The sequence below is a fragment of the Anser cygnoides genome, chromosome 1 (assembly GCF_040182565.1).
Source record: "Anser cygnoides isolate HZ-2024a breed goose chromosome 1, Taihu_goose_T2T_genome, whole genome shotgun sequence".
Classification (NCBI taxonomy): domain Eukaryota; kingdom Metazoa; phylum Chordata; class Aves; order Anseriformes; family Anatidae; genus Anser; species Anser cygnoides.
Window position 1 is genome coordinate 124,133,282 of NC_089873.1, and position 72,089 is coordinate 124,205,370.

At 39.9% G+C, this 72,089-nt stretch overlaps 1 protein-coding gene across 1 annotated transcript; it reads left to right on the forward strand.

Annotated features, from left to right (window-relative positions):
- Positions 1-299: 299 nt before the first annotated feature.
- On the forward strand, positions 300-9,861 carry TASL (TLR adaptor interacting with endolysosomal SLC15A4). The gene is made up of 2 exons (XM_013192696.3): positions 300-1,056; positions 7,258-9,861. The coding sequence occupies exon 2, from the start codon at positions 7,259-7,261 to the stop codon at positions 8,132-8,134; it is 876 nt and encodes a 291-aa protein (XP_013048150.2). The 5' UTR covers positions 300-1,056; position 7,258; the 3' UTR covers positions 8,135-9,861.
- The last annotated feature ends 62,228 nt before the right edge of the window (positions 9,862-72,089 follow it).

The following is a 72,089-nucleotide window of genomic DNA, read 5'->3' on the forward strand; positions in this document are numbered from 1 at the left end:
CACCAGGCAGATTTGTTTTGAAAACAGACTCCTGAACTCAAATAAAAAGATGAGATAGATGCACATAGTGCATCTTCTTGGGAGTGCTCTTGGGAGTAGAAGGATTGTGGTAAGAAGGAAAGAAGGAACAGTGCAGCTTACCTGAAGCACTTTTCTCTTTAGAGGATGTGGATACAGTACTCTTGATGCATTGGACTTGCTGTTACATCCTTGAAACTGTGCACGTCCTTTGTCCCTTAAGGTATGTCCCATACCAATCTCAAAGCCATAGTCATTGTCCATGCACCTCAAGCTTGGAGGGTGAACTCCCCATTGCCCAGAGTATTTTAACGTACTGCCCCTGCGAAGACAAGCTGAGTGCACCTTGTGTCGAACCTTCCTCACAAGTTTTGCAGCGAAAACAAAACCTGATAAACCAGCTAACCTGTGCTGTTTGGGAGGAAGCTGAGATTTAAGAAGCTCTGCAGACAACAAAGTAGTCCTGAAGTGAAGTGCATTTCTGCTTTGGCATCTCACTCTTCATGTATATTTGGCAACACCACAATCTTGACAGGTCTAGATGCCTTGCTGTGTCAATTAAAAAGAAAATGGTAGGTAATGGTTGAAATATAATAAACCATAAATCACAAAAAGACGAGCACTTTATCTAAGATTGTTTTAGATGTTCAATTCATTAAGGTGAACAATTTTTGGTTTTGTTTGTTTTAAACGGTTAATAAAGAGAAGTCTGGCTGCATGGACTGAGTGTGTTGTAACCAGTTATTTTAACAATACACTGTTTCACAATGAAGTTTCATTTAGACATAAAAGAGGAAGCAAGGCTAGCATGTTGTGGTTCAGTCAGTTATAAAACCCCCTCAACTCCTAAGGGACTTTCTTTCTATACTTCTGCACTGTAGAGGATTGGAAATAAAGCATATGTCATCTTAGAAGTGTATTTGAAAAGGAAATAAAAACAGAACGCTGCATTTTGGGGTAGGACAGGCGCACAGGAAGCTTTAAACAGATTGTAAGACAACCAGTTTGTGTACCTGGTCAGCTGCTGTATCTTTGGAGGTAAGAAATAAAATATACTATGCGCTATATAAAAGTGTGAAAATGTTGCTCTTGCTTACCAAAGCAGCTTGGTTCTGTTTGTATGGGATTGCAGCTGGTAGCTGGTGAAATGAAGATGTGCTTTTTCTGACTGTTCTGAATGCCTGCACACGTTTGCAGAGTCCCAGCCACCGTCCACATGCAATTTCTGCCTTAAGAAGCGATAAGAGCATTTCAAAAGTGCTGTCTTCAGAACCACAATTGACTGTGATTGTGAATGTAAAAAATTTTTGATTGATCCTCTGATCCTTTTGGAGACTGTCATAAAATCATACTAAACTAATGTTACTCAGAATACTTTCACAGGGAGTCTTACCACGTGTATTGTTTTTATAATCATTATGGTATTTTTTATTGATTTTTGCATGGTAGTATACTGTTCAAATCATCTTAGAAGTGTTGTACTCTATTTTTGGATTAGAAATAAAAATAGGCACTGTAATAGACACAAATGGGCATAATGTTAAAAATATTAATAGAAAACATGTTGAGACTTTTTTATTTTGAAAAATGGAAAGATGATGTTAAAAAATATAAACAAAGAAATTTTGTCATTGCGTTTTCCTGATTCACAGCCAATTTCCTGGTTCGGTGCAAATTCACAGTATGACATGGGTGTACACCCTCCCCTCCTTTTTTATACCCTTTAGCAGATGTGACCAATGTTTGAAGGTTTGTTAGTGCAACGTTTCCCTCACTCCTCCTGGGAAACCCCTTCAGCTTTTTCTGTCTTTCTTGCTTTACCATTTATTCTTTTCACTTCTAGAAAGTGTATTCTATACCACGTGCACATGAATTTATTTCCCTTTTATTTCAGCTGCTTAGATACAAAATATTTCCGTGCAAATAGTTCAGTCATAACAACAACTGACAACTAATTAAAATAAACACAGAAATGCAGAAACAGGAAATTATTTCCACCCCGGGGAAAAGCACAGTCTAGAAATATTATGTAGTCAAGTCATCCTAATGAATGCGGAGCTTGATCCCTTCCTGCCTTACTTTTCATATTGCTGCTTACAGCTTTGCATGTTAGATGTAAAATGCTATTGAATCAGATTGATGGTGTCCTAAAACAAGTTTGTATGGGTACAGATGATTAAGGAAAATGTGGAAAGCAATAAATCAGGCTGGCTTTGTAAAAAGCTTCAAGGAACTAATAAAACAGATTGGATGGGAAATGATTTAAGAGCTCGAGAAGCTCTATTTACCCACATACACTTTTTGTTTTATTTTTATGGAATTCTGTCCCCCCAAAACTCCACTTAAAGATACAACAGCACTCAAACATACATTAAGAATGTATTTTTCAAAGTGAAGGAAGCCAGGTGCTCTTGGAGTTCATTGCCATCCATTTAGCATGACTGTGTAGACATTTGTCAAACAAGAACATTTCACATTACAATAAACATATAAAGCATAATGCATTTTCTGAGGAGATCTCTCTGTTGCTTCCTTGGACAATGTGATTCCTTCATGCTCTTGAAATACGGGCTTTTCATCCTCTTCAACCTTCTCTATCTGTTCCCCACAAAGCAGCCCATACATCCTTGTGGGACTCCTAGCTTTCCTGCAACTCCTGAACTGTGGACATGTGAATAAAGATGAGCTGGGCTTCGATTTTCTTCTGAAGGAAGACAAAAAGATCTGAGCTAAGAGAGTTGGGGGGGCGGGGGGGGTAAAAGGTGCTTGGCTCAGGACTGCTGCTGCTGCTGCTGCTGGAAGAGCCTCATGGCACAGTCCCATGGGTCTCAGGTCTTCCAGAGCAACAGTAGGGGAAGCGACAAACACAGCGGATCACATTTGGACGCTTGTGCAGAAGCACCGCTTAGCTGGTCCTCTTCTCTTCTGCCTTGGGCAAAGTGGGCCAATTCCCACCTCAAGCAGCAGCCTCCATTACCTTTACCTAAGCCAGCTCTGGGCACTGGAGATAGCCCTTAACAAATGGGGTTCAGACACCAAAACCCATGGGTTTCATGCATTAAGGAAGGGCTATATACTCATCCATACGCACAGCTCATTTCACTTCCTTCTTCACTGTCCTGATTTCCCCATGCTGGCTGCACTGAGGCTTCTCAGGAGCTGTTTCATCCCAGCCCTGGTGGAAGGTGAGATGTGGATCCCACAGCATATGCGGGCTTGCTGCTCCAGCCTACCCTGCCTGCCGGGGGAACTCTCACATGCATGCCCTGCAGTTTGAGGGAGATCTCAAACCTCAGCGAAGGGTCCGTTTCTCCACAGACTATAAAAGTGACTGTTAATACTAGGAAAAAACATACCAAAGATGAATCCACAAGGTCTGGGTTCCCTTGAAATGGGGAGACTTTAATTGCAGTCCTGACCTACTGTCAGCTAGAACATAGGCTGTATCTATAGCTTAATTAAGCTATACCTATAGCTATACCCAGTGCTATAACTTGAACTGAAACCACCAAGAGCACAACTTCAGTGCCATTCAGAGCCTCACTCAGAGAACTGAAAGCCAGATATATTCCATTTCAAAACAGGCCTTTCTATTCTCTGAGCTTTCTGCCCCCTCCTTTTGCAATGCAAAATAATATCCCTTTCCCCACAGAGCAGTGATCCCAGCTGGCACCACGTTCTTTCCATTCTCCCTAGCAACTTTTGATCTTGCTCAGGTTTTTTACGGGACACAATTTATCATACCACTTTGTGCACACTTCTCATGTGTTCCTTAAGCTTTTTGCTTACCCTAAGCCAAGAACCCCCATTCTATTTGCTTGCTCCCAGACTATAATATGAGGTCTTTATGCAAACATTGGTGCCATCTCCAAGCATTATATTCCAGCAAATTTGCCACCACTCAGAAAATAGTAGCAATACCACTGGATTCTCCACATGGCTTTAAACATTCATCCTGCCTTTAGGCTTTTCTTCTTCTGAAAAACTGAATAAAAACCCCAGGGAAGGCCTACGAGTTTTTAAGATCTTCTGAGAGTAATAAAGACTACGTAAGATAGAAAAGACTGTAAAGCAGACAGCCTGCTCCCTCTGTCTCCACTGTGATCTGTGCTTAGATAGGATGTAGCCAGCTCCCCTTGCCAAGACAGTAGCTGTGCAAGGAAGTATTGGCTTGTTCACTTTGTGTGCAAAATGCACCAGATCAATATTGTAGACCAGACTGTTCTTCCTTCTACAACAAAAATAGAGCAATTATATTCAGGAAGAGGAAAGTGAAAGGTGAACTTAAGGAGCGTGAAACCCCAGATATTGAAAGGCATATATAGATATAGGCATATATATAAAGGCATATATAGGCATATATAAAGGCATATAAAGATATAATCCCCATGCATTTGCAATCTTGGTGTATAGGTGTGTGTGTGGCACAGGAGGGGGACTAAGAGAAGGGACAAAAGAAAGCAGAATTAATGAAAACTGTCATCCTTGTCTGATGTAAAATACAAGAATTAAGCATGACCCAACTGTGTGGCCAGCCATCAGTCGTGATGGAATAACAATGTGATATGGGTATATGATAAGTATTAGGACCAGAGATATATGTAGCTCACTTCTGCATTCTGGCTCTCGACAACACCCATCAGAGTTTCAATTAGATTTCCTTGCAGAGCTGTGAATATCATCAGATTAGTGCCACAGCTCTTGCAACCTTCAGAGGGTAAACTTGTAACTCGTTCAACAAAACATGTAATTCGTGAGCATGACGGGAGCCCGATCTTTTTGAATTTGCCTGTTCTTTTGTTTCCACTTCAGTCTCAGACCCTGTGCTCTAAAACTCTGAAAATGGGTACTGCAGAATGCAGCACGAAGAAATGAAACCAGCAGTTTCATTTCCCTAATGTATCACCTTATGACAGAAACAAGATGCATCTGGGTAGTAGGAAAGACAGAAGTGTCACATGCTACCTGAACACACATGGCTTTGCGCATGTTGGTTAAGAAGCGAATAGGCCAGATGTTATATTTTCACTTGTTTCTCAGAATCAACATTAAAAGTAAATGTAGGAATAAGTGTCTAACAGTTCCTGCTACCCTAAGCTGGTGGCAACTTGACACAAAAGCCCTCTGGGTAAGGGCAAGAGGGGAAGGGAACAGCCTTTGCACTGCACAAGGAGGGGAAAGAAGGAAAAGGGGAGGAGAAGGGGAGGTTTACAACAAGAGCACCTCAGGCATTTGGGTGAGATTTCTGTGGTGGTACCTTAATTACAGCTAAAACCTAACACAAGACAACAGCAACTTACTGCAAAGATTGGCAAGCTCCAAATATATATATATATATATATATATTTGCCTCTCATGTAAATGGACTAAAATGGACTATATTTCATTAAATGTTACCTGCCTGTGGGAAATCTTACACAACTTGAAGCAGCAGAAGGGATTCAGAGTCACCAAAGCAAGTGTTTGGATATATTTAATTTTCATGAATATTTCCTTCTGAAGGAAGATTATTTTTTTCCTTCAGCAGCCATCTTCATAGTGTGGAAGTGATTTATTTTCCCCCTGAGGAAAGTCTTTTCTCACACTATCTTCTTGCCAACATATGCCTCAAGTCCATATCCACAGTTAGACAGGATTTAGCCAACATTTAATACTACTGCAGCATTTTGCACTAGCAACTGCAACACAAGAGATACCTGACTCAGAAATGAAAGTCTTTTCACTCTTGTAAAATATTAGTTGAACAGTCATCAGCAGCAATGATGTAGTACTGCATGTGCTGCAGAGATCCCACCTCTCCACTATTCACACTTTGTGGAAATATGTTCCAGTGCTCCTTTACAGCAGGTGCTTTGACAACTAATTGGGATATATGCTTAAATCTACACAGACAATATCTGTAAGGATTAAAATGATATAATCAGATTAAATAGTAAGTGAAAGAAGTACCCACTGTTTAAACAAAGAATTTATTTGCTCCTCTATCACACAAGATATTTTGTCCTAAACAAAGAAAAATATATCTATTTAAGATTTACCTTCTCACTCCTGGACCACACAATTTCATTAGGACATCTTTCCCACGAATCACCTCCTCGACATCTGTTTAAATGAAAGGCACAAAGGTTGAGTTATGAACAATTACATGGCAGTGGAACTGCTAAACTGTGGGCAGAACATTTGCTGAGGAGCAGACACATTTCTGTCCTTGCTAGTGAGCCCTGTCTTTTACTGCTAACACGGCTACACAGCTTTTGAGAATGAGCCACCAGCTCAGTGACTGTATAGGGTTAGTGACTTCTGGAACCTGGTTGTGCCTTTGTAGTAACGCAATGAAAACTGTTTTCAGAGCTGGTGATACTCATGGCTAATGCAACAGTGAAGGAGCTGGAGTACTTCTGTAATGCACATCTGCTTATGCATTGCACTGAAATGTGTCTTTTCAAAAGCACACTGCATCTAGGGCAGTCAGTTTAAGAAGATCCTTTTATAGTAGCTGGAGAGTGGTAAGCACATGTAGGGCACAATTCATCTAATTTCAATTCGGGTGTCTAAAACAAGTCTCATGAGTCATGTCTCCAAAAAGCCTTGCTTGTGTCACTGACATTTTAATGTCTAAAAACTAGAGACAATTCCATCCAGCTTAGCATATGGAAGTGTGAAGTGCTAATTTAATGATCTGAGACTTCTTAGTGAAAAAGGATCCCCACCTACAGACATTGATCAGTCTGGATAATAAAGGGTTATGCTCTTGATACGAGTCTCAAGTCAACATAGTTTAGCGGCAGATGACAAACCACATACAATAAAAGTTGCTTCAGAGAGGGAAAGGGGGGGGGGGGGGGAACCTTGGCTTTTTAGCTGAAATAAAGGGCAAAAATATAAATATTTAAATGCAAGCTATTATAACACTTATTACCACAGCAAACCACTTCTTGTTCCTCTCTTCCCAATTCACTTGTCTTTGGATGTATCGTACATACCATATGCTGTGTTACACAGAATATACTTTGATGCAATTGAGTTAACAGCACAACAGGGAGACAATCTGATCACTTCACTTATTGACTCAAGTCCCCCAGAAAGACAGAGACATGCGTTAATGTCCAAATCAGAAATATATCTCAGCAGTTTGTAACAGAGGTGTGAGTATAATCATCACTCACTGACTTGGTAACGAACTAATGGTTTCTTCTTGTCATTTTTCTGTCTGCTGGTGGTTCCTTTCCTTTCTCGAAGGATGTTGTCGGAAGGTTACCTTCACAGAATTGCCTACCTTTGTGAAGACCTGAGCTCTGAGCTCTGCACCAACGTGGCAGCTGAGGAAGTGGTGTATGAAATGAGGTCCATTAATTATTCTTCCAGGGATGAAGCACAAGGAAAAAGCTTCCTTCAGAGATGCAGATCTGCTGGCAAATGTTTTTCCTCAGTCCACTCTAAAGGCAGCAAACACAGCAGAAGGCAGAAGGATAATCTCCTGCAGCCCACGCAGCACCCAGCACCCGAAGAACAGACATCTCCAGCTATGGACATCTGCGAGGGGCTGGCAAGAAAAGACACCTACCTGGTTCCATCCTCCTGCAAAAGCATCTGCAAGAACTACAATGACTTGCATATAGCTGGGGACTACGTGGTGCCTATTAGCTCAGTGGCGTCAGATTTTACCTGCGACAGTGGCATTGGCCCCTTCCTGGAGTCCTCAGAGATTCCGCCGCCGATGGAGTCCATGAGGGTCCCCCCCAGCGAGACCATCCGCAGGCCAGTCCAAGGCTTCTCGTCGTGCTGGCGGCTGGCGAGCTTAATGCCACACCAGCAGCCTCTCTCTGACTCGGCCCTCAATGACTACCTCGAGCAGAAGCTGGTGGAGCTGTACAAGCAGTACATCATGGATAGCACAGCAAACAGGGCATCCCCCACTCAGATCCTGGCCTCGGAGCTCATCATGACTAACGTAGACCAAATCAGCATGCAGATATCACGAGAGAGGAATATGGAGACCACCAAGGCCAAAGACATTGTCATCAGCCGCTTCCTACAAATAGCCAGTGAACAAATATCCTCTGAAATTAGCACACCCAGTCTGCATATTTCCCAGTACAGCAACACTAATGTGTAGTATTTGAATTTCTACAGTTAGACAGCTTTTAGGTTCTGCAAACTCTTTTATTTTTTATTTTTTATTTTTTATTTTTTATTTTTTATTTTTTATTTTTTATTTTTTATTTTTTATTTTTTATTTTTTATTTTTTTATCTCTTCAGACATCTTTCTGCTTCGTTAAAATTTACTTACTGTTTACCAGTTACATTTTCCAGCACATATTAAGTAAAAATATCTGTACTGCACAGATGTCCCCCTATTGTGCGCCAGATGAATTACATTTTTTTAAAAATGTTTTTTCCCAAAGGCTTATTTCAGTGAGTGAGTCATGGACATTAAAAAAAAAAAATTGGTAGAAAAATGACTAAGAGCATATGACACTCTTCCAGATGCTCTCTTTCTTCCCCCTTGACATGTCATTTCAACTTTCCTCCCCTGGAATATGCCATCCTACCTGAGGGTCTTTGTTAAGCTAAGGCTCACATCCCTGAAAGCACAGGGATTGCAGAGCCACATAAACAGAGAATTCAGGATGCCATCTGGTTCATCTCCCTGACCCAAACTGCTTTACTTACAACACCTCTGTCAGATGTTTTTTTTTTTTTATTCTGTTCTTAAAGATACCAAGTAGTAGACACTTTACAGGTTCTTCTATATTAGCTCTAATTAATCCATTGGTGTTTTCCTATTCAAAAGTTACCATCCCTTTTTGCAAAGATAAACTCTGTTTCCAGACAGACTTCGTCAGCGGGAGTGTGCGTGTATAGCTGTATATTTTGTGCCGAGCTGAACTTCTACGATGGATGCCAGTGACTTGTGATGACAGACAGACACAGTGTTTGTCAGCGACTTACAGACCTGTGGCTGTGGAGTGGTCATGTAGGGATAGTGGTGATAATAAGGTGAATGCTTCTTTCTCTTCCCCTTATTTTTAAGAGAATTTCAAATTGAAAAATAAGGGCTAAGCCAAAGCCCGGGTAATTAACGTGACCAATTCTTTTGGCCACTAAAGGAAAGAAGAAACAGACCACTCAGCAGCATGACCAACCCCTCCTTTTGTTATGAGTGTTGCTCTGTGTAATAGGCCAACGTCATTTGAACTTGACATATATCTAATAGAAAGGTCTTCCGTAAAATCTCACAAGTCTTAAAAAAGAAGAAGAAAAAAATAATTATCTGCTTCAAGGGCAAGGATGGTTACCTGCTTTGAGTCTGTATGATATATAACACATTGACAATGACAATCCATCATTGGCTGAGTTTCTAAGTTTAAATATAATGTAAATACTAATTTATAATAAATATTCATCAAATGTTTTCATGCCAGTGATTCATGCCAGTGATTCAACACTGTTGTTTTGGCCTTTGTGTTCCTCTTTTGTTTTGTTTTACAAATGTAAGGCATGCATTTATGTGTATTTCAAAAACAAATGTAAAGTAGTAAACGTGTCAGTTTATTTTATTGCTGCTCTCTTCCCAGAGACTACTGGATAAGTCAGTATATTTTCCTGCTTGTGCATTGAAGGGGTATCCAAAAAACAGTTGCTATACGAATCTTTCCTGTGTGAATTCAGAGGCTGTACTTCTGTTGCCATAGCAGCCTACCCCAATACTATTATTCAACAACTCAAGATTGCTAATTTCTGGCTTCTAATGTTTCAAGACTTTTATCAAATTCAATTTACAAATAAAAAAAATACTATTCTAAAGAGACAGTAACATTCAAGTAAATGTACAGTCGTGTTCTGCATGCAAAATCCATTATCAATAGATCTCTCAAATTTTTTAATTTATCCCAGAATAAAAAGATAAACAAGAATCTATGAAAATGGCTTGCAGAAGACAGCAAAAGCAAGCAGTCATTTTTTATGTCCTACAAATGAATGATCAATTTCCTCAAAATGGTTTTTTTTTTTGTTTATTCCTATTGACATTCACTTGACTGTAGTCGTGTAGTAGCACAAAACAAAAAGAGAGCAACTTCCAGAGTCAAATACGTACATAAATTCCCTTGCTGAAAGATCTGGCACCTTCATCAGAGAACATACTCCATTTTCGCACTCAACTCTACCCACTACATAAAGCGTGCACTGTGTGAACAAAAGAGCTTTTTATCATCTGTGACTTGGAAGTCCAGATCTTGGTTCTCCTCCTAACTGGCAGATCTGTGACTGAGAGCTACAGGAAACATCCTCTGGCCACAGCCTCCATTCTGAGAAGAGATTTAGGAAATAGTAACAGCACCTGGGGAACAGGGGCTAAGCAGCTTGCCTACAGACTGATGTAGAAATGTGGTTTCGCTTACAGTGTTGACGCCTTAGCTACTGTGTCAGAGTGCTGCAATGAGGATTTGGGGCTGGGCTTTCAGAGGAAAGAGCTATTACAGAAACTCACTATGCAGCTGTGCAGAAAAGACAGCTCTTTAGTGTAAGACAGCACGGCTGCTGCAATCAGAGGGCATGCTGGATGCTTACATTGGATTATTCAATCAATGACAAATCACTCCATTTGTACAGAGCTTTCTCCCAGGCAAATCACTTAGTATAATCACACCTACTCTCACATAAAGGTATTACTTTGTATTATTGGACTGACATTTATGAATTTTATTCATATAAGGGTCATAATCTTTGTAGAAGCTGATTTATGCTGGAAAAAGAGCATTCAACCACTTCCTCCCAAAATATGGCTATTTTATTTCCCCTGCCTAAGTATAATTCCTTGTTGCACTTTGAACCCTACTGTGTATCTGTTTCTCATATGAATTACATACCATCCCAGTCCCTGAAGCAATACTGAGTAACTCTTGGATGTGACTTTTGCATAAACAAACAAATATTTCTTACTTTCCACTACGCTCAGCTGAAAGTTCATTTATATCTCTGTCCTTCCTCCATTTAAAACTAATCTTCTTCTGCACGAGTGCCTCTCTAGGTGTGCCTATTTCCTGCTAAAACCACTTGGATAGCAATTAGGCTGCTATTAGCATGAGTCAGGTTGTTATCTAAAGCGATTACCATCTTCTCTCTCCTTCTCCCTCCCTCTCTCCCTCCCTCCCCTCCTCATCTGTCTCAGGGTCAAACGTTTAAAGAGAGAGATCCCATTTGTTTAGTATCTTTGTTAAATAATCATTTTTAAGGCAGAGGCTCATCGCTACTGGACACTGATGGAGTTCTGGTGGCTGGTGAGTGTAGTTTGAAAGGAAAGCCTGAAGTCTGGCCTCATGACTATTTCCCAGCAATAGGACGATCTGAGTAGGACAAAGATCACTCGAGAAGAAAATAATAATAATTAAAAAAGGAGCAAAGATTTCAAAAATAGGTTGGTTCCTATTTTGTCCAACTGTCAAGAAACTGATTATAGAAGGACCACCATCAGCATATTCCAGTAGCTTCCTAAGACGTTTCCTCACAGAACATTTTGCTATTAACATGATTATTAGCATCTAGGAGTTTTATTGTTTATACGTAGTGCAACTGTGCCCCTAAGAGTCCAAGGCTGTCACCGCAGGGCCACTGAACGCTCCTGGGAGCTGCCAGGAGGGCTGGATGTGCAGTGTGAGAAGCAAAATCCTCGGGGAGGAGAAAAGAGGGAAAGGAGGTTGCTGCAATAAGGGCAACCTCTGGCTCCTGTCTTTGGGTTTAAACCCTGTGCCGGCTCTGGTTTCTGGTTTTTGTGCCAAGACGTGGCTGTGGAGGGAAGGAAAAGGGCTATAAAGCATGGGCTGAGCTCTGTGCTGAATGTGAAAGTGAGCATTTCACGCTCCGGTTGCTGTGTTCAGATGAAGACAGAAAGCTAACAACCTAAAACTGAAATAAATGAAGTTCTGCAGCAGCCAGGCGTAGTGCTGGGGCTTCAGTGCCAAGGCAGCTGCTGTGGGGCAAGACCTGGGTGAGACGGGGGCACCTTGAGGTCTGGCTTACTCCTGCTGCTACTGGCCTTCCACACCTGACGTAGGGGCAGCTATTAAGGACCACCCCTTCCCCGAGCCTCTTTCTACTATGGCTTTTTGTCAGAGACGGGACCTTCACCAGCTGTTAGGCCTGCCATGGGGAGGAAGGGACAAAGGGACTACATGATTTTTTACCATGCTTATCAGAGTTGCTGTAAAATGTAGTTACTAGCACTGGGTATACCTTGTCCTCTTAGATTCAGGAGGGACAATCGCTGACTTAGGGAGGTCACCAGGCTATAGTGATGACCTGACTACAGACTTTAAACCAATACCAGATATGAAAGGCCTGCTGTGCTTTTGCTAATTGACAGATCTAGTAGCAAACCTCATTAAATGCAGCCCATTGGACTCAGAAAGGAAGCTGTACGCCCATGACAGCTGCTGAGCAGCCACTTGGCATCTCTGTACACCCAGGAGCATGGCGTCTCCCACAGAGCAGTACAGCAGCTGTGGAGGGTGTTCGGGAGAGACAGGAGCAGCTTCAGCTGCGTTAATTACACACAGTGCAGGCACTGCGGGCAGCTTCTCCACCAGCGTGAGCCGGCGGGGCTGGCCTCTGCTTGGCAAATAACGCTGACTGAGGGCCACGTTATTTGGTTAAAAACATCACTGTCTTAGAAATGGATACATAAAAATAACTAGCATATAAAGAAATAGAACTTTAGGTCAAAATGGAATTATTCATCTGCTTCTGCTGTATCAGGAAGAGCTGTCTCGCTGTCTCACTGGCATTAATACCGACAGGATTAGGGTGACTTTTCAGAATATTAAGCAGGCTTTCCAATGGCTGAAGGGAGCAGTGTTCCTTAGGCTTTTCTAAACGTTGTGTGAACTACTCTGTCTGAAGTGGAAATGCCCTCAAGGAAAATTAGCAGTGCCTCATTTTGAGTTAGCATCTGATTACTGCTGAACTCCAGGCTGCCTTTCCCTCCAGCACTGCTTTCCCACTTTATCTCTCGAAAAGGCTGGTCACTGCACACTCCTACACTGTGCTGCCATGCCAGAGCTCTGAGGAAGGCCATGAGACCTCTCTCCCTCCTCCTGCCATGCTGCCTTGTTGCTTGTGGCCAGCCTGCTCTGGCTCTCCAGCCTCGCTCTTCCCTGCAGCCCCCCTGGCAGTAGGAGAAGGAGTAGCAGGGTGGTATGGCAGGACACTAAATACCTGGAGGGGAGCAGGGGTGATGTCTGAGGAGGATGGGAGCCTGCAGGCAGGCTGGTGTTGGCCCAGGTGAGAGGTCTCCATGGGCGGCTGTGGGCAACGGATGCCTATGTGGAGCCAGGGAGCCAGGTTTGTGAAATGGGCACAGGACTGCGGGCAGCGGAGTAAACAGGCTTCACAATCCTCCTGAGAAGATGCTTCCAGCCACTCCCCTACTGGACGAGACAATCGTGCCAGCTCCACCCAAGCCACTTCTTGAGTTTACAGGGCTGCAAGACCCACCGTGGTCTCTCATCCACCCTCTCGTCCACCCCAGGTGTGCAGGCAAGGGCCCTTGGAGCTCTGTGCCCTCTCTGCAGGTGGTGCAAGGCCTTGGCTTAGGCCTCGGGGTCCGCAGCAGCCCCGGGCTGCCCAGTCCTGGCCCAGCACTCACAGAGCAGAGACCGGGCCGGAGGGATTTCTAAAAAGCCAAGGGAAGGGAAGGGAAGAGGTGAGAGTCGCACCACTAGGCTCTGTGGCAGCTTTTTTCCTTTTTTATTTTATTTTATTTTTAATTTGTGTGTGTGTGTGTAATGGGAGACGAAGCTATGAGAATAAAATCACAGAAGGCAGAGCTGATTTAGGTAATTTTCATTGATGCGGTTCTCTGTATTTCATCTTTACATGCAAATTCCCTCTTTTCTGTAAGTGGATCATGTTTGGAGCGTAGGGGTAGAGCAGAACAAAAAACCACAAAAAAACAAAAGGAAAACAAACAAAGCAACAACAACAAAAACCCAAACCAAGCAGTAATAATTTAAACAGTACCATTCTAACTCTGGTAGAGAATTCCAATGCATTTCTAAATGAAAACCTTGCAACAAAAGAAAAAAAAACCAACACACATATTAAGGATGTTAGAGGCAGGCAGAGCATGCCCCATCCCTGAACTTTTTCAAGATCAGGTTGAATGACATCCTGGGCAACCTAGTCTAGTGGAAGATGTCCCTGCTCATGGCAGGGGGGTTGAAAACAGGTGATCTTGAAGGTTCCTTCCAAACCAAACCGTTCTATAGTATGATATGATAGCAAAAATAGGATAGACAGTTTTAAGAAAGAGGTTAGGGGCTGTCAAGGCCAGCAGTTTAAACCAATTAATCTCAAGGTGTTGAACTATTTAGCAAAAGCTGGCTGACATATTACTTCAGAAACACAATGCTTGACTAAAGAGGTACAGTTGAGAAGTAAAAAAAATTAAAGAAAAACCTACAGAACAGTCTGTTTTTGCATTAATAAGGTTGTATTAAAAATGCACAGCAGTGTTCCTTTTGGTCTAGAGAATTCAAGCAGAAATTTGATTACGTGATTATATGAACTTAGAATCCATTATTTATAAAAACAGAAGCTAACAGGTAGGAACAGGTAGTCTATCAAAAGATATTTTCCAAAAATAAGCACTGAAAAGGCCAGCAACTGATCCTGAGAGGGTCTAGGCACTCACAAATCTGTGTGTATTAAGTGGTTAGCATCAGAATGTACATAGCATAGTTTCAAAAATGCCCCCTGCTCTTGCATCCATCTTTAGGAGAGTGAAGTGACTCAAGAGCTGAGGAAGGAGTGACAGCTCTTAGCATGTCTTGGGAAGATTGATTTTTGCTGATCCACAGATGAGAAACACCCAAGCCCCTTCTAGAAACATCCATCCCTAAATTCTCACTGTTTTAAAATAGGAACCAAAGATTCCTTGTTTTGGCTATATGTGGCAGCTGGCATCCCTTTGGTGTTTACAGGCCACAGCCAGTTTTGGTACTGAGCTGTGTTACTCAAGCACGTAGAGCAAAGAGGTCTCCTGGGATGCTGTGTCCTCCCTTGTCTGCGCGCTTCACTGGAAGTCCTCGTGGACGCTCCCTGGGCACACAGCCCCTTGCCTTAGGGGTGCTGTGGCAATCTCAGGTGTTGAGATGTATGGATGGCTGTGGTTCTTAGTCTCAGCAATCCAGAACCTTTGTTTAAAAAAAACATACATACATATCAATGGCACAAACATTTATGATGTATTCCTAATAAACAGCATTGTGCTCACTGTCTAGGCTGAGAAAAGGAAGGGCAAAGAAGGAGGGAACAAGCAGCAGCAGTGGAGAGGCAAGATGACTTGTCAGACGTAAACAGGTGGTGTGACAGTAAGTCATATGGACCTAATCAGCATTACTTTTACATTCTTTCCAGCATGTTCTGACTCTCTTATTATCCTGCTTTGTGGATAGACATCCACTTTCCCCAAATTCTCTTCTTTATAACTAGGTACATGATCCAGGTGAAATTCCAGGCTTCTGCTTCCAGTGCCTTTTCTCAGATGACACTTATCCATCTTTTAGACATCCCAGCATTTTCCAAACTCAAGAAGAAACTTCCGTGCTTGACATAACCATGGCTCAGGACAACTTCTCACGCAATATTCACAGTGCATATTTACCAGACACTACATGTCACTACTACAACCCCTTATTCTCGCTGCTGCATGCATGTATCAGAAGTTCTTCACCTTCCTTCTTCAAGGAATTTGGACCTCCCTGGCTTCAGTCTCACAACAGCTGAATTTTATCAAGAGCTATTCCAGCCAGTGTAAGTGCAGTTCTTAGTATACATCTGGTAAAGATTCTTTAGTTCTGTTAGCCTATCATCTATTGCCAAAAAATTTCCAAAGGGGTCCTCTGGACACACAGAATCATTAAAGATTTGCACAGGTCTCATTAGAAATATACATGTGAAGGCTGTAGGAGATTTCTGAAGGAGAATAATAAATGCTAGAATCATATTCATTAAGTCAACTTGAAACAGTTAAAATAATAGATTCATCCTTCTGTAAAATAATACATTACTTTTCAGGCAGGAACATGATTATTTCCTGATGATTTCATCATATATCTGAAGTACTTGTGTAAGAGTCAATTAATTTAGTGTCATTTGTCATTACATAGACTATAAGGGTTATTGAACCAATTATGTATTCAAAATATTCTATTGTGTTAAAATATCAAAGGCAGTTGTAAGAAGATAAAACAGTTTGAGGTTACATTCAGGTTACGTCCCAATTGTCGCTTACCGTGAAACGAAGTTCATTAGCGACCTGTTTCTTCATTCAGCTCACAAAACGATCAGCAGCATATTGGAAAAATCCATGGTACATATTCTTTTACCTAATGAAGTCATACAGCCTGTGATCCTTGTCTACAAATTGTGACCAGCATATTTTAAAATGCAACAGAGCAAAGGAAGAGGAAAAAGAATATGTGACCTTTTAAATACAAATTAAAGAAAAATAGGTGAATTGTATCATCTTTATGCCAGTTAAATAGCACTTTTCTTTGCAAGTCATTGACTCAATGGACTGAGTCATGAAACAAAATGTTATTCAGTTTAAGTGAGGGCACCACATGAAAGCCTTTAATAAAAGAAAGCAAGCAAATTTGTTCAAAATAATTGGATCCAATTAATTAAATTGAACAGTAACTTTAGTGACATGATTCCAACTTAGAGTGAAGCTATGTGTTCAGGTGCTCCTACTAAGATTAAAGTTCCCCATATGGGATATCCAAATCTGATAATTTTGAAGGCAGTGTATATCTGTGTGTCTGCTCTTATTTTTTCAAACTTATTAATAGATGGGATAGGGATAGACTATGAAGAGATGCACCCTGTTTATTTTTATTCATGTTTGATGACATAGAGACAGGGTAGCAATGGAGGAATGAAGAGAGAAGAATTATTTGGTCAAGACAAGGAATTAGTAAGAAAAAAAAAGGAATTGGGGGGAGGGTGATCAAGGCAGCAGGACTGAATTTTTCAAGGATGTACTGCTTGAGAGTGCAGAAATTAAGAGCTTGGATAAGAACCATCTATATTTGTTGACAGACAGAAATTGAAAATAGCATGCAGAATAAACTTAAGGTAAAAGGAGAAGATATACAGGTGGTTGTTGGGGAAACGAACAAGTGGAATTGATTTTTATTTATTTATTTATTAGATAGAAGAGAATAAGACATATTTGTATTGTGAAAGTAAAGAGTCAGAAGAGTTCAGGAGTAATGCAAAAGAAATTGTATTGGGAACATGAAGCCATGGAAACAAGTAGAGGAGATCAAATTTAAAAATGAAGTGAAATTGTAGGAGAACAATGAGAGCAAGTTATAGTGCCCTGGCACTGAAATGTTGAAATATAATTTTAATTTGGGGTGCTCAACAGTTCTTCTGTGAAAAAAAATATAGAGGTAAATAGGGAAAAGTGTGATGGCAAGAAAAAGATGTGAAAATGACTGGAGCTTTGGTCAAATGAGTTGCAAAAGTAGAGTCATTTAGCTACAAAAATTGAAGAGTCCTGACCGAAGCACAAGGAAAAACAGTGATTATGATATAGAGGAAAGGAAAGAGAGGGTAGGAAGGAGATATCTTAAGATGAAAAAATGTCATAAAACCAGATGAACTGGATGGCTGTCAGGAAGGTCATGGTACTGTTGGCTAGGGATAGGTGGGAAAGAAGCCCAGGCAGTGACTGCACTAGAAAAACACAAACAGTGAGAGATCAGAAACGGATGGGTGGTTGGTGATGACATCCCTGGAAGGCTGACTGGGGCTGCCACAGGGTTTGGTGAAACATACAGCAAAGGGGTTGTATGAATAATTACATCTGTAATTGAATGTGATCTGTAATCGAATCTGTAGAATCTGTAGACATTGATGAGACCATGGAGAGAAAAAGTGAAACTAGAATAAAATTAGAGAAAAAGTCTGAAGGGTTCAGATCAGAGGGATTGGGAGGCATGAGGAGGGGACAGCTTAAAAAGTTGTACTTTTTTAAAGAGAAATAGCGCCAAAAAGAGATGGACTGGCAACGTGGAATAAAATATTTTTTGGGCTTTAGAAGCCAAAAAAGCCCTTTGACCCAGGACATGACATAAATCTGCAGTGAAAGACAGCTACAGGAGTAGTATCAATTGAAAAGATACAATTCCTTGACACATTTAAGAGCTGAAAGAAATGATATATGCTCCAGATGCATGCTAACTACATGAAATGGAATGGTCATTCCACAGATGGTAAGAGAAAGAGAGGAAGTAGAAACAAAGAGGTGTAGTGGTTCTGATGTAACCTGTCATATGTCACATACAGGTTCCTCTTTTTGGCTAAGATTACCCCCTGTCAGTATTTCCTCTCAGTTTTAGCCTCTCAATTTTCCTTCCACAGAGTTCAAATGTTGGAGAGTATGGACGTCAAGATATAGTGCCACGATTCTCCCCGGCTACCTTGGACATGAAGTCATACTTTGAATTTTGTATTAGTGTTCCAATTTTATTTCAAAGAGAGAAATAATAATAAAGAGAAAGGAATTCAGTTGAGAAGTATGCTAATTGTTTGTGGAAGAAACTTGATATTCTGTGATGGGGATTTTCTGTGAAGTTTAAGAGGGCTTTTTGATATGAGCAATAGTTTGACAATGGAATTGTGTCTAGCTCCCACAGCTGACTCTCCCAGCATCCCTGTGGGCACAGAGAGCTAGCAAATTTCCTGGAAGCCTCCTTCTCCTGGGTCTCTCCTCCACTTCCTCTTAAAAAGGAAGATGGAGAAGAAAACAGAAATAACTAGTCATTTCTCATTTCTTACTGGCACATAAGAGAGAGCAGTCACACTGATAGGAAAGATTTTCCCGGGCAGAATGCCCTGGAGACTATTTTAACAACTTGGAATCAGTTATATTTCTTTTATGTGTACTACATACCATGTTTGCTTCTTTGCTATCTCACCCAGGCCTGGGTGACCCAACTCAACCCATATGAACACAGCTGTAGTATTGCTTATGTCTGATGTAGTGGGAGCCAGAAATATGAATGCCCTTGAAAATCAGGCCTCTGGATTTGAGCTGACCATTGGAGTGGGACACTGAGGAAAAAATAATGCTTTAGAGCTGCTTGTTCTGATTAAAGGCACACTGCTGCATAGGCCTTGGTATCCCATTTCATGGATCCTAATCCAGCATGCATATGGTCCTTAAAGCCTACTATGACTGCATGCTGTTTTGCAGCCTTTGAAGGAACAGATTATCAAAAGCATATATTTTGGATTTGTCTTAATTTCCACATTATAGACAGCTGTAGTAATGCAGTCTGAAGGCAATGAAATCAAAGGCACTGTATCCAGCTCCCTTTTGCGAAAGGAGGAATTGATTTTGCTTTTAGAGAGGACTGAAGACACTTTGACACAATATTCTGTGATTGCTTGGACTGAGCGATGAGTTAACCTAATTTTCAGATTTTATAGCACTTGTTAAAGATCAGTATCTTTGACATAAAGAAAGGTCAGAATTTTGGTGTTCGTTGGTATGTTTCTTCAGATATTATGGCAAACCTTGCAAGGGGAACAGATATGCCACTAAGTAATTCTGCATTTGAACAATACTAGAAGTCATGGTTGCTCCCTACCTTGACAAATGTCTCATATAGATACTGAAGAAGGAAAACAAGATAGTTTATTGCCTCGAGCTATGAGGTATGAGGAAAGAGAATAGGTATGCAGCACCACAGGCAGAAAGCACGTTGAAGTCATTCAGTGCAAATTATTTTTCCTCCAGTATTTTGTAGCTAGATGAAACTGTGTAGTATGAACAATATTTTAAAGCTGTATTTAGTACTGTTGCTTCTCCACGTCTTGACCTAAGGCTTAATTTTTCAGTCTCCCTGATACACATTCTTAGAACTCATCTGAATCACATTTTTTTTTCTTTTTATCTCCACGTTCAGTTTGTCTGTAAATTAACAGAAGAAAGCCTTACTACATCTAGCATGACATATTTTGATGAATGTAAAATGTCAGCTGCGAAGCTTCTCATTTCTTCAAAGTGGAGTAAACTGTTCAAAAGTACTCTCTAGAAATGGAAGACCTATTACAGTCTCTGTAGAAACAAGCAGGATCTGGTACTTATCCATAGCACATTGTGTCTAAAAGACTTTGGATCACTATATGTTTGTCTTAACTGTATATTTCAGTTCCTGATCTCCCTGTGAAAAAATGAATAGACAATTCCTCATTAAAAATAATTATTTTAGATGTATCAATTTCATCATGTAAGTGACATACCAAATAGTAGGAGAAGGGGGTGGTGCTTTGGCAGTTTTTCAATCTGTTGCTGAGCAATTCCTCAAAAATGTATTACAGTGTGTAAAAGTAGATCACTTAAATTGAGAGACCTCCATATTTTTTCTGCCTTTCAGTAAATTCATTTGTGAGTGTAGTTTTGTTTTACAAGAAAAAGACAAAAAAGACAGGGATCTCCTGGAAAGAGTCCAGCAGAGGGCCACAAAGATGGTACGGGGCCTGGAGCATCTTCCCTATGAAGAAAGGCTGAGAGACCTGGGTCTGTTCAGCCTGGAGAAAAGAAGACTGAGAGGGGATCTCATCAATGGTGTATAAATACCTAAGGTGTGGGAGACAGAGGGATTTGGCCAACCTCTTTTCAGTGGTTTGTGGGGACAGGACAAGAGGCAATGGCCACAAAATGGAGCACGGGAAGTTCCGCACCAACATGCGAAAGAACTTCTTCACAGTGAGGGTGACGGAGCACTGGAACAGGCTGCCCAGGGAGGTTGTGGAGTCCCCTTCTCTGGAGATATTCAAGGCCCGTCTGGACGCCTACCTGGACAGCCTGCTCTAAGGAACCTGTTTTAAGGGGGGTTGGACCCGATGATCTTTCAAGGTCCCTTCCAACCCCTTCAATTCTGTGATTCTGTGATTCTGTGAAAGAAGGAGAGACAACAGTCTAAAGCAATGATATGAAAGTGAAGATTGTGGGTTGGCAGTAACCACTAAGCATTTTGTGCCTAATCACAGAAATGAAAACAGACTAAAATAATAGTATCACAGAAGGTCATTGATGACTAAGTTGAATAGCACTGGACCCAGTACTGACCCCTGGGGGACACCACTAGCCACAGGCCTCCAACTAGACTTGGCATTGTTGAGCACAACCCTCAGCTCTGACATCCAGACAGTTCTTGATCCACTCCACTGTCCACTCATGGATCGCACACATCTGGAGCTTGCTGAGGAGGATGTTATGGGAGACAGTGTTGAAAGCCTTGCTGAAGTCAAGGTAGACAACATTCACTGTTCTCCCCTCATCCTTCCAGGCAGTCATTTCATCATTGAAGGCTCTAAGGTTGGCTAAACACGAGTAAAGTGATCTGTTTGTAAAGATTACATAATGATAATTGTTTGAGTAAAGAGTTTTTAGAATACAGACATGTCTCATTTAACAGCCTTCAGTAGTTGAACTAATAATGATGTATCCAGCAATCACCATAAACTATTAGTTTTTCCATTCCTGTTTCCATTTATGCTTGCAGAAAATGTAGAGAGGATAATGTTATTTTCTTACATTTATTCAATTGCAAATATATTTTAATGAATTTCTGTTGGTCTTTTATTCCCTTGAGAATTGACTTTGAGCAGCTCACTGTGAGTTCTTAACTGAAATTCAGGCTGTGCATACTGGTGGTCCATATAAATGGAGTCAGAGAACGTAGATTTGTTGCTCTGATTGGGGATTTCCATAAGCTACCAGGACATCAAATCATTCAGAAAGAGGTAGCAGATAGTTTGGATTAAGTGAGTTTAGAAGATTTTAAACCATTTGTTCTGCTGGCCACGCAAGCCTTGTGTGAGGCATCCTTCCTATAAAGAAACAAATTAGAGTCAAGATTTGTTGGTAAGATGCAAGGTGTAGGTTTAAATTTTCTCGTCCCTTCCACCCAAAGCAAAGGTGTTCCCATAGCAGTGCTGGGGCTGCTGTGGAAGCAGCTCCTTCCCCATCTTGGCCCTCACTTAGCGACCTTCTATAACTCTTTAAACTCTAGGAGTCTCCTCAAAGACTTTCACAATATAGGCAAATGAGGTTGGGCATAGTGGCGGGTGATTTAATTATCCAGGGCTTTGGGTGTTTTGAAACTGTCCTAGGAAGTGTCTTGTACCATATAAGAAGTGTCTTGTACCATACCAGCTATGTTCTTTCTTACGGGAATGGCTGAGAATGGGAACATACAAGTCACTTTCCACAAATATATCTGTGAAAAAACATTAATGTGTGCAGAAGATAAAATAAAAAGGAACAACCACAGCCAGTGTAAAGCAGAACAACTAGGAGCTTTCTGAGTTAATCTTCTTTTAGTAGCTAGATGTTAGCAAGAAATAAACAGAGTCTCTGTAAAGGCTTTGTTTTTGTGAAGATTTTCATTAATATATGCTAAGAAATCTATGAATGGAAAATATGGTACTAAATATGAAGTCACAGCACAGAAGCTGAACAGTATATGCGTGAACTTTGCAAGATTGATAGGTCAAATTGGACACATTTATTCAACTTGTTCTGCTTCCTTTTCATATTATCTGATATATTTAGGCTGTAGAGGAAGTCTTCCCCTGCTATACACCCACTTCTTTGGCAAGTAAAAAAAGCCCAAATTTGGATCGAAAAATAGTATGGGATTAAGTTTTGATTCAGTATACCTACTTTACTCCTCTTGCAATGGTAGATGTAGGAATATTTCATTACACACAAGACAGTGTTCATCTATGTGCACGCCTATGTATACATTAAAAATATATAGGAAGTACTAAGTATTGGTACCACTCTAGTCTTTGAATATCTGAGTGTGCATATGCTTCTGAATTAATCTACATTGTGTAGTACCTGCAAGAATTTCTGAGACAAATCAGTATACTCACAAAATAAAACTATGATCCTAAATATTAAACACAGGAAAACTACTTAAACAACAGATAAGAAAAAATTGTGACTGAGTTCTGTGTAAAAATCCAGATAACAATCATTAAAGGAAATAGCAAAAGCAAAACAACCAAAGTTATTCATCTGTTATGCTTTATGAGATATAAAGAAAGTAGAAAGCTTACACTTCTTTCTTTTAATCTATTTTTTTTTTCCATTATAAATTAGTGACTTGTCCTCCTTGAAAGACTTAACAGTGACTGGAGAACTAATGAACATTTAGTCTGTGAAAGACTGAAGGCCGAGCAAAGCAAAATGAAAAGCCTTTTCATCATACTATTTAAAACAATTTGGCTTTACTCAGGTCTGGGAATTTCTTTATTTGGTCTTTTAACTCCCATGTCTGGTTAACATATTGAAAAAGGGCATTAATATTAAACAGGCAACAGCTGCAATTGAATTTGAGAGCCAAATGACTAGTTTTCAGGAAATATGTGAACAGCCTTACTCACATTAACAGCCCAATTGAATGTTGTGGTTATATTTAGGGTAGTGAAAATATATCTAAATGCATAGCTAAAAATGTATTAGTTTTCATGTTTCAGCCAATTTGGTTTTAAATCCTTTTTTAAAAGGTTTAAGCTATCATGCACTGAGAAACATGTTAGCTAAATTGACCTGTGCAGTGGTAATGTTAGCCCACAGCTCCTGTAATTGAAACACAGCACATTACATGTTTCTAAAGATGGCATATTTCTTGGCTTAGGCGTGTTCTGATTGTAAGATCCGATTCAAGCCAATTTCCTCTGGGAGCTTTAGTCTCAGATGGATTGCAGTTTTCAAACAAACCCCTTGTCCTCCCAGAAAGCCATGTGAATTTAACGTATCTTTTCATTATGTATAAGTTCGTAAAGAAACGGGCATGCTGCTATGATTTATTCATTGATTAATGTGAAAGTTTGACTGAGGCTAAAATGAATGTTTGAAAATGGTGCTGATTTAAAATGCTTTATACTCCTATCTGCAGCCAACAAATGAAAAGAAGGTGAGGCCAGAGGTGATATGTGTGCAGATGAAAGAAGAGAAGAAGAAGCACCTCTGAAAGGCTCCTCAGTGCAACAGAGCAGTCACTGTTGGCCATCACTCACTGCAGCAGGGTGGCTGCCAAGTGCAGCTCCAAACCCAGCAGCACGGATTGCCAAAACAGCTTTTAACATTCCTCCTTTTCAGTTCCTCTTGCCTTTGTGAGCCTCAGTGCGGGCCAACTGTCCTTACCCAGGCAGTGCTCTGTTGGAAAGCAGACTTCCTTCTTGATACTAAACGTTTAGCATGCCCCAGTGCAGAGGCTTAGAGATCATTATTTGTACGAACGTAGATGGAGAATTACAGGCACTTACAGATATTTGTTGCTCTTGTATCCATGGAGGAATGGCTGAAGAGAACACAGAGCTGAAGAGATAGGAACATGCCTTAGCTCTGATGTGATCATGCAAGAACTACAGCTCATTAATTCAAACACATATATATATTTATACAAAATGGTTATGAAGGAAAGTTTGAAGCTGGATGTGATCATAACCAGTATTTGCTTATCTGAGTATAGATAGAGTCTGAAACAATGGCTCCGAGCAAAGAAGCCAGCATTAGACATGCTGAGTGAGAGCCATTTTCAAGTTGTTTTCTATATAATAGAATTCTGTCCCACTTCAAGATGGAAGATTTGAGGTTGTGCCATCTAGTTACTGGCCACATTCTAGTTCCACCCAGGATAATTTTCCTGAGCTTTTCCTGTGGCTGTATTTTGATGTGAGGATTTCTGAGCTCTAGCAGCTCTTAATTCTATTTCAAATATTAGTGCCAAACAGCTCATGGAGAGGAAAGTTCTCATTATTTTTTCTTTAGGATTCCACATTTGGCAGGAGCTGTAGCAAATGAATTGTAAAAGGCTCATAAAAGGACGCATCATCAGTCTGACATGAATCTTCACACATTTCTTATGTTAAAATGCCATTACTTGTCAAAGAGCTTTTGCTAGGCAGACGGATTTCGGAGGCTTTCTGAGTGGATGACACATAGTCTTTCTGATGCCTGAAGCTTTCAGTTTTCAGATGTTTCCAAAAGCAGACCCTCCTGAACCCCCAGTTTATATGGGGGAACACTACCTTTAGGATTGAGGGGTCTGTAGATCCAGAAGAGAAGGAACCCAAGAATATGGCAAGGGAATAGAAGGTCAGAAGAAGCACACCGAAATGGAAAAACATATATTATGTAAGGAATTTTAGCAGAATCAGAATTTCTTTATCTACTCTTGTTTTTAACGTGGTAAAACACTAAAAATATCACAGATGTCCACAGCAGAGTCAAAGGGAGGTTAAATTAATCTCCAAACTCACAACAGGGATAGTTTATTCTCATTTATGAGCTGTGAGAGTGCCAGTTTTTATTCTTTCCTAGGACTTTACAAACAGGTGAGAACAAAGGAAGAAAGGAAGACTCATTTGTTGTTTCTGACATAGAAATTCATGTTCATCAGCTCATTTTTTCTAATGACTCATTGAGACAGCAAGAAAGAAAAAAAACATCTCCTTTGCTGTGCAGAGTGGGACATAAATATTCGTATCTCCTTGTCAGAGTAAGAAGGAGGCATTGCACTTTTTTTTTTTTTTTTTTTTTTTGAGTATGGATAAGCATAATACCGGCAAGTGCTAGTTCCTGCACCTGGGAAGGGGGCAACCCTGGCTGTACGTAGAGACCGGGAAATGAGAAACTGGAAAGCAGCCCTGCAGAAGGGAAGCTGGGGGTGTTGGTCGACTGCAAAGTGAACATGAGCCAGCAGTGTGCCCTGGTGGCCAGGAGGACCAACTGTACCCTGGGGTGCATCAGGTACAGCATTGCTACCTGGTGGAGGGGAGGGATTGTCCTGCTCTGCTCGGTGCTGCTGTGGCCTCACCTTGAGTACTGTGTGCAGTTTGGGGTGCCACAATATAAGGACATAAAACTATTAGAGATTGTCCAAAGGAGGGCTACAAAGATGGTGACGGGTCTGGAGGGCAAGACTGAGGAGCGGCTGAGGCCCCTTGGTTTGTCCAGCCCCGAGCAGAGCAGGCCGAGGGGAGGCCTCATGGCGGCCTGCAGCTCCCTCACGAGGGGAGCGGAGGGGCAGGCGCTGAGCTCTGCTCTCTGGGGACAGCGACAGGACCCGAGGGAACGGCATGGGGCTGGGACAGGGGAGGGTCAGGCTGGGGGTTAGGGAAAGGTTCTGCACCCAGAGGGTGGTCGGGCACTGGGACAGGCTCCCCAGGTCATGGCACCAAGCCTGACAGAGTTCAAGAGATCTTTGGGAAACACCCTCAGACACATGGTCTGATTTTTGGGTGGTCCTGTGTGGACTCGATGATCTGTATAGGGTGTGATGAACTTGTCCCCTGGCTCTTCTGCACTACAACAACAACAGCTAGCAGATAAGCGGTATAACCAAGGACTGGTTTAGTCTCTGTGTGGGAAACACATTTGCAGGCATTGAAAAAGGGAGGTGCAAATTGTCACATCTTTGCTTCCATGACAAGCAGTACTGCTCATATCAGCTAAGAAATCTCCCAGCCACACTGTACCTGCTGGACCTGTGTTGATGATTAGCTATAGGATGCCTCATGACTAAGGGACATGCTTTATTGTTGGGACTTGGTAGCTTGCATAAATGGTTGGATTTGATGAGCGTGAAGGTCTTTTCCAACCTAAATTATGATTCTATGATTCTATGACAGGCTGTGAAATTTGAAAGGCGGAAGACATGGCTGGGCACATGCCAAGTCCTCTACTGCAGCCCTGAGCCCTGAGTGAGGGTGGTATTTTGGGTTTAATATGTGTGAGACAAGCTCTGTGATTTTTTGGATGTGCACTGCCCACAGCAGCAAGCACTTTCTGCATCATTAGATTTTGCAATAATTGGCTAGTGCAGGCTCCTTTACAAGAAGAGAAGTGATTTTCCTGGCATCACATTTTATATAAGTGTGCTATTAGTCATATGCCAGTTCTGGAATATTGGGTTTGTTTGTTGTCTAATGTTTCAGATGAATACTATTTAAGATTTATTTTGTAATTTTCACCATGCCAATGTAAAACATTAGTTTGTGCATACTTTTTTTGCCATGAGGTTGGAAAAAATTGCCTCTTGATGTAAAAAGGGTGTCAAGATTTGAAACTTCTCAATGATAAATGACAGAGGCACCAAATACACCTTGTTCCTGTATATCACTTCTTTGACTATGATGTGCTTTTTATATAACACTGTGGGTTTCATTCTTGTCCCCAGAATACCCTTGGAACTGAGGAGTGCTGTCCCAGCAATGTTATTATGCTGACAAAAAGGTTTTAATTTTTAGACAGTTATAAAATATATGAATGCAGGCATAATGTTTTAGTTTCATAATGTAATACCAGGAATAGCTCACCAGTCATTTTAATCAGATCATCATTCACTCAAAATCCCAATAATTTGCAGTGTACCTTGTCTAAATGGAGGTCAGAGAAGACACTGGTAGGTCAGTAATTAGTGCTGCTTGTGAAAGCTGGTGCTCAGTAGATGGGATAGTAATTGGGAATTGTATAAAACTTGAAATATTTTACATGAGAGGCTGCTACAGTCTTGTGGGTTTTATTTTTTTATTATTTATTTACTTATTTATTTGGTTCCTGTGAATTCTCATCCAACTGTGCTTGTTAATACTTTCCAATTTGAACAGTCCACAAATTAAAGAAAGAGCAGTCTTTAAATCATTAGCTCACCAGCCTTTTTGAGTTAATACAGTTGATAGAAAGTCAGTGTTTTCAAATTCTTCTAAAGTCTGTTCAGAACTCTAAAATAGCACGGCACCACATCTGTTCTATTCAGTTATGCCCATTTAAAATAATTATAATAGAAATTCCTCCTTCCTGAGAAAGCTCTGGACAGCTGGAGTCCTCCCTTTAACCTGCATAAGACTAACAGCTATCACATCTTTCTTGTTATCAATTCTGCATAATATTTTTCCCTCCAGTGCATTTCAAAGCATCTGGTTTGCTAGAAATAAGGTCAGGAAGATTGAAAAAATGAATGAGTATGTTGTGTGATTTTTTAGAAAGACTAATATATTAAGTCAGTGAAGATATTTGTTTCTTAATTGCAAGAATTCAGGACAGTCAGATTGCTATATTCTTGAGTAATGTTTGTCTAAACAATTACGTTCATCATTGGTAAAATTCTTACAATGTTGTAATCATCAAGAACACCTTAGGTTAAAGATCTAAGAAGAAACTGGTAGCTGAAAACTTAGCTCATCAATAATTGAAAATACTTCTAGGGAATGTAATTTATTTATTGGAAATGCTTTTCTGAAACTGTGGCTCTATGGGTTTGATTGCTGTCCTCTGCCACAAGGTGTCACTGTTTTACCAATATCAGCTTTGAAAATCCACTGTGTAGGAAAATGCACAAAAATCCCTTCGCCTGGCATTTTAAGAACTTGGAAACATACACAGATAATTGTATAGCTTTTACCTGTATGAGGAATGTAGAAAATGGCAACCTGTCAAAGACTAAATCAGAGAGATCTCCTTGACACCTATTAATGTATGAGCGAGTTTTCAAGGTCTTCAGTCTGGTTTATTTTCTCCTTCCTTGTGTAAAGGCATGCAGCGTGGCCATTTGATTCTCTTACCTTGATATGTAAGGTAAGGATTTTTTTCGTTAATTCTTTCTGTTTCCATGTCTGTGAGGATTAGATGTGGCAGTTTGACAAACTCAGGTGCTGTCCCTCTCAGGTGTGAGACCCACAACCACCACAGCTGCCCCTCGCAGCTTTGTTTGCTTTTGCTTTTCTGCCTGTTACCTTCTGGACATCAGGACTCATGTAGCTGGACTGATGTCGTTATGTGGCTCTTCCTAGGGTGCTGAGCTTTTACAGGTAGCTGTACCATTACAATACTGCAAAGAAGAAATGCTAGTATTAAGCATACATAGGGAACAAATGGGCTTTGGCATGAACACTACAATTTTCTGCAAAATCATCAGCCAAGTAAGGCCCCAAGAATATTCATCCATTCAGGAAAATTTTCAGATAGATACCTTGTTGTCAAAACATGGCTAAATTTATCAGAGAATGCCTGTAGGTTTATTCATCACTTCTATAAGGCTTGTCTAGTGCAAAGCTGAGAGCTGGCTGCTCAGCCAGGATTTCCCCTCTGCTCTGAATAGGGACTACAAAGGGAGCTGCTCAGCCATTGCATTATTTTCTCTATGCTCAAGGTAGCCAGAAACACTATTTCAAAAGGAGTTCATTATGCAAAAACCTTCAGAAAAGATAGGGGATGAAAGGGAGAGGGAAAAGGAGGGAGCAAGATGAGTTGGCTCATAGATTCAGTGGGAGAGACCTGGCATTTAGTTGCAAGGCTGGAAGAAGTCCTGCGAAAAAGGATGCAGCAAGAGAGTTGTAAGGCATAGCACAGGGGAGACAACAGAGTGGACAAGTAGGTGTTTCTTGGGATTTTCTGTCCAGGTACTTAAGACCTTGGAGAGGATGCTGGAGTTTCTTAACATCAGATATGTCTCTGAATGGCTGAGTAGGAAAGTTTGGTGTGTTAGGAGGAACTTGTTGGTATGTTAACAGTCATTCATTGTTCAGACCAAGGACGATGAATTTTGAGCTATGAAGGACAGATACAGCCAACCTATGTGTATCCATGAATTATAAAGGTAGCAACATAATAAAACAAAATAAAATAATAATAATAAAAAAGGTCTTCTATGCATTAAATCATAAAAGGACCAGCTGAAAATGTGTGTTAAAGATGGTGAGTAGATCCTCCATTTTGCAGTCTATCTTGGAAATCTCAGTGGGTCTTCCAAAGCTTCAGAATAATCGGAAATGTTCCTTCAGCTTGGTATGAAGATTGATGACAGAGTGGCATGTGAAAACCTTGCTGAAAATAGCAGTCTTAGTCATTAGCTCTTCTGTGGCTAAACAGTGACACTCTCTGAAGAGCATTCACGTATAGAAAAAAGGGAATTTATCCACAGGAATTTGTGGGATTATAGAAAGGCATTAGGCTATGCACTCAGTATCAGTCAGACGTGCTCTAGGGAGAGGCTCTATTGCCTCAACATTTCTTGTAAATTTTAGCTCTGGTGAGTTAAAGATACATAACTTGAACAGTCAGAGAGCTAATCTCGTATTGAGGATTCTTTCTGAAAATTGGTGTTGATACTGAAAGTCAGTGGTAAGAAAGAACACAGATTCTTTTCTCTGGGACTCCTGTTTTTCTTTAACTACCAATGACTGTACGAGATATACTTTTTTTTTTTTTTTTTTTTGTCTTTGATTTCATACAGAAAAGCAAACCACACTTTAAATGATTCCTATGAGGATATCATCTCACAGAGCATGCTGACAGCAGCAGCCAGCAGTACGGCATCTGCTGTGCTACATCCTGGTATTCCACCTGTTCTTCCTTACAGCTTACACGTGTGCACATCTTCTCCAGCAGGGTTCAGTGTGCTCAGGCATTTCACCCTGCTTTTATTTCTGCTGTCATTAGTTTTCATTAGCCAGCGCATGTGTACTAGTAAGTGTTTAACTGAAAATCAGTCTTGACAAAACCAATGTTTGTAGTAGTAACAGCTAAGCCTAATACAGGCAGACAGAGCATGACTCATGCCACTGGGATGTGTAAGACGTTTCTGAGCTGTGTTGAATCTCTTCCCCAGGCTATCAAAGACGCCTCTCACCTTTGCTAATGATTCCCCAAATGTCACTGTGTTAAAGCCTTTTTTTCAGCTCAAACCATCAGCCATGGCTATTTCCCATGAGACAGGTCACTTTCTTTGTGAATAAACTGCACCTCAAGCCAAATGGAAAATAATCAATGGTAATGATGAATCTGCCTTCCACAAAAGTGCTCCAGGAGTCCTGCAACATTTACAAGGCTAATGAGTCATTCATTAAGAAAAGCACCAAACTAGGGGCTTCCTCCACGTGCACTACTTGTCCAGCCTTGGAGGAAGTGCAGTTTCATCCATCCCCTTTGCCTCCACATGTGCCAGTGTGGACGGTCAGCTGCGGCTCTGCCACCACTGGTGGCTGTGGCTCTGAGGGCAAGCAGGGGCCGTGGGCACCCCACTGGGACTGCACTGCCTGTGGCAGCTGGACGAGGCCGCACAGCTCCTGCAGGGAGCAGCCCAAGAGCCCGAGCCTGCTGCGGCCTCTCCAGAAACATTTTTCTGACGTTCAGGGCAGTGAGGCAAAGAAACGCTAATATTCGTTTCAGGGTTTGACAAGCCTCATTTCATGAGAGTTTTTTGCATCCACCAGATTTAGAGGAGCGGCTTAGGCAGGCACCGTTTGGTCCCTGAATACCTTCCGGGCAGAATGCTATCATGCATTCGGTTTGTATAGCCTGCTTTTGACACAGTGGGTATTCCTTAGTAGATTCACTGAATACAGTCAAGCTGTCACTTATCAAAGAAAGGGACAAATATCAAAGTGGTATTTGTCTTTTCAGAGTCCTTCCAGGCTAAACAGGCTGCCTCTGGTAGCACACAGTGACAACACTCAATGCTCAGTCAGATCTTGCTCTTAAAATATATGTATCTGTGTATAATTACCACTGACCACAGTCGGGGCTAGCATGAGACTTGATGACACCATGACAGAAATGTCAGGGCAGTGAGTGTGCCTGGTTCTTCTACCATCATGATCAAGTGGTGCAAAATACTGGAGAAGAGCTGTGTGGATGCTGTGTGCAGGAACAGGTGGGCTGCACGATAGCTTCAACGTGTGGAAGAGACAGCTGACAGGATCGGAGGGGACTGCCCTAACAGCCAAGCATTGCACTCAGTAGACTTAACCTGTTTTCCCAGCTCCAGCCAGACTGTATTGCTTACATGGACAAGTGAGTCAAGTGGAAGACTTTAATCTGTGGAAAAGGTAAAGAGAAAATGAGGTGACCCCTTAGGATAATTCGTCTCGCTATAAAGAGGCTGTTTCTGAAGACCACTTAAAAAACAGATGTCTAATGACTGAACTATTTTTCATTCTTTCCCACCGTGTCATTATGTTATTCAAAAGAGATGCGGATGCTGTTTACCAACCTCTTACTAATGTTCAAAGGCACTTAACTCCTATTTTTGCCTTTGAAAATGTCCCCCTGTGACAGCAAATACATCTCCAGCTTCTGTGCTGAAAAATGTAAGGCCTATATTTCAAAAACCAAAACCAAAACCAACTAAACAAAAAACCAACAAAACCACCACCACTAGCAAGAACAAAAAACCCACAGGGATGCATTTCAACTTAACAGGAGCTCTGGATTTTCTTGGTTTCCCACAGCAACCATCAGGAATCCTGGAAGAAAATGGGTCAAATGAAAACATTATATGGCGAAATAGTAGGCGGCAGTGTCATAGTCTTATTTCTGGAAAATGACTGCATGGATGTTAAGATGGTCTGTGTTCTACACAACAAATTATTCTAATTAAAACAAAAAATCATATTGGAGGAACGCTTGACCTGTTTTGGATAGAGAGCAAAGTAAGTGTGTCAAAGGAAAGCAGCACATCCTTTCCCTCCTTTATGGTGTTTTAACGATGTGTTTCCTAGAAACTTGCCCTAAAAACATTTAGATTTTCCCAGCTAAAGCACTGTCATAAAGATTATGAACTTGGCACAGAATTAGAAACAATCTGTGATGCAGACAGGTACCAGCAAAATACTGATCTAGGAACAACAGGCACTAAATTTTAGTTCAGCCTTCTTTAACACTATGCCTGGTCAGTAGCATGTGAACACCTTACAGTTCTTTATTGCTTTTCTTGCTGCTATTTGTTATTTCATCCCAGAAACATTTGGAAGAATCTGTGATGCTCTAGAGAACTGTTGTATGGAATACAGAATGCAGAGAAGAATTTTTAAGATCCTTATGATCTTTCCCCAAAGACAATCTGTTCTTTGCAAAGGGAAAGATAAATATGTGAGTGACGCTGGCTTAGGGAAAGGGTGAAACAAAACAAATGGTTTAAATAGATCAGGTATCTGGACAGAAAAAAATAAAAAATAATAAAAATAATAAAAAGCATTACATTTACAAATACTTTGCTTAATAAATCAAGGGAAAATCCCAAATTTTCAACCAAGTAAATTAAGCTTGAAAAAGTGCAGAGGTTTAACACAGGCACCTTATTTTGAGTAAGGATTGGTTGCGATCTATTGAATTCAATAAGGAGACTAAATGTTCTTCCTGATAAGCTGACAGATTGAGTTTCAGAACATAGGGACTATCTTTACAAGATCAAGATAGAAAAGCTCTTCTCTCCATACAGTGTACTGCTAAGTACTCCTCAAAACATTTCCCATGGGAGAACACAACCCAATGCCCTCTGTAGAGTTTTTTATTTCTGATACATGTTAGCGGCTTCTGCATTCACTGCAATAAATAAAGTGTTATGTAAGGTATTTTTTGTTCTGTTTTGTTTCTTTTGGGGGGAAGGGGAGGCTGGAAGGCATCGCAGTACACAAGTCTTTTATTTCCAGTTACATGCATTACAAAGCAAAGCCAAAGACGACCTTTTCTTCTGCTGATTCTGTTTAAAATAGGTTGCAGGAGAAATGTGACATAGAAATTTTGTTTACTGTATTTCTGCTAAATGTGTCCTCTCTTCTTTCTACACGTTGTTGTCCTCTGATGGCAAATGCTGACAGCTGGCAGCAGGGATTTTCCTTTTCCCTTTTGGCCATCTCAAAACCAGCTCCCCACCAGTGAGCCGTGCAGACTGAGCAGTCCTTTGGTGGAGCTAGGCACCTAGTGCCGCAAGGGATGTTCACCTCCTGTGCTCAGCCACTGCCCCGCGCCATGGAAGTACGGCCACGGTCCTGAGTGGCTGTGGGTGCGACCTCTGGCTTTGCACGCTCATGCTCTCGCCTGGGCCCTCCTTGAACCCTGTGTCGCAAACAGGGGTCTGTGTTTCGATCCACGTAACACAGGTATATGAGGTTGCTTTCTAAGCATAATTTATCACAAAGAGCATGGTATTCTGCTTTTACAAGTAATCAGGAAAGAAATTAAACATTAGGTACCAGCTGCTGAGCTTACTGTCATCTATTTTTTGGAACAAACTGTGGCTAAAACTATGTAACAAAGGGATTTACATAATATAATGTACTTTATTCTGCATTATAATGTAAATCTCTTGTCCTATGACTTCAGCCACAGTATTTTATATCAGAATAGCTGATGATGCAAACCAGATTTCACTACTGATGAGACCTTGCTCTCTGATCTTTCTTCCATTCATTTGGAAAAAGTAATGCAATTTCCTTCCAAATGTCTCCCCCAAAAGCTTTTTAGAGATAAACATTTCCCCCTTCCTTTATTATAATGTAAACTTGAACCCATAAAGTTTTGCTAAAAGAGTATAAATCTTTCCCCTCCAGAAGTTATCTGCCATGTTTCTTCTTATCCTTTGGATGACTGCAGTAATTTTTATACTGTGCTGTCGGGAGTGTAATGTTAAGTGCTTCATTAATGATGATTTGTGCCATTGAAAAGTTTAAAATGGGCAGATCCTGGCAAGGGCCTGACATTATTTATTTTCACTCTTTGTATTAAACTCTGCAAAGAACATTTTAAGAGCAGTTTTGCTTCTATTCGAGATGCTATAAGCAATATTTCACATGCCATTGCCTCAGAGACAGCATTAATCAGGAGAACAATAATAATGGGTGCACACATTGGTAATAAATATTTGCATTTATTTGTAATAAAAGGGATACATTTCACTGTGTGAAAAGAAGGAAATAAGTAGAGAGAGATGCTTGTCTGCATTTGGAAGCAATGATGATTCCGGAGATTTGCTGCCAGAAGAGTTAAGAATGAATAATGGGACCTCAGGGCCCCGGGCCCCGCAGAGTGCCTGTGGTGCAGCGGTGCAGCAGGCAGAAAATGCTGGTGGAAGCTGGGGATTGCCCAGGGGATGGTCTGGGGCTCCCTGGGGAGCCCTGCTTCAAAGGAAGACCATGGCATGCTGCTTACTTTGGGGATGGGGAGGGATGGAGAAGAGCAGGAGGTAGGAAGGGATGGCTGGACTCTGATGTGGTGATAGGTCTGACCTGACCTTACCTGACTGGGGACCTGCCCCTGGATGTGGGGGTGTCCAGCCTGGATAATGGACACGGGAACGGGACTCATGATATAATACAGCTGGGATAAAATAGTCACAGCATGACTTAATGTCCCCAAAATCAAATTTATTTATTTATTTATTTATTTATTTATTTATTCATTTATTTTTACATTTCATTGTCTACTTGAATATTAACCGTTTCTATTTTTCCACAGTATTTTGTAATAGAAAACAAAGGCTCATTTGCTAAGCAAAATTCTTTCTACTAAGACCAATGCAGGAAGGTATAAAATGCATATGTGTTTGTTGCTTAACTACATTTTTTTTTGCAAGATGTTGTAAAAAATTCTTGGAAACAAACCTAGGAGAGATGTAAGTTTTTGACTTTTTGATATAGAAATAGAATTTTTACTGCAGCTTAAATTTCGCATGACCTCACTTAAGCCCCAGGCATAGGGAATGTCAAATGGTAGGTAATTTCCTTTGTGTGTTTTAGTTCACTCCGACGATATTTATTTATGTAGTCTGGTGCTTAAGTATGTACATTAGTAAACTGGAGAGAATTACTTCTGAAGAGTTGAGGCACTTGTGTGTGAGCTCCAGATGGCTTCTGGAAACATAGGATACGAATAAACTGCCTTTCATGCTCAGGAGAAAGGTTAAAGTTCAGCATCCCAAAAATCAGTTTTACGAGCAGTATTAAATAGCTGTGCAGGAAAGGAAAGCAAAGGTCAAAGACAGAACTAAAAGGCCCTGAATTAAATACCTTGGAGAAATTATATTGTTAATAAAGACTCTTACAACCCCTTTATGATTAGTATTCCTTGGAACTTTGAGGAGATCAGAATTACAGTGCAATGTAAAGTGTCACCAGAAAAATATTTATTTAATCAGCATGGATTAAAATATATGAATCTTTTCCTGACTCAACTCCGCTACAATAATTTTCCAGCATGCTCATGCAGAAGTCAGAAACCAGCCTAGCTGGGTCTGTGTTTCACAGTTCAGTCATTCGTGGATCCCCCTGTACAGGGATAATCCATCACTCTGCTTTATAGAGTGAAATTCTACAGAAATTACAGTTCCCACAATAGAAATAATAACACAAAGCCAGATGCACGAGGCCCTTGCCAATTTCAGTGGCAAGAATTGTATTTATTTCAGTATGACATGAAAAAAAAAACAGACAACCGGCTAATGACAGCAGAATTCTTTACTATCAGATTGAATTTAATTTTACACTTAATCAACAACCACGATTTAATTTCTCAGCAGACACGCAGAGCAGACGTGGAGATGCTGCAGAGGAGGCAGTGGCCCTGGAGGCACGGAGGCTGCAGAAGGGAAGAAGCGGGTGAGAACTCGGCCGGGGAGACCGCAGCTGCCAGCAGGGACAGAGCCAGGCACATCCTGGCCATACAGAATCATACAGAATCACAGAATCATTAAGGTTGGAAAGATCTCCAAGATCACCTGGTCCAACCATCCCCCTACCACCAATGTCACCCACTAAATCATGTCCCTAAGCACCACGTCCAACCTTTCCTTGAACACCCCCAGGGACGGTGATGCCATCACCTCCCTGGGCAACTCGTCCCAATGCCTGACTGCTCTTTCTGAGAAGAAATGTCTCCTCATTTCCAACCTGAACCTCCCCTGGCACAACTTGAGGCCATTCCCTTTCTTCTTTTTGCTAGCTATCTGCGAGAAGAGGCTGACCCCTGCACAGAGGGACCACAAACCCTATGGAGAGGAGCACCAGCTGTGCACAAACCCAACCATAATCTCTCCATACACTTTTTTTCCCCACATATCCACACTTTTCCCTCAGGATTTTCCTGGCTTGGCTCAGCCCCGACCATATGGGAACTCGGCCCCCTGAGGGGAGTGCCACCATCTTCTCCCCGTACAAGCCTTTCTGACAATGAGCAGAGCAACTCCTCACCCCCCTAGCAGCGGGCAGCAACCCTGAGAAGCTAGGGCACTTTAGTGCACTAAAGCACGTCAGGAGGCAGGCCCACCTTAAGAGTTCTCCTGGTGGTGGTATTCCCAACAAATATGATTAATCTGGCATATTGATATTTACACCCAGGACTGTGATGACCTCACATCAGTGGTGGTTTGCCCGCGGTGCTGACAATGACAGAACTGATGCTCAGAAAGCCCCACAGTGTTCACAGCAGCACAAATGTCATATGTCTATCCCAGTTAAGAGCACAGGACATTAACAAGCTCTCTGACGAATTTAAAAAGCTTTGCAAAGCCTATATAAATCCACTTGCCTTTTGACTAATGAAACTGCCTCATGGTTTCATTCTCCCCTCCCATCTTCTCCACCTAAACGGGGGAGTCGTGGAGTTTCATTTCCATTACAGATGCTGTTGGTACATAAAAGGAGAATGCCTGCAGTGAAAGCTCTGGATTAGATGTGCTCCCTGTGGAGTGCTCAAAAACCATTTCTGATAAAAATTTGAGTAAGTTTTACTTTGTAAAGAATCCTATGCAAAACCATGCTTCAGTCTGGTAACAGGATACAAAGTCTGCTGTGGTAGATGCATAACGTGCTAAGAGAAGCTAAACCAGTGCTGGATAAAGACCCAAGCACAGGATCCACTCAGGAAACAAATAAATCACAAACAGAGCTTTTTTTTTTAAATTTTTTTTATTTTCATAGTTCCAACCAGAAGCTGGAGTCCCATCTGCTCTGCCATGGTTGGCACAGAACAGCATGAGTAACAAAACTTGTCCTTTATTTTGTGGAAAATCTGTAAAGAAATACTGATTTCCTCCCATTAAATTGTCTGAAAGTGCTACTGGTTTCCAAATCTCATGACCCAGAAGATGTTGGGAGCACAGCATTACTTCTTGTGCAGCTTTCAAACCTGGGTCAGGACAGGGGCTGAGTAAAGCTGTTTTGCCAGATCTGGCAGAGAAGGTGATGCCCTTCAGAACTGTGCTGTGTAATCAGAGAAATAAAAAGGGGCTGAAGAAAGACAGAAAACTCAGTCTTTAAGCCTGATACAAAAATGTGGAAGGAAATAACAAATGCTATTTGTGATGTGCTGTTTCAAACACCTTTGAAGGCTAGAAAAAAAGAACTAAGGGGGGCTTTTGACTCCTACATTTTTTGCAGATAACACATTGTGGCCTTCTACATGTAGGCATTACAATGCTCTAAAATTGCTCTCTGCAGCCTGGGACCTGGGTAGCTGCAGCATGTCCACTGGCATCCTTAAACTAAGCAGCCTGCATGCTAGAAGGGTCACTGCCACACTGATGCTTGCATGAAGGTGACAGATGACACAGTGTTTGGCTTATAACAAAAATGGGCAAAGTAACATCTGCAAAAGGCTTGCCTTTGTCACCTTCATGCAGGCATCATATATCAATCTTACAGAGGTGTTTTTGTTTTTTTTTTTGTCCTTACCAATGACTGGAACATTATTCTAGGGTCTCACTGCTCTGGGAAAATGAGAAGAAAGCAAGCAGCAAACAGATAAAGCAGAAAAAAAAAACACCAAAAACAAACAAACAAACAAACAAACAGGGAAGTGATCATGAAAGCAAAGGGGACAACGTCATCCTCATCTGAGAGGAAGAACTTGGGGAAACTGAGAAAGGCACTAACATATGGCACAGCTCTGAATGGTGGGCAGATGCAGATGTATGTTGCACAGAGAGAAACTTTGGGAGCTTGCCTTTATCTTGCAGAGTCCTTTAGGGGGGACAAAGAATAAAGGAATGAAAGCAGTGTGCTGCAATGTGGTCTGAACTGGGTGCCTATTATTTTTTAAGAAATGCTATTTCTTCATTTTTATTTCCTAACCTGGGAATGTCATGATTCCCTGGCACATCAATGAAGCCTGGGTTTGCCAAAATCAGTGATCATTTTGCTAGGCAGACTCACATCTTTTCAGCCACACATTAAAGGAGGGAAGGAAGATTATTAAAGGATTTTTATTTTTTTTTATTTTTTTTATTTTTTTTAATTTTTTAACAGTCAACAGTATTTCAAAGTTTTGCAGCAGTTTGAATAAAAAAAGCCGTATACAGTTTGAATCAAACATTTATTCTTTCAAACACTGGGTGTTTTTCTTATGGAAAATACATCTCTGAAACCTGAGTACTCTTCCATACTTTGTAGAAAGTGTGGAAAACTGTGCAGACCTGGTGTATCAACATGCTGCACCCATGAAATGACCATGTACCTATTTTATTGTTTTAGTTTGAATCAGGATTGCATTTTGGTCTCCAATTACTGTGCATCACGTCAGAGAATGGTCTTGGAGGACATGAACAAAATTCCTTGGTGAAAGCGAACTGGCAGATGCTCTTCTGGTGTGCACATAGGGCACTTCAGCTGCTAATGGGCATCTAATCCATAAAGCCAGAGTAAAGCTAGTCTGTCATAATCTCCCCTGAAATGGTGTGTTTGACAGGTGCTTAGTGTAAACTGTTTGAATCAGCAGATCTGTTTCCATTTCTTTGCATTACCTGCTAATACAAGAGTGTCAGCACCCAGCGCTCAAAGGAACACCTGACCCACGGACTAAGGTGCATTTCCCAGTTCTCGGCTCCAGTTGCCTGTCCTGGCCTAGCTGGTCCTTGTGCTGGGGTGAGACCTCAGTGTGCAGTGTGGGAGGGAGACCTGGACCCACGGCTGGTGTGATTCAACAGGTACCTGAAAACTCAGGAGTCAAGACAGTAGGGTGTACAGGGACTGCCTGTCCAGAAGGTTAGGCACAGCTGGTGACGGGTAACTGCTCCTGTGCTGAGTAGGAGGGGCAGACGGTGATATTTGGAGCAAAAAGGTTTGTCTTTATGTGAAAACATTTCTCCTGAGATTCCCACACATAGTTCTGCATCATTTCTGTCTGACAAATTCAAAGCTCTGTTCCTTACAGAAGTCACAGCTGTCTTAGACAAATAGGATATCTGTTCTGAATATACCTTAAACATTCCTATAAACTCTGCTTTAAATTTAAATTAAACCATAAGCCATAAGTTACTGGTCATGTGTACCTGAATGCTGTACCTTTTTCTTCATCAAACATAAAATTAAGGAAAAACATAACAGCGAATCCTTCCCCAATTTACTAAAATAATATTTTCTTTTTTCACTCAAAAAATGTCTGTCTTCTCAGGTGTAAGGCCTCATTCCAAGGGCTTTATCTTTAATGAAGAGAAACAACCTCAAGGTTACCCTTGAAAAAACATGTAGTAGTTTATAATCATACTAGACAGACAGCTTTATTAAACAATTTTTCCCTTCATAGATTTCTCATGCTTCTTAGACTGTATGTGCAAGCAGTGCAACACATACAGAGAAGAATTTCATTCTGGACACAGGAAAAAGAAGTAGGAATGCATATCACCATATAGACATTTGTACTCAGGAACATACACCTATACTCACAGGCACTACCAAATAATCTTAAGCATCTGTATTTTGACAATCTGGTGTGCATAGAGCCACAGAAGTATCTGTATCATTTTGCCCATCTATATTTCTTTTTATGAATGATAAATAATTAGTGGTGTAGCTATAAAGCTTATGTATTTCCAGCCAATGACATCTTCAAGGTCCCTTTGCTGCCTACTGCTTGACCTTGGTTTAAAAGCACACAGAATGGAAACCTTGAAACCAACATCAGCAAGATTCATTCTGACAAAATACAGATGCAGCACAATAGAGAAAAATACACATTTAATTTTAATCTTTTTTTTTTTTTTTTTTTTAAACACACTCGCTATTATGAGCTCTTTAAAACATCCTAAGGTACAGACTGTCCTTCACACAAGTAGCATATATTTTAATACTCCAATTACATTCGGATTGGTTAACAGTGTAAATACAATAACTGTGGCAGTCTACATTATTCAGACATGGTAGTGGGAAAACGCATACCTGCCGAAATAACATAACAAAGGGCTATGTTTAGCCCTTAAGATGAGTCTTCTTACCGAAAGACTCCCAACTTCATAAAAATACAATAAGCATTTTATTTCATAATATTTGAACAGGGAGGCCGCAATATAATTAGCTGATACAGATAGCTGAGTGATCTGACCTTAAAGACTCTGTTTTTGTCTTATGTTACTTTTCAATTTTATGTTCAGTGTCAAGCCAACTAATCCTATGTAGGGCTTAATACAGCTCCAACTTGTTTTCTGAATGGGAATGAAAACAATGTCTTTTACAAAGTGGGAAGCAGATTTTGAGATCATGTCACATAACACAAGTCGAGGTCCATATGAAATGGACAATATTGCACCTGGCTCTCCAGCCGCACTTGTCCATGGGAAACGTTTGCTGAATAGAAGTCTGTCTCAAGGGTTGCCACTGGGATGACTGTCCCTGCATTATTCAGGGCTTTTATAGGGAAGAAAATAGAAACCTTTGCTGATATACGTTGTCAATATCACAAACATGAAAGTGGTGCTTAAATAATAAAAAGAGGCAGATCATACAAAGCTTCCTGGGTTGCTTAAGCTGCTCGTGACAGAGGAAGGAATGTTTTAATACTGATAGAGCATAGGAACAAAGAACATAGGACAATGTTTATGAGGTTATCCAGGAAAGAGGCAAAATGTGAAAGAATTAACATCAAATAATGGTGAGAATGACTAGCATTATATATGAGTGGAAAAAAAGGAACATACTAAAAGAGTAGAAAAGGATACCTATAACAGCCTCTGTGAGAACAACACTGGAATATAGTGTACCTGTCCAAGGTCTATACTTTATAAGAGTATGTAGAAATGGTTTGTGAAGACAGGAAGGTCCTCAAGACATTTATAATTATTTGAGTGGTTAAAAGAATTTTAACGTGAGCATGTGATCTTTGGAGGCACATGAAAATTAAGTGCATTCCACAAATGGTTGAAGACTCATTATAATAATAATTGGTGATCCTACAAAGTAAAAGGTGACCAACAGATTTAAAAAACAGGTGGAAAGGATAGCTATGACAGTTGAATCTGACTTTCTGTAATGCCGTAAGACATTCCTGCAGCAGAAAAAAATATTCCTTCCTTTTAAGTGGATAAGCATTGCAGTCTAGTAATTCTTAAATCAACCTCTCTCAGTCTATGGACATATAAACACTTTTCAGTGCACACACAGCCTTTTAGAAATTTCACACATGCAGATGGTTAATAAATTTCTGAACTTGTTCCCTTCTGTGAATTACATGGGAACATCACACAGGCTTCCATATGTTTGTGACACACTAAATATCACACCATTCTCTTTTCTCTAACGGATGTCTTTATGCATCTCAAATCACTGATACAGTCTCTTTCCAAACCCTTCCTCATTTTTTCTGTTTATCCAATTCAGTGTTAACCTAATGACAGTCCTAGCCCTATGCTTTAGTGCAATATTTGCACATGCGGGAATTGCCTGATGTTTCATGCTTTCTTCTTATGTTTTTAGCCACCACAACATCATGGCTGTTCGCCCAGTTCAGAACAGAACAACTTTCTTTTTTTGCCTTTTAATAGGAAAACAATAGCTTTAATTCTCTATTTTCTTAAGGATTGATCTCCTCAGGTATAGCTACAGAACATCTTTTTCATACCTATATTAGTATGCTATTTTTCATTTTTGTTTCCATTCTTACAAATGCACATACACGATGTATATTCACACCCATACTTAAGTATTTCTGAAGCTCAAAAAAGTTTGACTGTAAAGTTAAGTAAAATTTTAGGAAAGAAAGTGCTTAAATTATTCTAGAAATATGGTTTCTTATGGTTGAATGGGGGCTTGTCTGCTATGTCACTATACATAGCCTTTTTTAAAGTTTTCTTCTTTGTAATTTGATCTTTTTGTAGAAAAAATGCAATAGAATATAACGAGAGCTTTAAGCACAAAATGTCTGATAATGACAGGAGCAGTGAGAGGAGAAACAAGATGGGTAAGAGACTAAAGACACTGAAAAAAAGGCACAGACTCCTGGAAATCTGCACACGGGCCTGGAGTGTATTATTGAATCTGAAGCATAAGCTGTCTTTAATGTAATTTTATCTATTACAGCCAAATATAAGGGTGAAAGCCAGCAGAGGTAGAAGATATTTCTATGAATTGTTATTCATACTGTTTCTCTCTTTTATTTCTTTTGCTTGTTAGCCACTTCAAACTAAATTAACTTTTAGTTAAGACCATTTTGTCTGTAAAATTGTAAATGCCCTATAGCGTGTTCTTGAAGGCAAAATAAACTCTTAACCTGACAGATGAGTAAGAGGAGCCTGAGGTCTTTTCATCAGAGCAGCCTAAGAAATGGTGCATTGCAGACTTCAGCTAAGACAGTGCAGTTAAAGGGAAAGACAACTGATCACATGAAGAGAATTTTATAAATTAGATTTCTAAATTATTGTGTGTGATTCACAGTTTTGGGAAACAATTAAAGCAATAGATTTCATTATGCAAGAACAAGTATCTGTTAGGAAATTCATCGTCATTTAAAAGATGCTGTGACAAATTTTCCAACACGAGATTCCTGGAACAAGGGGTGGGCACCACTCTCCTCACCAGTGGTTACTGTCATTACTTCTTCCTGTTCTGAAGCACCATAAATTAGCTGGCATATGATGTATATTCATACTTTAAAAAAGCAAAGCATGTAGAGATGATTTTTTCTTTTCTTTCTCTTTTTGTTTTTTTTTTTTGGTCACACGAACTGGCCTTCACAGACTTCTGCTCTTGGCCAAAACTTTGTTTCATATTTCATCTTTAGAGTGCTTTTTTAGGCTGCTTATTCATAAGTAGAAATTTCCCCACGGAAGATGCTTATATAGTTTTTTGTAAAAACTCTTCTTGAATGGGGCAGGTGTCAACTTCTTGTGTTTTGAAGTGGCGTAACTCAGGGAATCTGTTTCAGCTTTGAAATAACCTACAGCTCTTGCAGGCAAACACAAAGCACTGACAACCCTATTAATAGAGACAACTCTATAAAGAGACACTAACTGTTCAAACACTCCAAAATGTGGACTGGTCATGGAGGAATAAGAAATGAACTTCAGAATATTGAAATAAATATGACACTCCATCTTAATTGGATTCCTATATCAATTTAGAACTTAGAAGAACATTCTCAAAATACATGACTCAAGAAGAAAAAAACAGTACCTCTGATTTTCTAAGTTAAAGCTGATTATTTCGTTTATTGACATCTGGATTATAATTTGGTAATATATTTTTTTAAAATTATTATTATTAAATGAAGGACTATACTAAATTTCACATAGCAGTGAAATAAAATAGAATGTGAGCATTTGCACAGTTCCATATCTTAAGGCAGAAATTGAAATTTTGACATAAGATTTTATGACTTCTCTTGAAATTAACATAATTGAACTACTGTTTGGACATTTATTACTATTAACGTCACTTCCAAAAGAATACAATTTATGTAACAGATGAAAACATGGAGCAGAGTATGAGAGTCCTGCTGAATTAAGCTGTTCAGTGACTTAGATTTCCAATGTTTGGAAATTTAAAAGAAATTAACAACTAAAATCAATACTTCCCAGTAAACACATAGTTATGGACTTTGTCATACCTCTTTGCTGATAGTGTGACAGTGTTGAAACTCTAATGGTAGCTAAGTTAGAAACAGCAGGGAGGTTGGTTGAAGGTCACTGACTCCCCTTTCCCCTTTCTCTTTCCCTGGCTTGTGGAGGCATCTCTGCTGGTCCTTGCCAGGCAGCTCATGGGACACGTAAGTTGTGCTGCGGAGCTCCTGCTCTGCTTGAAAGCTTTATTGCTTTTATCTCCAGTAAGCCTAGAAGAGCTTAATTAGGGTGTAAGACATGTCTCTGGACATCTCCAGCCATGAAATGCTACCAATGCAGTTGCCAAAGCAATTGTTTATAATAATGGCCTGAGACAGGACCAGCATTACAGGGCTTCAGAGACCTCTGGCAACTGCCTCCCTTGTCTGTGCTTACCTCCAGCCAGGTATAAAGAGACTTGAGATATGAGAATTCATAGTTAATGGTAGCATTACATTTGTTCTATATTTGTACAATAATAATAAGTCACTTTAGGCAGTCCATTTTCAGGAGATGACTGCCTTGTTCCACAGACTGAAATCTCAATTCCCTCAGCCTTGTGAGTCATACTGCACCTTTAGTCATATTTTAACCTTCAGAACTGTGCTCTCTGTCACATCTTATCACTTAATACATGCTGTTGAGCACAGCATCACACCACCAGATAGACCTCTGTGACTTTTTTATGAAAAACGAGTTCACTTGCCTGTTTTTCAAAAATAGTTCTCCTTTAATATAGATGCTTAATATGATTATTCCCCTTTAATTTGAATGTTACATTCATGCCCTTGACACACTTGCTAGATAATGATAACAATCAAGTCTGTATATGCAAGGGTAAAACAGGGTATTCTTTTACCGTAAATAAGCATTTCTGTTTCCTGGGTTTCATCTAACTAGATTTAATAGATTTTTTTTTTTTCAAAGTCAATTGAGCTATAAAACACTACAGATTTGGGGATCTTTCAAGAATGTCTTTAGTCTCTTAATGTTCAGAGATACCTTACCGACCTACATATTTTCTATGGAATCTAGTGACATAACAGTGTCTGTGGAGAGGGAAAGGAGCTCTGAAATGCAGTTGGCATTTCAGACGTACCACTAGTTTATTCTATGACGTTACAAACCATATAGCTCTACAAAGCCTTGTTCTAGGCAAACAAACTCCCCTATGCTATTTCAAAAAAAGAGACACAATCAAGGAATGAAATATAGGGTTACCAATTGTCACCAGTCAAACATCACATTAATAAAAAGAAAGTTGGAATTTGATTTATATAGCCTTAAAGGTACTTTAAAAAAAAAGTCTTTTGGTTGCGTTCACCTTTTGGAAGGAACCTGTTTGTTTCCAGATAAGTGTAAAAATCCTGGTATCACTATTCACACTCTATTATGCACTAAGACCTCTCTGGTACTAAGAGAACTCCCTTGACTTTCCCTGTTCCCTGAGGTGTGAGGAGCTGTGATTTTCATTACCTGTTGTTACACCAGCTAGGAGGCAGGGGTGACCCATTCACAGCTTTTCCTTGGAGTTCTTCTTTTCCCACACATCTCACTGCTACTGCAATGCAAAGATAGAGATTAGAAACTGTCTTTCACCCTGCCTTAACTTCCTTCCACTACAGGGGGAAACTGTATATTGTATTCAAAAAAGTAGCAGAGAACTCTATTGACCAAAGACCCATCCAGATCTTCATACTGTTAATAATGAGAGAGATAGATTCAGTAAGAAGTTAAAAGTGAAGAGACTTGGCCTTGCTCCCTTTTAAATGCTTAGTTTTATGCATTTCCTAATGGAGAATAAAAATATCTCTAGTATTGTTTTAATATTAGACCATGCTAGAGAGCCTATGGCAAGACTGGTAATCTGGGAGGAATATCTGGTGATAACACAGTTCTAGCAGGTGGCCAGCAAATACCAACTTTCAACTTTTTGGAGTGTAATGGTACGCCCAAATGCTTTCTACCTTTCAGTATTCTGTCAGAGAAGATAAATGCTTTGTTCAGTGTTCACCTCAAGTGTAATTCCACTCAGATTTCTCAGCCTACCTAGAGGTATTTAGGGAAATTCACTGGAAAACCTACTCCTTAAAAGTTTATGCCAGTGTTCACCTCAATTAGGTGATTAGCTTTTCTAAGTACATTACCACATCCTAGTGAGGGACAGAGGGGATATGAGTAAGCACACAAATCTCTGCAATTGCAGTGAAGAAAAAGCACCATTAAATCTTCCATCTTTTGCTTTATTAGTATGTAGTAATTGTTAAGGCCATATTTTCTCACCATGATGACCACAAGTGGGACCTGGCTAAACCTCTGTAGTAATGGGCTGTGGTGTGGGAGGCTTGGATTGCGTTGGTGCTCCATGGGTTAATGGGCAGAGGTTACTGCCTCAGCTACATTTTGTTTCAGTGATGTCCCCTGCAAATCGGAATGAGATGACCATGAAGAAAAGGGTGATGGAGGCAATGAACCAACTTTGTGCTAATGCAGTCGTCTCTTGGCTTGAACCCCACTACTGGCCATTAAGGTGGAAAACAGTTGGCTGGCAGACACTGCTGCTTCCCTTGTAGCATGGGCTACAGCACAGTTACATATTCTAGGTAATTACATTCTATGATTCTATGATTCTATATGCCTAAAACCAGTTATGATAACCTTCATGGTAGCCCCTCAATTAATCAGAGGATTTGTAAATACCTTTCTTAGCTTTAATCTGCTTGCGTTTATCCTTTCCTGTATCTTTGATGGATGGTCCAGACAGGACAAGCAAGTGACAAGACAAATACTTTCAGAGGTGGGAAAAGAACAAGTTCATGGTGCAGAAAATGCGTGTCCTCTAGTGCCACACTCTGAATTTTAATTTAGGAACTCTTACTTCTATGAGAGAGAAAAAGGATGTCACCTTTCATCCTACCTATTGGATGCATTTAAATTTTAATTTGGATTAAATTTTCATTTTAATTTGGATTTGGAGTAAATTTTTTGAAGTAATTCTCTGAACCAGTTTCACTTATGGTGCTTTGGTTTGTACTGTGGAACAGTTTCAGAGTCTATGGACTAGATTCATTTCAGCTAAAACCCAAAGACATGGTCTAGGAGCACACCCACGATGCTCCAATCACTGGTGGGCATTAATGAGCTAGACTTGGCAGATGTCATGGTGGGAGTCTGCTATAGACCACTCAAGTGGGCTGAAGCAGCAGACAAAATATTCTATAAGCAACTGAGAAAACTCTCACAATCTCTAGCCCTTGTTCTCATAGGGGACTTCAACTTACCAGGTGTCTGCTGGGAGAGCAGAGAGGAAACAACACGGCAGAGAGGAAACAGTCTGGGGGGTTTCTAGAGTGTGTGGAATATAACTTCCTGAGAAAGCTGGTGAGTGAACAAATGAGTGACAGCGCCCCACTGGATCTTTTGCTTGTTTACAGAGGACTTGAGAGCGATGTGAAAGCCTACCTAGATTTCAGTAAGGCTTTTGACACCTTTTTCCACAGCATTCTCCTGGAGAAACTGGCTGCTCAAGGCCTGGATGGGTGTACGCATTATTGGGTTAAAAGCTAACTGGTTGACATGTCCAAAGAGTCATGGTAAATGGAGTTAAATCCAGTTAAAGACTGGTCACTAGTGGTGTCTCCCAGGGCTCAGTATTAGGGCCAGTTCTCTTCATTACCTTTATCAATGACCTGGACGAGGGGATTGAGTGCACCCTCAGTAAGTTTGCAGAAGACATCAAATTAGGTGTGAGTATTGATCTGCTCAAGTGCAGGGGGGATCTGTAGAGGGATCTGGTAAGGCTGGACAGATAGGCTGAAGCCAACTGTATGAAGTTCAACAAGGCTCAATGCTGGGTCCTGCACAACCCCATGCAATGCTACAGGCTGGGGAAAGAGTGGCTGGAAGCTGTCCATCCAAAAGGGACCTGGTGTATTGGTCAATAGCCAGCTGAACATGAGCCAGCAGTGTGCTCAGGTGGCCAAGAAGGCCAATGACATCCTGGCTTGTATCAGAAATAGTATGGCCAGCAGGACTAGGGAAGTGATTTTCCTTCTGTACTTGGCTGTGGTGAGGCTGCACCTCGAGTAGTGTGTTCAGCTTTGGGTCCTTCAGTACAAGAAGGACATCAAGGCACTGGAGCGTGTCCAGAGAAGGGCTACGAAGCTGGGGAAGGGCCTGGAACACAAGTCCTGTGAGGAGCAGTTGAGGGCACTGGGGTTGTTTGGTCTGGATAAGAGGAGGCTCAGGGGAGACCTTATTGCTCTCCAGCTACCTGAAAGGAAGGTGTGGGGAGCTGGGGGTTGGCCTCTTCTCACAGGTAACTAGTGATAGGACTAGTGGGAATGGCCTCAAGTTGTGCCAGGGGAGGTTTAGTTTGGAAATGAGGAGACATTTCTTCTCAGAAAGAGCAGTCAGGCATTGGGACGGGTTGCCCAGGGAGGTGGTGGAGTCACCATCCCTGGGGGTGTTTAAGGAAAGGTTGGACGTGGTGCTTAGGGGCATGGTTTAGTGGGTGACATTGGTGGTAGGGTGATATTTGGACCAGATGATCTTGGAGGTCTTTTCCAACCTTAATGATTCTGTGATTCTAAGAAGGACATCGAGGTGCTGGAATGTGTTCAAAGAAGGGAAACAAAGCTGGTGAAGGGTCTAGAGAACAAGTTTTATGAGGAGCTGCTGAGGGAGCTGGGGTTGTTTAGCCTAGAGAAAAGGAGGCTCAGGGGAGAGCTTATTGCTTGCTACAACTACCTCAAATGAGGTTGTGGCAGGGTCGGTGTCAGTTGCTTCTCCCAAACAAGAAATAGGAAGAGAGGAAATGACCTCAAGTTGCACCAGGGGAGGTTTATGTTGGATATTAGGAAAAATTTCTTCACTGAAAGGGTTGTGAGGCATTGGAACAGGCTGCCCAGGGAAGTAATTGAGTCACCATCCTTGGAGGTCTTCAGAAAACATGTAGGTGTAGTGCTTAATGACATGGTTTAATGTGAACTTGGCAGTGCTAGGTTAGAGGTTGGACCAGATGATCTTGGAGATCTTTTCCAACCTAAATGACTCTATGATTCTATGATTACAGATAGTCTGAAGAAAGCATGCCCTGCACTCAGAGAGGCTGAGCACCCAGTCTCAAGCTCTAATGGTTTCAACTCAATGTATCACCTCCTATTGCTCTATTTGACTTGTGTGAGAGGAAGCAGACTTAATAATTGTGAAGAGTTCAAAGCTCAGACCGAGTAAGTAGTCCGTATTTATGCTGCAATAGAGCTGTCGTGTTGCTTAGGTATGTATATATAGTGTGAAAATATAGAGGCACCTCAGGCTGGAGCTGCTTCTATTAAAGACATACTACTGTAAGACAAAAAATCCTATAAGAAAGAAGAAAGGCAGAATTCCTACACAGGGAGAGCAAATCTACTTTGCTTTCCACATTTGGAAGCCAGCAGCTTTGTTATCTGTGAGACAGAAGGACCTACCCTATTTCCTGGGTGTGTCCAAAGACTGTGTAAGCGCCAACAAAAAGACCACAGTTACGTGAAATGTGCAGGATCAGATGGGATCAACGTCTAGCAAATAAAAATTCATGGTGAGGATATAGAGTTCAGAATTGTATTAAGGGTATATTAACTGAGGATGCAATTAAAAGTGGAAGTTCAATAGCTTAAGAGGGTAAGACAGCTAGATGGTAAAACAGAACATTGTGAAATTGTGACATCCAGTATCTATGAGGATTGAGAATGGAGGTACTGTAGTAAATTAGCAGATTAAGAGATGATCGGGCTTACTGCAGTTGTCTTAAACAGAAGTACCCATGACATTCCACAGACTAGGACAAGTAACAGTGTCAAAACATGAGACTAGTTTCTTTGACCACTAACGACAAGACTAGATTTGGGAGACTCCTGAGTGAAATCTGAGTTAATTCTAGGCATCCTGTTTCTTTATCTTGGGCCAAAAGGATGGAAAGAAATATCCAGGATAAACTACAAATAAATCAACTTCCTGACTCTGGTTACCTGATGAATGACTAACGTATGCAAACATTTTATATACAAGCTTCTTGAGAGGTGGTAACAAGATCAGCCTGCTTGCCTTGAGCCATCAAAGAAGACACCAAGCTCCTCTTTATATCCACAAGATGCAAACCTTTCAGAAGACCAGAAGGGGTCACACAACTTGCAGAGGACTTCTTATGGTTAAGTGTAAATATGTAAAGTAAATGTAATCTCCAAAATCTACTTCTATGGCCTTAATCATTCTTCTCAAGGCTGAATGATAGAATCATAAAATGGTTTGGGTTGGAAGGAACCTTAAAGACCATCTAGTTCTACCTCCCCCTACCATGGGCAGGGACACCTTCCACTAGACCAAGTTACTCAAGCCACATCCAACCTGGCCTTGAACACCTCCAGGGATGGGGCATCCACAACTTCTCTGGGCAACCTGTTCCAGTACCTCACCACCTTCGTAGTAAAGAATTTCTTCCTGATATCTAGTCTAAATCTACCATTTTTTTAGTTTAAAGCCATTACCCGTTGTCCTATCATTACACTCCCTCAGAAAGAGTCTCTCCCCAGCTTTCCTGTAGGTCCCCTTTAGCTACTGAAAGACCTCTGTAAGATCTTCCCAGAGCTTTCTCTTCTCTAGGCTGAACAACCCCAAACCCAACTGAAAATATTTTTTGTTATTTCATCTGAAATTCTTTAGTGATTTGATTTAATAAATCAAACATAGCTCATTAGAAAAGGACATAATAAATGTTATTTTATTCAAAGTTTCACACTGGAAGAAGAAAAAAACAGGATCTTCTCAAATCACACAGGATTTGCAAGTATTGGAAAAATGCAATAAGAAAGAGAGAACGTGTGAAAAGCATGCAATTATACTATTTCACTACATGTTTTCCCTAACAGGAAAAAAAGAAGAGGATAGAAATGAAGAGTCCTGTTTTCTCTGCTATTATTAAACAGACTGATGTCAAATGCTATTGAATTGGATAATAGATAATATCCTCTGTAATCGTACTGCTAGAATGTCATAGAACATTGTAGCTGTATTAAATAATTCTTTGGAAAAAAAAAAAAGTAATTTTCTTTTTAATTTTTTTTTTGAAAGATCAAACTGTTTTGATACTTTATAATATACTTCAGTGAAAAATGGTTCCTTTTTTGATAGGAGTTTCAGAGGGATTAAGAGCTATCCAAACATTAATCTTACATATCATGCGTCATGAGAAGAACTCTAAACTTTCATACTCTACAAGGTTTTGGAGCACAGTTGTAGAATACCCTGAGCAAATCTTCTTCCACCAGCAGAAATTAAGTAAGTGGCTGCATGGTTTCAGACAGATCTCCAGCTCTATTATTTAAAGGGTTACTTACTAGAATGGAATCACAGAATCACAGAATCATCTAGGTTGGAAGAGACCTCCAGGATCATTTAGTTCAACCTATGACCTAACACTAACAAGTCCTCCACTAAACCATATCACTAAGCTCTACATCTAAATGTCTTTTAAAGACCTCCAGGGATGGTGACTCAAAAATTTCATCCTTTCCATTCCAGACACCTTCAAATCCGGTAAGCAGATAGCACTCACTTTAAACAGGTACTTACATTGTTTGGTGGATTAGGACCACAGAAGGAGGTTCTTGCACTTCAGCAGAGAATTATTGTTCAAAATAATGTGGAGATTCAGATGGCAAGACTTGGTGGAAGTACTGTGCTATGAATGCCTGTCACAGTTAGAACAGATTGCAGAGGGCATGGCTTCAGGAACATGGCAGTGAAAGAATCGATGGAGGACGCATGCAGTCTCCAACTCAGCTAACTGCGGTTTGGTAATGAGAAAGAGAAGAGCTGTGTCATGGTTGTAAACCCAGTTTACTTTGGATGGAGAAAAAAACAAGAAAAAACAAGTGGCAATGTATGTGACATTCAAAAACTCTCTTCACTGTGCTTAAAAGTTCAATAAAACCACACAAATGATAAAAAAATAAAAAATAAAATCAGGCCCACTTTCTGCACTGATTAGCAGTAGAGAATGACATTATCCTTCCCTAATAGAGTTCTAAAATTACCTCAGCTGGAAAGATGATAAGCTTCCCAAATTAAAAAGAAATGAAAATTAATAAATGATAAAGTTCCTGGAATCAGAAAAGACATGGCAATAACTACAGATTTAAAATGATAATTTGACAAGGTATCATAAGATACTGTTCATTATTTTAAAGAAAGAAAGTCTATTTTCAGCTTAATGTGAGGTTTTATTCATAGAAATCTCGTTTTTTTTAAGTAATGTTTTTCTTAAGGAGTGGTGCATTGCTGCCATCAGTAAGGAGAATGGTGTACCTAAAGCTTTACACAGTGGGCATAGCACTGTCAAGAACAGGGCTGTAGCTACAAGCATAGCTTGAAAAAGGAGCTCAATGCCATGCATTTCAATTATAAAGCCTGACATCTGCAGTACACTGTTTATTTAGATGTTTTATAAAATTGTTTACTACTCTGAAGAGTTCAGCCTCCAGGAAAAGTGTTTTTGCAAGATGCCTGCAGTGAATCTCTGCTAGATAGCTGTGACTTCCTAAAATGCCACTGAACTACAGCACATAACTTATGCCGAAAGTCATTCTTTCACGTTTCAGTGGAAAACCACAGCAAACAGGAATTAGCACTAATTCCCACTTATGCTGTGCTGCCCTTAATATCTCACCCAGGCAGCACAATTGGGTGCCTCTCAGGGCCACAGCCATGCTGTTACATAGAAGGAAAGTGATGTAAATTAGAATGGAAAACCTTTTGGTGTTGTGAATAACAACAAACTATTTGCAGTTATGAGAGGAGGTGGGTGTTGGTGAAGTAGTATTGAAATTGTAGCAGCTGTATTTATTAAAAAAAAAAAAAGCTGTTAAAATCTTCTATGATCCTTGAAAAAAAAAAAAAAAGAAATAAAGAAGCTCCCCCAAGACCCTTTTCTTGGCAGCCCCAAGTGTTGTGATTTGAAATATGGCTTCAGTAATGTACTTTACTCCACTAAAGTACTCAGAACGCAAAATTCTGAGTAATCCACTGGGCATAAATAAAACTAAAAGGTTACTGCTAACCATTGAGAGTTTTAAGGATATGAGAGTTTTAAGGATATGAAGAGCATTCAAACCTTGTTTATGAGGCTGAGGAAGAAATATGGGAAAGAAAATACTTACTGTGTAATCACTTTTATGTAGGTCAGGATAATTTCCCGAGCCTTAAGTAATTGCTTGCACATCACTGTAGCCTGTTTACGATGGAGGAGAGGGGAAGAAGAAGGCAAGCAGCTCATTCCTGCCTTTCTTTCTCTGGAACTGGCTCACTGGGCCAATGAACTAAGCTGCAAGGAACCTCTGGAGGACCCTGGCCCAAGCTCCTGCTTAAAGCAGGCTGTCTGGGGCATTAGCTCAGGTTTCTTAAGACTTACTGTCCCAGTTGTGAGCACCCATTGCACAGCCCCAGGAAGCCCCTACCAGCAGCCACCAGGGAACAGGGCCATCCCTCAGCCTCCCTGCACTGCAGGTCCCAACTACATCTGAGGGGGCCTCCCTGCCCTTCCCTCAAAGGATCAGAGAAGGTTAAGCCCAATTTTCCATCCCTTTCAGCTCCACACAGGATATTTCCCCTGCCTCTGCTGGCCACATAAACCAGAGGAATTTGTCAGAGGACACTGCCTTGGGCCCTCCTCATCCCCTTCCCGTCCTGCACCATGGAGGAGTCAGTCCTGCCACTCACGCACAGAAACGCTCATGCTAGTTTTGAGTTCGAAGTGGTAAGAAATGCAATCTCTAATGCACTTGTGCCAGCAGGACTTCCTCGTGAATCATACTTCCATTGCCAGAAGTACATTTTAAAAACACAGCTTCCATTACTCAAAATTCATGGCTTCATTCCACTGTTGTCCTAAAAGAAGTAATGCGCAGATCCACCAGTATAATTGCAGTTTTCTACCAGGCAAAGCAACTCTGAGATAAACAGGCACCCCTCAAATAAATGAGACAAATTATTCTAGGAAAACATTGCTCACACTGAAAATTACAGTAATTTAATTGTACAGATGGGGCAGCAAGTTTCCTCAAGATTGACTCTTCATTGAAATTTCAGGAGTGGTTGCCTGAAGTTAGATTCCCAAATATATACTCCAGCACATAGGCAAGTGACCTGATTTTCAGAAGTGCTCAACACTCAGCAGATTCCCTTCAAAACAGTTTACTTTTTGGTCACTACTGACACTTTCAGAAATGCTGCAAGACAGAAGAATTTGAGTTGCAGGGTTTTCTTCAACTATTGACACATGGTAATTTTTTTCTGCTCGTCTTACAAAAAATAGAACAAACGCTGTCAACTTCATTGATTTTCATCCCCTTAATTAAAACCAAAACCAAAACCAAAACAAACAAAAACAACAACAACAACAAAAATGAAACAGGAACCCCCCTGCTTTAATAAACTGCATCTCACATTATGATTCTTCTCCAGCATCTGGAAATGGTACAATTGAAGTGACATTCCTATCCCATGTGATTCCTATCCCATGTGATATTTTATTTCTCCGGGGAAAGATATTCAAGACCACAGATTATACATTCTACCTTTATAGTTATTTACAGACATTATTTAGTACTGCAAGTTGCACAACTTTCTGTTCAAGTATTTGTCAAGCCTTCAATGAACTTTAACTCAGAATGCTTTAAAATGAAAGATACAATCATTTGGTTAGGTAATGGAGAGGAAATTAATAGTTAAGAAAAATGAAAAACACAAAGACTTTCATTAATAAAGTACTTAAGTATTTTAAGTACTTTCTGTATTTAAAGGGGGCTTATAAAAAAGATGGAGAGAGAATTTTTGCTCAGTCAGATAATGAGAGGACAAGGGGGAATGGTTCTAAAATAAAAGGGGAGATTTAAGATGAGATGTTAGGAGGAAATTTTTCACTGTAAGGGTGGTGAGGCACTGGCACAGGTTGCCCAGAGAAGCTGTGGATGCCCCATTCCTGGAGGTGTTCAAGACCAGGTTGGATGAGGCCATGGGCAACCTGATTTAGTGGGTGGTGTCCATGCCCATGGCAGGGGGGTTGGAACCAGGAGACCTTTGAGGTCCCTTCCAACCAGAGCCATTCCATGAGTCTGTGATTAATAATGGTTACTGGTTATTGCCAAAAAAAAAAAAAAAAAAAAGGAGCAGCCTGTTGAATGAATGTTGAATGAAACCAGCATTTGCCAGATTATTTGTGGTTGGTTCATTGTTAACTAACTACTAACATTGTTAACAGACATGCACGCACACACACTGCACACACTTGAGCAGGACAAGTGGCCTTGGAGCAACAGGTGTATGGGAAGTGCTGCCTTCTGACTTCTCCCCTGCTACAGGGCACCAGTTGGAACAAGGAAAATGCTGTGGAAAGGGAGACATTTGGGAGGTTCAGACTGTTTGCTCAGAGGAGCAGTGGGTTATGCCATGGCCGCTTTGACATGATTGGGGTCACCAATTTGCTCTTCAGTCACTAATGTGACAATGCTTATGCATGTTGCCCTTCATTTTGGACTTTTGGTACTGCCACAGTTGATCTTAAGAAAATATGAAAGAGTGCATTGCAAATTGTTACTGGACAGTGATTTTTGGAATGGTAAACTCATAGTTTTTATATATTTTTATTTGCTGCTATTTGAGCACAATGAAGAAGTCTGTCTGCCTACTCCAGTTAGCATTTTTTTTTTTTAAGTCATGTCTGACCTTGTTCATACTGTTTTGTTCAGTGTCCTTGAGCTTAGCTTTAATCTTAAATAAAAGCACAAGAAATGTTACGTTTTCAAAGGCAGAGCTGAAAAGCCATTAACAACAAATACTGTGATATTTTTATTCTACTTTACTGAACTCTTCTACTTGTTAGGAGCTCTGATTCAACCGAGCTAACAAGGTTATCAGATTATATGTCTATTGTCTTGTTGTGACTTCCTTGGCTGAGTTCCTTCAGTAAACAATGCTGATGTGATGTTTTGTTCAAGTAGCAGAGCTGGAGGCAGCCGGAGGGAGGGGATGGAGCAGGGACGAGGGTCACAGAGCTGTCAAGGCCTCCGTGGCAGTGGTGCAGCAGGGAGCGCTACCTGTGGTCAATATTAATCAGCCTCCTGCTACACGTGCTCTAGGTAATCGCTGCCAGCCTGTAGCAGCAGAGGAGCTGAGGCTGGGAATCTGCAAAACAACCTCAAAGGGTACTGGAAAGGCAAGCAAGCAGGACTTTGCAGACATTCTCTGTCCAAGCTGACACATGCCAAAAACCTTTAAAAGAAGGTAAATAAAACCATTTAAAGGCATTAAACCGATGCATTAACTTAAAAACACATTTCTACTCACCCCATCCCATGACAGTGTACTCAAATTACAAGAGTAACTATGTAAATAGCCTCTAAAAAGAAAACACCATTGCACACTGCCTTTTCTGCTCCTCTGTGTTAAAGATGTACATTTAGATTACCTCTAAGCACTGTCATAAACTTGCTGTCTCCCTGCTGGAGTAATTAATACATCCCACCATTGCTATTTAAATCACAGAGGATGCCAGGACAGCAGCTGCACAGTTGGAGAACTTGCATTAGCATCATGACAATTAGCTAGTACTTCTGGTCACTTTTTGGACTGTGATGATAGTCTGAGAAACAGAAAATATGTTAACTCTGCAATGTGGAAGTAACAGCTGTAACCCATGTGACTATGGCATGATTTACAGCAAAATCCCACAATAAATTTTTTTCTGGAATGGTGTACATAGAAAAACATGAGACGTCACAGAAACCCTTCACCTTCTTCCCCTTCCTGCTCCGAGCACTTTCCAAGCAGCTAATGTTCATGTTCTCTCCTACATCCATATAACTGGTTGATGAGGTCCGTTTGCAGGCACCCAATAAAGACAGGATTCCTTGAATAATGTTAGAGGTTTTATTCAACACCGATAAACTGCTAAAATATGGGATGTGTCTTAAAACTTCTTGTGACTGAATCACGAGAAAACTCACTTTATTCAGCTCTACACTGACTATTAAGTAGTGGCCAACATCCTGCTTCTGAGCAGGATTGTTCAAAAACAGCATTCAAACATTATCACAGTTTTAATACACTAAAATTATTGCAGCTACAACACTGGTCTGTGGGAAAAACACATGGTCACCTGGACGAACAGCACTATCACTTGACCGGTGTGTGAAGTGATTGCCTTGGCCCCTAAAAGTGTGTGCATGGAGTGCCTTTACTGGAAGCATTTTGGAAGGCATTGATTGATTTCTATAGCAAATATCCTGAGCCTGGAGATTCAGATAAATCTCTGGAGATGTTATCCCTCCAACACCCTGTTGGAATCCTCCTTGGTCACAGCACATTCTCCCCGGGACACATCTGCTTGTCCCATCTTATGGGGCTTTTCACCAAGAGAAAAATGCAAAGTACATTATTCTTAATAAAAGAAGAACAAAAATGGACACCCAGAACTGAGCATCTCCTCTCCAGAGTAATTTCAGATTAAGTGTGAAGTAGAAATCTGCTATGCTGTTTTAGGCAATAGTAGTCTTGTGTCTGGGGATATTACTTAACTTATTGCCGTTAACAACAAGCTTTGATTAATGATCTGGATATTAAGAAAAATGATAACATAAACATGCCCAGCCCTCTCCTCTCCTATTCCTCATCTCACCTTTCCCTGTGTTATGCTACGTATTTCCCATTCCTTTGGTGAGACAGCAGGCTGTGATGGAGATTGGGGTCACTGTGCAACGGTTCCTTTCTTATTTTCCTCTGCTGCTCTTGGCATCCTACCTGTTTTTCTGTACCCCACCCATGGCTAGCTGTCCCTCAGGGGTGCCCCTGCTCCAGTGTGGGTCCCTGGCCATGTGCCCAGCACTGTCACCGCCATGCATCTCCCCACTGAGTCATGTGCCTTATCATTTTAAGTCCTTTTTCCACTTCCTTCTTATACATGTGCTGTATTCCCATAAGTTGCCAGCATTTGTTTCTTCACTGGCCTCATCTTCTAAATGATTTCTATCCCTTTTGTAAATGCTGTTTTCCAAGGGACACTGCTTCACTTTGAGCTTGCAACTGCTGAAGATTTTAAGTTCTGCTGCATGCACTGTTCCTTACTCTTTTAAATAAATTGTGGCTCATATCCCATTCATCCTCTCACATCACCATAACTCTTGTCTTCATTAAAAAAAAAAAAAAAAAGCTGCCATTTTATTTTCATTGTGTGTCTTCAAGGGGATACATCCTGAGTGTAAGGGAGAGGCAGGGAGCACCTGCAGAGTTGCCATGTCCTGCCCACCAACCTCCATACATCAGGTGCCTGTCAGAGTTGCTGTCAGGGGGTCAGAGCTAAAGACAATGGAGATTTATGAAAAAAAAAAAATCACTATGCATGAAAACATTATGAGCCCAAAGGCAGAGAGAAGCCAAGGGAAAAGATAGGTTATTCCTGTGGCCCCTGCACCTGAGGAGACACTCTCTTGTGGGTACCCGTTGGTCCTTCCCACCTCTCCTGGTCAGGCCATGTCTTCTGTCTGTGCCCTTCTCTCCCTGCACCCAGGAAAGAGTCAGCCATGCTGAAGTGGTCCACATCCACATCAGGGACTATTGTTACAATAATTGCTCCTCCAGTTAGCATTTTTTTAAAAAAAGCTTATTGTAAAATGCTAATGAGGTTGCTGTCAGACTACTTTTTTGGATAGCTAAGTTCTCAAACTGTGCATGTATTGTGCCCAAGAATAGCTTTATAATAGCAGAAAATCCTGAAACTCCTGACAAAGCCTTGCTGGGTCACACTCATCTCAGACCATTGCAGGCAGGTATTTAACTCTCACACTGCTTAATGCTGCCTGCTTCCTAACTCTTCAGAATCTATTTTACTTTCAGGTCATACACAAACAGGGCACTTACTATTCATTATGACCAGGCATGTTTTGCTAGTATTCATACTGAGTCAAATGTGACCCTGTCAAAGGAGCCTGTCAGAGGATCCAGAAGCTTTTCTCTATGTATTTTTCTTTTAAATGCTGGTATTCATCTGACCTTCACCTTTAACAATTCTTTTTGTGCCAGTAGAGTTTCAGAGAACAGTGTTAAAACGTCTTACATGGGGACTTCACCAAAATGTGTTATCCCTATAGGAGCAGATAACTGAGTCCAGTCATTGTGATTCAGGAAATGGTGATCTATACAAAGGGCACCAAATGCTCCAGCAGTGCCTTTGAGTCCCTAGGCCCTTTGAAGATTTTATTCTCAAAACAGAGGAAAATAGTGGTGTGAGAGATGTGTTACAATTACAGAGACCTGGGTGAGCCATTCATGAGCGCAGAGTACAGAGGCAGGATCTACAGCCTGAAATTGCTGCTGAAGAACCACATCTCTAACTTTTCAAATCAAATACTATACCATCCCCTACAAACACCTATTAGATGACTTCCCTCCCCCCACTACCCTCTCCCCCCCCTCAAAAAAAAAAAAAAGGAAAAAAAGAAAAAAAAAGGTTGATAATAGAAATACAGAGAGAGAGAAAATACCTGGGTTCTCTTTCTGATATGGATGGGAAGCGACAGGAGAGTAGCAGTACTTCAGAAATGATCTGGGAACACTGTGGGTCACAAATGTTTGTCAGCTATGTCCTGTAGTTGTGACAAAGGCAAACCACACATTTTAGTGCATAAACAAGGTTCTTGTTTTTAAGACACATCAAATAATCCTTCCTCTTTGCTTAGCATAGTGGGGATGTGGTTGCGCAGACTCTGAACGTTGCTGAAAACATTACATGAAAACATTGAATGAAAACATGAAAAAATGAAAAAATGAATTTTCTTGGGAACTTGCCTTGGGAACTAAAGAAAATTCTGTCCTTGTCAGTTTTTTGAGAACAAGGTAGACAAACTAGACAAACTTCTGGTAGGAATGATATGTGCAGCTTTGGTTTCCTCAGGAAGAAGAGGAAAACTAATCTGTTTAATTCCCATTTCGCATGAGAATTTTAATCACCAAATTTCCAGGTCAAATGGAATGAGCTGTGTTTTGTGAAGTCATCTTCACATGTTCAATTAGGTCAGGAAATTGGGAAAAATGGGACATTGTTGAAATGAGTAAATGAGTTTTCAGTTTCCTGCTTGGCACTGTCTGACGTAGGTTTTTTTTTTTTTTTCAGCTCACTGTGAAGTGACTTCTATGTTTTGAATATGTATTCATAAAAACTGGTAGTCTTAGATGCCCTCAGAATAAAGATGAAAGCAAACAGGAATTTTGGAGATCTGCACTTTGGACAGGGCCACTTACAAGCTTTTGGTCTCTCTGCATCCTTTAGAGCAAAGCTCCTCATTGAATGATGGTGGGCAAGAAGGAAGATCCAGGGAACTACATGCTAGTCAGCTGGATCTCTGTCCTTGGAAAGGCTGGGGAACCAGCCTTCCTAGAAGTCATTTTCGGACGCATGAAGGAGACAGTAATTGGGATCAACCAGTGTGGATTTACTATGGCAGATTTGGCATGGCCAAACTGATTACTTTCTCCAATGAGATGACTGATACTGTGGATGAGAAGTGAATGTTGTTTAACTTGCCCTTTACAAGGCCTTTGACATGGTCTTCTTCTTAGAAGTGCACAGAACCAGACTTTTCTCAGAAGTGCACAGTGGAAGTATGGGAAGCAGGAGCAACAAGGGAAATTCTGACTGCATACGAGGAAGAAAGTTTTCATTGCACAGGTGGTCAGACAGCGGAGCAGAAGCCCAGGCAGGTTCTGAAATCTCCTTCCTCAGAGATACTCAGACTGTGACAGGACTGGGCCCTGAGCTACATGCTCTAAGCTCCCTCTAATCAGACCTGCTTTGAGCAGGAGGTTTGCCAGGTAGTTTCCAGCAGTGCCTTCCAGCACACAGGATCCTGTGATTCTATGAAAGACACTCAACTAGTGTTCCTTAACTGTCAGTCTTCTTAACAGTAGACAGTCTACTTAACAAAGGGCTTTGGTCTGTAGATTAGGATGATGAAAGAATTGTGATATCCATGTAATTCTTCTGTTTGGAACTAATATTTAAATGAAAATGAAATAGGCAACTGGGGATCAGAATGCCTTTCCACTATTCAGGCTGCTATCATGTGGTGTAAGTGAGCAGAGAATCAACCAGCAAACCTCAGAAACTGCTTGATGGCGCATCAGTCTTAAAGACACTTCACCCTCATGTCTCCCCCGGAGCTGTTCACATAAGAGTTGTGAGGAGAGAAAAAAGAACTCTAATATTAGATGTTTTCTCTTTGACGTTTGATTAGGCATCCTTGAGTTTCTTATCCTTTTCTATCCTGCCAGCATGTTGGTGTGCATCCTGTTTGGCAGGAGGCAATATATGCCTGCCAAATGTGTATCTGCTTCCTTGTTTCCCTCTCCTTTCCTCACTTCTGTTATAGAATCAGGAACAAACAACATGATTTCATAATTTGTGTTAGATTACTGCATGCATTTCACAACACAGTCTGTCTGGTTTGTCGTAGCTACACTACCAATCTTCAGATTTCAACAGGTATAAAGTATACCTTTTACTTGACATAAACTTTAATTTGAATCACAAACTCTGTCATGTCTGATTATCAGCAGTGTTTTGTACTGTAAGGACATTCAGGAATGAATCATTTTCCAGTTCAAGCTCTACAATATCACCAGCATATTGAAATTATGTATATCATACCCTTCAGGCATTTCAAGTGTACTGCTAAAATTCCAGTAGACAATTCCACAGCAAACAATATTATTAAGATGAGATAGTGCTTTATTTGAAGTTCATGCCTATCAGACATCAGGCTGTACCTGGCACATAGTTCTGAATGCAAAAATATTAAAAAGTATATTATTTTCCCCTTAAAGTTTTTGACAGATGACTACCAGGCTGATTCTTTTGCAGCTGGACATAGATGACATGCCATAACTTGATCAGTGAAGATCACTTCTTCAAATAACAACTTGTAGCCCAATAAAATCTCAGCTGGGATAACCAAACCTTTAGGAGCCTTCTCATGAAGGGTTTATAAACTGATTACAAATGTATGAGCAGACTCAGGTGAGATCTGAACTCCTATCACATCTTAAATCAAAATGGATATCAAAGGAAAAATAACCATTGTCCATGACATTGGAGTTGGGTACATTAAAAAAATTCTCCAGCATGGTTTCCTGCCAAAACAAAGCTATTGTGAGTTTGCCATCTGTCTGTTAGTATCCCCTTATTTTTTTAAATGTTGGACAATTTCAACAACAGTGATAGAGATTTAATGGCCTCAGAGTTGTGTTTCTGTCTCTGGCCCACACATTTTATTGTTTCAAACAATCATTTCTGATTGGCTTCACTGCAGTCAAGAGGGGCAGGATGTGGTACATGGGCCAAGAAATGAAAGAGCAGAAATTCTTTAAGACATGACAATTCTGTGACACTTCCCAGAATGAGAGAGAAGAAAATAAAGTCCTGCATGTATGCTATTCTATAAGACTCTCAGCATATATATATATATGTATATTTTTTTTTTTTAGATTTTATATTTTCATACATGGACACAGAGATTTAATTATTTTCAGTGTTCATGAAATCTTAAGATTTAATTATTATTGTTCCTGTATTTAGGTCAGAGCTGCTGTTGAGATTAGATACCAAGGAATATCATAATTAAACACACGTATAATTCTGCAAAACCCTGGGCAAATAAGTCTTTACTAGCAGAGCTCTCCCTTCCATTTCTGTCTTGCCTAATTAAACTGCAAGCTTCTTAAGAAAGGGACATTTTCAAAATGCATATTTGGACAGCCCTTAGCATCTTGAACTTGGTCCTCTGTTCATAATAATACAAAAATCCCCAATAACAGTATTTTTTCCAGCTCCATTATGTTGGGGGAAAAAAAAAAGGCAAATCACTCATACAGGTAGGATTAATGTTCTGCTAGGGTCGTAGAATCATAGCTCTATCTTGTGTGTTTTTGACTCTTTCTCTTGAGCAATGTGCTTTCTCTACTGAACATAAATAGACTTCTGTATAGCAAACCAAACAGAAATCTTAATTTGAACCTCAGAAAAAAATAAGTTCTTATTACGTCCATTTATTATCCCATTTTATTACAGTCTATGTCTTTTGGAAAGCCAAAATATTTCTAGGCAGTCCAGATTGTTTTGCTTAGTGCTATTACCAAAAATTAAAATATAAAGGCAAGAAAATGAGAAAGAAAGTAGTTTAATGACCGTTACCTCTAAGAAATCAAAGTGTTTTAACTATTATATTTAAACCTTTCAAGTCATTACTACTAAGAGAGGCATGTCTTTTGTAAGAACTGTTAATTCTAATTAGAGGGACGTGACATCTAGGTTTGACCCAATCATCTTCTTTTTTTTTTTTTTTTTAAATTAACGACTTGGTCTTAGATTGCATGCTCTTTGGGATGATAGCTGTTTTGGAATATTCAGTGTTTACACAGCCTAGCAATAAGCAATACAAATAATCATAACTTAGCCTAATCTATTCAGTTATAAATAAAGGTGACTGTTGGGTCATCCTGTCCCAGAAATATTTTTCTTATCACTGCTGATTTGAAGCATTTTTGGCATTTCACTATTTTTTTTTTTTTTTGGGAGTCATTTGCCTGGGAAAGATTTCTTGAGAGGTTTTGGCAGCAGGCTTGGGTTCTGGGAGATGGGAATGGCTTCTTTTCCTATCAGGGAGATAAAGGAATGGGACAATATAATTTCACTTCATCTCATTTTTGGGGGGGACCAGGGCTTGGAAATGAAACATTCAGGTGAACTTCCATGGCAAGTTAGGAAATGATAATGTGCTCTTTCACTCTCTTGGTTGCCTGAGAAATGAAATAGGTGCTCTAACTTTGCATAAGGTATTAAGATATCTTTGGCACTTGGGATGAATTTAAACCCAGTATCCATGCACATCTTCTGATTATGGACTTTCTTCTTTGGAATTTGACATGCTGGACCATTACTGAGATTGTGTCTGAGGCATAACTTAATGTCTCTTACAGCATCCTGGAAAAGAGGTCTCTGAAGTGCTTCCCTGACTTCAAAGTGTATCTGAGGACAACAACAACAGCAACAGCAACAACAACAAAAACAATGACAACAACAATAGAATACACAAATACCAAAGGAAGAAGTACATCTTTATGCGTGTCTGTTTGTCGAGTTAAATCTCCTTTCTTGCAGCACAAAAAGTCAAAGGTCAGAAGATCTGTGTACATTTTAAAAGGTGTTGAAAATGCCTATGATGTCATTGCATGAGTGGGATGCATCTTTTTGAGATATGCTGCGGGTCATGCTGCACTGTTATACTCTTGTAGACGTGTGTTCTTTTTTTTGAGATATAAGCTGCAATATCCTATCTTGTCCTTTGTCACTCTGATTACCATGTAGGCCAGTAGAGGCAGGTGGGAGGCTAAGTGTATAGTTAGATAATAACAAAATGTTCTTTCTAATTTTGCAGCGTGTCCAATCTTTCTCTGGTGACAGAAACATGGTGATGAATGAAGGTTCAAAAATTTTTTTTTGCACTTTTACTCATGTCTTTTTCTCAAGAGATATAGACAGAGATGGAACTAAAACTCTTTTGCTTTTTCCCAGGTCCAACACTCCTGAATGAAAGGCATGTTTAAAATCAAAACTGCTTCTAATTGTAATAAACAATCCTTATTTTTATGAAAACTCAAATGAAAACCTTTAAGGCCTTAATTTGGAAATATGCACACTACTAGTATTGGGAAGGGTGGAGTTGGGGTGACAAAAGCTGCCTTATACTATCTAAAGACCTGTATCCCAAAATGAAATCAGTCAGATTTCATCTTGAAATCCAGATTCATGTTCTGTGGTTTGTATTTATCTTATGTTTCAATAAGTAAATTTTTAATGGACAAAAAGATACTACTTGGCTATTTAGAACAAAAGTTTCTGTAGTTTCTTGACTATTATTAACTGAATATCCTAACAGTAATTTTGTTAGATGCAAAGAAATCCTGTATCTTCCAATTCAATCCTGAAAGAGGCTGAACAGAGGCACACACAGACTATTGGTGTTCTTCATGTCAATAGCTGTATACGTTTGCCTAGTTCCCCTCACCTGTTGGCAGGTTAATAACATTCGTGTTAGATTGTCTTTCTCCTTCTTCTTCTTCTTCTTCTTCTTCTTCTTCTTCTTCTTCTTCTTCTTCTTCTTCTTCTTTTCTTCTTCTTCTTCTTCTTCTTCTTCTTCTTCTTCTTCTTCTTCTTCTTTCTTCTTCTTCTTTTCTTCTTCTTCTTCTTCTCTTCTTCTTCTTCTTCTTCTTCTTTTCTTCTCCTTTTGTACATATAGATATATATATTAATTTAGTGACCTTAAAGTACTTTCAGAATAACATTTGTTTTGGTTTAGACTGTGAGTAAAAAATAAAAGGTTAATGCATTATCAGCTCATTCTATTGCTTATGCTAAGCTTTTCAGCTTTAATTATCTCCTGCTTCTTACAAGATTAACTATAAATGCATGAATGGAAATACCAATGCTGAATAAATAACAGTGTTAAACAGCTGACTTTCTTGTTTGTTCTGCTTCACAGTTTTTATTCATCTTAAGAGAGGATGGAAAATCTTACAGATAAAAAAAATGTTTAAGACACTAGGTTAATCTGTTATTTGGAGTCTTATTCAGTTGCTTGCTCTGAAACACACTTCTTGTATGACCTTAGGCTCTTGTAGCATGAAGATAACAGCACTCTGCAGCTCACAGAACATTCTCAGAATGCATGCATTAAATATTTTGAGATGCTTCAAATGGATGGGGATTATATGGGTAATGAAGGTAAACAGGCAGGTGAATCTATCTCGTTTTCTAAAGAGGAAAATAACTTTGAAAGCACTGAGGTGATTACCTAAGAAATCAGTAAAGCTTAGGTTCACAGTTTCAAGTTCATGTAAAGAAACAGAGCACAAAATCATCCAAAAGACAACAGGGTTTAAGTTTTCCAACCCTGTGGAAAAATGTACTTTTGTTCTTTCCTTTAAAAAAGAAAATGTGAAAAATGGCTTTATTGCAATGTAGAAATAATTATCAAGATTTAGAAGGTGCTTAATACTTTTTTTTTTTCTCAAGTAAGATATTTCGTAGCACTACAAGTAGTTTAAAATGAATTTGGATTTGTGTTCTGATACAATGAACTCATGCAACTAAGGTAAACCCTAGGTTGGATGAATGTCCAGAATGGAATGTAAAAGACAATTTTTTTTTCCTGTTCTTATGAGTACTGCGTAGCAAAATTTGCAGTACCACGAGAGACTGAATAACAGTAGATTACATAAAAATAAGAGCTTAATGCACAAGTGTAAAAAAATGACACAATATACTGAAGAAACATGATTTGTTGTAGAGACAATTTCATTTGAAAAAGTTCTGTTAGTACTCATAATTGATTAAGTATGTCCTTAACATATTTATCAGCAGGAAAAAATAATCAGCTTATTTTCATGGTATCTAGGTGAACAAGGTCAAACCAAAACATGAAAAAAGATAATGTCAATCCCAGTGTAAATGTGGGAACACTTTAGAGTCTAGTTAAAGTATTATAATGATTTTTCCAAAATGCACACTCCTATGAGAGGTTTCAAAGATATCTCTCTGCTATTTTTAAGAGTACATGTTATCCACAATAAAATCAAGAAATTGTCAGTAATAAAACTAAGAACTTGTAGTTCTAAGAATAGTCAACATTTATTATTTAAGCAATTAAAAGGGAAGCTTCTCTTCCTTGGAAAGGAGAAGTGCTGATGATATGGTTGCAGGATGCATAAATTGCCATTGACAAACAACATAAGAAAGGACATACTGTTTCTTAACCTTGTACTTTTGAGTAGTGATGTTTATTAGGGTAGCAGCTGAACTACAGGAATTGCAGAGCACGTCAGTGCACATCTCTCCTCTTTTTTACTGGTGTCTTGGCTCTGACAATTGCTAACTCCATGAAATGCTTCAGATGAAGGTCCAGTGCCTTGTTCTGTTATATTGGTAATGTAAGCATATAATATATCATAGTGAGAAGAATTATTTTTGGGATCATGGCAATTAGTTTATTTTCCAATGTATTAAGATGTTACCATAGTAATAGTTACCATAATTGCTGTCTCAGCTATGGCAGTTGCAGGTGCTGTTCCTTGTATGTTGGAGCCTTTTAAAAATCTTTCTAAACCATTTGCCTCAAGCATTTTGTACTTTCTATTCGTTACCTTATGTTTTCATAAAGTGCTCTCTTGTCCTTCAAAACAGGAAGACTTGGTTGGCCCTCTCTGTTCTCTTCATTATGTTATACAACTTGCTCATATCTTTCTTGTGCTTTCTTTTCCTAAACTGAATAATTAATCTTTTTAGTCTTATTTTTAATGGGATAACATGCCTCATTCTCTGTTCATTATCCCACAGTTTCATTTTGCTTTTTATTTTTTTGCATGGTTTCTTAAGGCTTGCATGCACGCTCTCTTTTTCTGTAGAAGTGCCTTACATGTCACTTTACAAATGGATTCAATTCACTGACCAATTTTATCTAAATTTGTCAGGGAACAGAGGTCTTAAAGACAATTAGTTTCCTCTAAATGTCTTTTAAAGAAGCGGCTGAGAAAATGTAGCAATGTGACCTCACTTTAGCAGACATCAGAATATTACCACCTGACAGGACTTGAGGGTGCCTGTGGGGAAGTTTCATTCAAAGGAAATTGGATGTCTGATTGCAAACAGGTAGCAAAAGCACATCTAAGTACCTGTTTTTAATGAGGGGGCTAATTCAGAGAGTGAGGATGTGTCATCAGTGGTTGTTGTGCCCACTACTGAATATGTGCTGTGTTAGTACCAGAAACAGGAACCTGCTAGCAGTTATATAAAACCTCATGGCTGCAATGGGAACAGCGCTAGTGTAGCAGAAATACTGTGCTATGAAATGAGTGTACGTTTAATGTGTGTTAGGAAGTGTTTTTAAGATATAAAGAGAAAATAAAAACAAAACAAAACAAAACAACAACAAAAACCAAAGAAATGAGTGCCACCTCATAAGCACAGACATTTTAGACTAGATCACATTTTTTATCTTTACACTCAATGCATTATACTCTGTTAATACTGTATTAGTAATAATAGTTCTATTCTGTGTGTGCAGGAGAGTAAAGAAGGTCCAAACAGACAAATCACTGTTGTCCGGCAGCAACAGAAACAGAAATACTAGTGGAGGTCACAGAGGTCTGTGTGTTGCCTAGATGCATCCTTAAGGAATATTTTGCACTTCTTTATTATTCTTTCCACTTTTTATCTGTTATTCTTACTACTATGAAATTTCAGCTTATGGAATGCTTGATTACTCCTGGTACTGCTAAAGGCTTCGTTTTGTTGATATGACACAACAGATGACTCCAGTAAAAAATGAGGTGAGGTCAGATCCCATGAAACTGAATAAACCTTACTCATATACAGTCTCAATGAATTTTTCTAACAGATGACTATCCAAGTTTTTTTTTGTTTGTTTTTTCTTTTTATAGAAACAAATTGTTTTGTTTTCTTACTGTTTTTTTCATGCAAAACCCATTCTAACTGCACATGCTTTTTGACAAGTAATTCGATGAGAGATGCTAACCCCCACAATACAAGTTCATTCATAATAAACATGATGCTACATTCATATAACTGAAAAAAAATATTTAAAAAAATGCTTATTCCCACTTGAAACACACAACCTACTTTCACCTTTACCGTCAATAATACTCACAAGGCAACGTTATCTGTTACTAAGGTAACATGGATCAGGAAGAGTATTTACATATCTTTCAAGGCCAAAAGGTTTTATCATAGTTAGCAGACAATGTTACACTAACCTAAACTTCTACTGTGCATAACAGAAAACAATCTGAATTATGTCTTGAATGTTTACTATTAATTATACAAAACAGTACAGTTTCTATTCCAATGACATCAACTGTGATGAAGACTTGTAATATAGGGCATATCTAAAACTATTCTACCTATTTTCATATATTTATCAGTGATTTATCTCTAACATTAAATACCTTTTAAAAACACATAATTCTGACCTGCAATCAGTTCTGATTGGGCAAAATTTTTGATGGGGCATTCAATCCATACAGTGGTGACCTTCCTCAAATGCCAAGGAATGTTTAGGACTAGCGTGACAGGCTCTGTAAATGGTCAGGGCAGAGCTGGCAGCCTTGGCACCAATTTAACCTTTGTGCAGATGATCAGCCATTTGCAGGGCTCTGGTGAATTCCCTAAGGAAGCCATTTTTACCAGACTGCTTTAGCAGGTGAACTAAGAAAAAGAATACAGCCTTGACTTCTCTATCAGTAGAATTGAAACTATTGTCAACATAATTTTTAATTTTAACATCTCCAATAAATATCTTACTTTGTTCACACGGGTGCTTTTGAAGCAGCATTCCCTTGAAGAGCAACTAGAATAACCATTTGTCTGAAGCCAGCATTAAATGGAACACAAATTAAGATCTATTGGGAAGAACTTATATTTAAAAATGTGGCCACACTCCTTTTTTAAAATGTGTAAACACAATTTAATTTTGTTACAAGGTTTTAATTATTTCTATTCAAGAAATTTTGCCTTAAAAAAAAAAAGATTTAAAACTGGCTGCAACAGAAGACTTCTTTTCCAGAGACCCATTGGTAAAGCTCATTTGATCATTGGGTCAACTGGCAAACTAGAAGGTTTTGCATTAGTCAAAGATCCTGGCAAGTAGAGCAGGGATGTGCAGTGAAATGATGATACTGTTCAGAAAGGTAATGATGGAGCAAAATATGGATGGCTTATCTGGCAGAAACTCAGCTAAGGCTGCTGCTGGCGTTGTCCTTCAGGACAAGGATCAGGCCTACCAGAGGCAGCATGGGTCCAAGAATAACATCTGAAAGTAGGGAGAAGCTTGTCCGAGACAGCATAGAAGCCTCAGAAAGAAAAAGGTGAAATACCTTGAAATGGGAAGTCTTGATGTGACTAGAAAGAATCTTTCTTTAGCAATCTACGACTATTAGAAAATTGCATTTCAGAGCTTCCTTTCTTCTCTCATGGTACATAACTAATTTTAATTCCTGAAAACTGAAATGAATTCTTGTAAGAACACGCACGATCAGAAAAATTGGGACATTACCTTACCATTGACAAAATCTTCATGTAGACTAAGGAATGTACATCTTTTTTGCGTCTACCTTAACATGTTTGCATGTCTGAAAACTCCAAACTGCCCTGCCCACAGGCGGATTTTTCAGCTTACTAGTGCTATGGGCTAGCTAATGTGGTAAAAACACACCTTTTCTCCTCCTGAAGGAAAATGTAACTTTTCGTCTAGTGAAGATATGGTCCTTGGGGCTACGACTTTCTATGTGTGTGGACTCTTGAAAAATAGGATAAAATTTCAGCTCAGGTATTTTGTTTCTGAGATATTCAGTGCATTTAAGAAAGAAAAATTACAACCCATTTGTGGTATTCAAGACATGGATAAATCTGATAAAAAAACAAAACAAAACAAAACAACAACAACAAAAAACAAAACAAAAACAAAAACAAAAAGCAAACAAAACAACAAAACAAAACAAAAAGCCCTACAGACTTGGGCATTATGTTACATTAGTCAACACAGCTGCATATTATCTATTCTTCCTTTTCTCTACAAACACTCATATGCATTGACAAGTATAACCCAACAGCAACTGAGATGTTTCCTATTCCAAGGCCTTGGACTGCATATATGCAGAGCTTCCTTTCTTCTCTCATGGTACATAGCTTATTTTTAATTCCTGAAAACTGAAATGAATTCTTGCATATATGCTTATAAATAAACCAGCATGACAACATAGTCTGTTAAGGAAGTTGAGAATTAACATTGTTGGAAAATCATGAGGTAAGTGACTTTTCCATTACATAATCTTTGATACTCTTTTGTTTCATGTTATGGGTTTTATATCAGAAGGTGAAGGATTTTCCTCCTCTGTCCTGTGCTCTCATTTCACCTTTACTACTCATGTCCATTAAGGGCGATGTTTTAAAATGGGTAAAAATAGGTTAAAAAAAACAAATAAGCATGTTCCATCAGATAATGGATCTAGTTATGATCAAGTCATTTAATCCAGTTAATTCTTAAATTCACTATCTATAAAATCTCAATATGACTAACGTTTTTTCTTATGATTTTTCTTGTTTGCTTGTAAGCTCTTCAGGGCAATTCTATGCTATTCTAATTCTATGTGTTGTGTAAGAGCTTACTCTAGGAGACTACAGTGGTTTGCTTTAGCTTCTGTGAACGTGTAAAGCTATTACTTACTGTTGTAGTAGGTGGTAA

Bases quoted from the DNA above. Each gene is read 5' to 3' on its own strand.
- TASL (XM_013192696.3), top strand. From the start codon at position 7,259: ATGTTGTCGGAAGGTTACCTTCACAGAATTGCCTACCTTTGTGAAGAC.